The sequence below is a fragment of the Natator depressus genome, chromosome 13 (genome assembly GCF_965152275.1).
Source record: "Natator depressus isolate rNatDep1 chromosome 13, rNatDep2.hap1, whole genome shotgun sequence".
Classification (NCBI taxonomy): domain Eukaryota; kingdom Metazoa; phylum Chordata; order Testudines; family Cheloniidae; genus Natator; species Natator depressus.
The window spans coordinates 16773396-16843229 of record NC_134246.1 but is presented as its reverse complement, the minus strand read 5'-3'; the positions used below and the strand labels follow the sequence as shown (position 1 = coordinate 16843229).

At 46.1% G+C, this 69834-nt stretch overlaps 1 protein-coding gene across 1 annotated transcript; it reads right to left on the bottom strand.

The window, feature by feature from the left end:
• Nucleotides 1-26870: 26870 nt before the first annotated feature.
• Nucleotides 26871-69492, bottom strand: LOC141997616 (opsin-5-like). The gene is made up of 6 exons (XM_074970023.1): nt 69412-69492; nt 47681-47768; nt 42879-43041; nt 40630-40757; nt 30816-31144; nt 26871-27449 (listed from the first exon to the last, which is right to left on the bottom strand). The coding sequence occupies exons 2-6, from the start codon at nt 47766-47768 to the stop codon at nt 26871-26873; spliced, it is 1287 nt and encodes a 428-aa protein (XP_074826124.1). The 5' UTR covers nt 69412-69492.
• Nucleotides 69493-69834: the final 342 nt, after the last annotated feature.

The following is a 69834-nucleotide window of genomic DNA, read 5'->3' as shown; positions in this document are numbered from 1 at the left end:
ACCAAAATACAGAGAGATCAGTGGCTTGCGCCATACAGTGGCTGTGGTAGAGTAGTGGATTGAATCCAGGTCCCAGTCTGATACCACAACTGCAACCCCATCCTTCGCTGGGATCTCAACTTTGAGTATCTTTCATTTGAAAAGGGAGCGGAAATCATGTTTAAATGGAGACTGTCAAGGTGCAATGATGAAGAGAATGTCCTCTTGCCTTTTGAGAGCACTGTTAAGATCTGCCTCAAATCCAGTGTTTGCTCACTTTCTCCAAGCATCCACATGTGAGTTATCTAGTCAGTTCTTGTGCCACTTGCTGACCTTATTCCTGACTACTTCTAGTGCTCAATCCAATTTAGTCTGAGTCCTCCTATCACAAATATGAGCAATAGGTCTTGGAATAATGTCAGGGTTATAAATGTGTTTGCTAAAAGGGTGGTACATGAGGGCAGGTGTCTGAAGGTAGGGAGTATCTTTCTTGTTAACTTGACACAAGCAGGCTAACAATTTTCAGCTGACAGCTCTTCTTTACAACTGGGCATGTGTCTCTGAAAAGCCTGTTTCGTGGTCCGTAGATAAAGGATTCTGTAGTACCAGCAGAAAAGTTTGAGCCAAAAGCTAGGATTTGCTGCTCCTCCGTGTACCACCAGAAATTACGTTCTAGCAACATGAAGACATGGAGACTGCCACTGCTGTAAAAAGCCCCCTCTCCACCATACTGAAGACACAAAAACTTACAGCTTTTACCAAAAATCCTAAAGTGTTGACAGTGATATCCCCTGTCCACCTCCCCCCTGCAAAATCCCACGTCAACCTATGGCCAGATTTTCCTGTCAATTACAGTGGCATAACTCCATTGAATTTGACCACTGTAGAAAGCAGATTCCAGAGCAAAACAGCTGTCCACTGGCAGCACCCTGCCACCAGGCCCTAGACGTTCTGATCCAGGCAGCATTAGCAAGAGACCACCAGAAGGTATCAACTTTTATAATATCTCTCAGCAATTCTACAGCTCCTGTCATCATAGTAGGTCAGTGTCTGAAGTAGACAGGACCAGTCAGGCTGGGAAGATCAATAGCAACATCTTGAATTATAGTTGGAAGGGACTAGGGTGGCTGTGCAGAACTGGGAAATATCAGTGCAAAAGCTTGTGAATTAATATAAAATTTCTGGATAGATTTGGTGTCTCAGTTACCTTGGAGATGAACGGATTGTCACAGTTCCAACTCGAATGAACAACAATTTACTTTGTATCACTGCTATGCATTTTATTTAAAGAGGCATGATGAACATTTTGGCTTGACTGTATTTCAGTGTCAAACATTTCCCATTGCTCAGAGCTTCCACTCGAACTGCTAAAGGAAATGGCTAGCGTGAGTTGCACTATTTTAGCCATAGGGTTTCTTTGCAGGTGAGCAAAGCACACTGCTAGTCAGCTTTCTTGGAGGTGAAGTTGCCCTTGTTGCTTGTGTTTAGCAATTTTTAGTAGAAGTTAAGCTCTACTTAAGTTTTCAAGGGTTAATATTTTTCACAGAGATCACTGATGGACAGGGTGGTTGGGACAACTGAGGAAACAGTGGGTTTTGTCTTGAAACTCAAATGGGAGTGGGGAGGGAGATGGCAAAGGAAGGTTATTTGCACTACTATGAGATTTCGTAGAGTCAGAGCTTTGCTGTAAAGTATAAGCACAGAAGGAAATCTGGTCTTACAAATTCTTTTGCAGTCCCTGCCAACCCTAGCCTCTGTAGTGCTTGATAAAGCAATATACTAGATTGAGCTGAATGAAGTCTACAGATAAATAACTTTTACTGGGTTGGAATCAGAGGCTGCCTGTTTTATCTATGCTTAGCAGCTAGTGTATATGAAAAATGTACAGTTATATGCTCACCAAGAGATGCTCAAAACTGAAGCGTGGTCCTACAGTCTCTTCACCCATTTTGTAAAGTATTACCAATAAATCCAAGGTGGCATTAGGTTTCGTTCTGTTATGTATCATTTGAAACTGTTTCTAGAGATGTCCTGTACAGATTCTAGGGGTTCCACTACACCATGTTTCCATACACTTGTGCACACCTGGGTATTAAATAGCCCACAAAACGTATCCACACTGTTTTTAAACAAATTGATCTTGAAAGGCTACAATGATTTAAGATCGTATATGTGGAATAGCAGTGCTGTATCAGGGTTCATGCTGCAGTGTGTAACCACATGAATGAGGCTATAACTATACAGCCCTGACTTGAAATGAGTAGCTTATCACATTTAAGAATTTACTTCGTAGTTTAATGGAAATTGAGAGATACAGTCTTCTATTGGAGTCCACATAGAATCACAGGACTGGAAGGGACCTCAAGAGGTCTTCTAGTCCAGTGCCCTGTACTCAATGCAGGACCAATTATTATCTAGACCATCCCTGACAAGTGTTTGTCTAACCTGCTCTTTAAAATCTTGTATGACAGAGATTCCACAACCTCCCTAGGTAATTTATTCCAGTGCTTAACCACCCTGACAAGAAGTTTTGAAGCCCTTTAGAATAAATGGGAACTTGTGTTTAAACCCATGTCCATGTGGTTGAGGATCTACACAAATCTAAATACACAGATTTTAATTATTTGGCTCTGTAACTCTCTTGAGAGATCCAGAGGAGTTGGGATGGAGCAAGGTTCACACCCTAATTATTGTATTTAATCTTTGACACTAATGCAACAGAGGAAATAACTACCCCTTCCCCTCATGTAATTTTGTTGCATGACCCAGAAGCTTTGCTTTTGATCACATTTTTGCAACAATAGCTAGTTCTGCTGTGCAACATGTAAAAATTGATCTCGTGAGCAACACTCTATAAAATGTCACAAGTTTTTCTGCCAAGCTCTCTCCCCGCCCCCCGGACTTTGCAGTGAAATATGAACACCTCCAATGTTGTATATACTTCGAAGGACAAATGGAATCTGGGCTGTGCAAACAAGTTTCTCCAGCACTTTTTAACGCAGCTTTAAGTCATCAGTGTTGCATCCAAGCAAAAGTTATATCAATGGTCATTTTCTCCCAATCCTGAATTTCAGTTAATGTCACAGTAAATACATTCCATAGCTAAAACACAGTTTTAAAATCCAGCCGTGACAATTGTATTCCCAGCAAATTATTCAGGCCTTTTACTCAAATGACATGTATGAAAACATACATTTCAATTTCTGCTCAAGTTGATAGTGGAGAAATGCAGAAATGGTGAAGGAAGCTGATAGTCAGGGACTTGTTAACACTGTATAGAAGTTTGTACCAAAGTGATTTTAAATTACTTTATTTGCATGCATAATCATGGACTACTTATGTGCAAATTAAACCCACAATTCTGAGAATCTGGGCACAGATATCTTTTGAAAATTGCCTTATGATTGTAACTGGGGTCTCTGTTTCAGTCTTTATCAGATTCCTGCCTTTGAGAAATGGTTCTTATTGCAATGAATTTTTTAGTAAATGTGTGTTATTTGTAAGGGGTGTACAGAATCCAGACAGACATGTTTGCCTGAGCAATACAAACTACATGGAGTTGTAAACTGAATAGGACATTTATTTATTTTGAAATAAAAGTTATAACCAGAAAACTGCAGTAATGTATCTTATTCAAATACTGTAGGATGTGTACTGTGATGTAATTCTGCTTCATAATATTCATGATTTATTTTGATTTATTACTGCTTCTGTAGGGTTCACTCTTCTAGTGTCCGAGTGTTAAATACAACTGAAGTAGTATGGCATAGCTGCAGTTTGTGCCGTGCTGGTAGAAATCAGAGATAGAGAAGACCAAATAGTCCATCTCTCTGCCAGGCTGGATTGTTCTGTCAATACTTTCCAGACGTGCATGGTGGTCCCCATCTCCCCAGGCAGATTTGAAATATGTGGTGTATTGGATTTGGGCTGCTGTGGTGCATGGCCCTGCTAGCTCTGAGCCCAAAAGTTGTGTCTAGTTTTACCTGGGGTTGGCGGGGGTGTGTGTCAGTATCATGTATTCTACAATTCTCCCTTCCTTCCTTGTTTACTTTAAAATATCTTGAAATCCAGTCTTGTTGTATTAGTTAAGTCCTGGAACTGTACATCAAGTTGAGAATAAGTGTTGTTGGGAAAAGATATAGAAAAACTGAGGTGGCCCAGGTGGGGGCTTAGTTAGAAATAAAGCTTTTTGTCTTGAAGTCACAGGTTCAAACCCTTTTAGACTCCTCATCTCACAGTGGTTTGATATTTCATGTGACATGAGCTGGTGAGCTCCAGACAATTCTTAGTGGGCTGATACACACCCTTTCCAGCAGTAGACCGTGACTGAATTAGCACTGTGACTACCCCTGCTCTAGAGGGTAGACTCTCGTTTTTTGTCAAGTTCCAAATTTCTTGGTCAAGGTATAGTCAAGGTCCAGACTCCAGAGAAAATAATTAAAAATAAATAAATACAATGATTTAATAAAATAATAATAAAAGTAAAAAGATTTTGGGGTCCATTCAAAAGCATCTGGTAGTCCAGATTTGGCCCATGGTTTGCTTATTGACAGCCCCTGCTCTAGAGCCTAGAGGTCTCTGGGTGAGGAAATTTGCATTACTGCTCTCTGTTCCAAAGCTAAATAGTTCCAGAACTGGCATTTGGCCCTCTTAGCTAGCGATTAAGTCAGTACACACAAGTTGCATCAGTCTAACTCAAAATTGGTTTAGTTTAAACACACACACGCACACACAATGCGACCCCATTGTGTGGACACAAACTGATTTAAGAGTACCTTATATTAATTTAACTTAAGTTGGTAAGGAACTGGCTTAAGTACCATTGATATAAGGCACACTGATTGATTTAAACTTCGACAAAGGCCCAAGTCATTTCTGAAAACAACTTGAGCATCCAGGAGAAAAGTCATTTGCAGCTTTTCCTGTAACAAGGAGGGGGCTTTCCCTATTTTCTGTACTGGTTTAGGGCCAGAGTCCTTTTTACTGAGCCCAGTTGCAGGAGAAGGTAGCTGGTGATGTGGCCTTTTAAGCCAGCCAGGATATAGTGAAATTATTTATTTATTCTGCAGTGGCACCTAGGAGCCTCAGTCATGGCCCAGGACCCCATAGCACCCATTGCAAAGCATGCTGAATTAGTGAGTCCAGGGCCTGTTGATCTGCTACTACTTCAATAAAACATTGAGAAAAACACTGCGGTGGAAGCAGGGGTTTTCCACGGATCTATCTTGTACCACATTTTAAAAAAGCCAGCTTTTGAAATGCAGTTCATATGTCAAGGCAAGATCATAGCCCCATTAACCTTCTTCCGAGTTGCCCTGACCTAAAATTCAGCCGTCTAGGTGTTCTGCCTCCCTGTCTACCAAGCCCCTTTCAAAACCAAGGCTGCACCAGTGACAGCCTTTGTATAGTTTAAACACGGGTTTAGAAGACAAACCATCACCACTAGAGGACAGCAGTTATTCATATTTACATTCCATTTGTGGCCTATGGATCTAGGTGCTTGCTAGGAAAGGCATCAGGCAGTAACACAATGAGCCTACAAGCGTCAAGGCTGGCAAGGCAATAAGCTTATCTGATCAAGTCATAAAGCCCAAGAAGCCTTAGCATAAGCAGCTAACCAGGAATAATCATAGAGCACCAATTATACTTGTCAGCAGTTTAGTCAGAATGCTCTAACAAACAGGGACATGATGCCAGCTTATATCATCTTTAGGTACTTTAAGTTGGGGGCGGGGAGGGGGGGAATCAGCAGACATTCGATGACCAGATGCCAGGGTAATTGATGTATAAGCATGGAGGAAAAGGCCTTGTCACCTAAAGGAAAAGGGCACCAACATTGTTAGGAGAGGAAATACAAAATATGGAAAAGGGACGGAAATTGCTACTGAATATGCATTAGGCATAGTGGGAGTCAGCATAACATTTCAGAAGCTATATCCCAGCCTGCGTGACTTGGGAGACACCAGGACAATGACCAGACTGATGACGATGGTGGTGAGGATGATCAGGATAATAACCAACACTTCAGGTTTTTCTGCAAGTAGTGGGCAAGTATACGGATGCTCAGATGCTGGATGTTTTGACCATTCTGTATTATCTCTGTCTACTTTGCTGGATTGGAGTGTTTGTGCTTTTGTTAACTGTGCTAACAAGAATATTACAAGGGCAGGACACATTTCCTAAACATAATTGCCTCTCATGCCCAGCAGAGCCCGTGTAATAATTCTAAAACTTCAGGGTCTGGTCACAAGGCAGACCCCTGCAAAACTAGAGTGTAAGTGGTATTTCTAATCAATTAATCCATAAATATAAGTAATCAAATGAAAGACAAGGTGGATGAGGTAATATCTTATCGGACCAACTTCGGTAGGTGAGAGACAAGCTTTTGAGCTTCCAGAGACGTGTACTTCAGGTGTAGGAAAGGTGCTCAGTGTCACAGGTACGTTCCTTTCCTAGATCTGAAGAACAGGTCTGTGGAAGCTTGAAAGCTTGTCTGTCTTACCAATAGAAGTTAGTCCAATAAAAGATATGACCTCACCCACCTTGTCTAACTAATATCCTGGGACCAACAGGGCTACGCCACTGCATATACAATCAATATATCAGGCAACACATTGTTTGTAAACAAAAAATACTGTTAGCCAAATTTCTAAAGACTCCAGTTCTGCTCCTCCCATCAATAGAATGTAGATGCTTAATGACCTGACTGTTCCTATCATCAAGTAATACAAGCCACACGCTAACAATTGCAATGTCAAAAAAAGAGGCCAACGGCCAGATCCTCAGCTGCTGCAAGTTGCCCTCAGAGCTCTCTCAGTGGATTCCCCTGTCATGATAGTGCTCTAACAAATTTACACCAGCGGAGGATCTGTTCCCAGGTCTCTGTCCAGTTGATCACAGCTGTCTGTAATGGTGTCTGAATTTTTTCAAGGCAGAAAAAAAACAAACCATCAATTGCCTTGGTATTACTGGTGAGCTGCTACAGTGGAGATCCTATTACACTTGACTTGTAACATTCTCCTTGACTTCTTTTCAAACTGAAAGCTGTTAAAGGTAGGTGATGGAACAGTGCCAGCCTCTTTCAGATTTCTTCATCCCGTACTGTCACAGCGTGACTGGCCCCTTTAAAGGAGAAATGGGGCCAGCTCCACTTGTTCTCATAATTTGCTGCCTCCCAGCCTGAGAGGGACGAATGGGGTTACACACAGGCCTCATAAAAGGCCAGAGAGAACTCAGGAAGTGAGGAAATACAGGAAGCAGGTTAGGCCCCTGTGGGAGGCCATGAAGTAGGGGCTGCAAGAAGCTGCTGAGTCGCCTGGGAGAGGAGGCAGTGGGAACCTGCTAGGAAAGAGATTCAGGTCAGAAAGCTGTAGGAGACAGTGCTCAGTTAAAGGGCAAAGAAGAACTATGTAGGGCCTGGGAATAGGGCCAAAAAGCAGGTTTATATTTTACTTATATTTATATTTCAGTGAGAGGTAAACTACAAGAGGGACTCCAAGGAAGGCAGCCTGGGAGTTAGTACTCTATAACAGAGAGGACTGAGTACAGAAGATGGGGCTTGTCTACATGACAGATGCTATAGCGGCACAATTATGGGGCAGCTGCCCCGTAGCACTGTAGACACTTGCTACAGTGATGGAAGGGGGTTTTTCCAATGCTGTAGTTAATCCACCCCTCCAAGAGGCAGGAGCTAGGTCACTGGAAGAATTCCTCACAATTCAATTCCTACCTGGGCCACACACCTCTGACTTTTGCCTCTGTCCCCGGTCTGGACAGTGGAGATCATACTTCCTTTCGTCAGTTTTGTATATTTAGATTGCCAGCACATCAGGCAGGGCCCATCTCTTACTATGTGTTTGTCCAGCTGCACTATGTGTATAGTCTGTACAGGCCCCTGTCCAGAGGCCACTACAGTAGTAACGTTGTTGCTGAATACCCAGATAAAAAATTCAGGATTTGTAAAGTGTTTTAGCCATAGCAAAGGTCTGCTGGTTTTCCTGGCAGCTGTCAACTGTGCCAGTGAGCATGTGGCTCAGGTCAGTGACAACACAGTAGGGGAATCCCACATGCAAAATCCCCCCCTCAGTGGCAAAGCGCATTTGTAGAAAGTTTTATCTTGGGTTTGCAGCAGGATTTAGCAAAACTGCCCAAGCAAAGGAAGCAAGTGGTTCTTCAGCGGAGATGAGAAAATAACCAGCAACATCTTTACATGCATCCCTGTTGGCCCTCTTTGGCATTTCAGAGTAACAGCCGTGTTAGTCTGTATTCGCAAAAAGAAAAGGAGTGCTTGTGGCACCTTAGAGACTAACCAATTTATTTGAGCATGAGCTTTCGTGAGCTACAGCTCACTTCATCGGATGCATCCGATGAAGTGAGCTGTAGCTCACGAAAGCTTATGCTCAAATAAATTGGTTAGTCTCTAAGGTGCCACAAGCACTCCTTTTCTTTTTGCTCTTTGGCATTGTTTTCCGCACTATTACAACAGAAGAAAGGACACCTAATTTGAGGCACATGAAGTTGTTGTGTCACTGAATTCTCCTGCAGCTGCACAGCGGTTATCTTTAGACTTTCTTCATGGTTCCAATTCTGTCAGGCTGTACTGGTGCATGGAAAGAGAACAGATGTTAGAGCAGGGGCATGACCAAGAACCATTTGCAGATCTGTAGTAGCTCCACATCGAAGCAGCACATTTAGACTCTCAGTGTGTGAGGGGCTTTGAGAAAGAGCGATGCTCCAGGAAATGACCATTTCATGGGACGATAGCCAGCTGCTTATTCCCTAAACGCTGGTGGGCAATGCTGGAATCCAGAGGATCTAATGTCATTGAATTAGTAGATCTCCAGCTCTCTGAAAGGCTTGATACCTTTTTGGGTGACTGTTACTTGTCACTCAGAGTGAGCCAGTCTGGCAAGAGCTGGCACATTAAGTTATCAGAAGGCAAGTCCGTGTACCATGGTGATGGGCACAGCACAAGAACCTGAAATAGCATAGAAATGGGGAGGCAGGTTAATAAATATTTTGATGTTCAATCTCAGCATGGATGGAAGTTCTCCAGCAGTCCAAAGAAATTAACATTCCAGCAGCTCTGCTGCAGTGGCATATTTTCAGGAGGTGGCTTTTTAAACAATTTTAAACAAATTAAAAGCTACGGATAGCGTTCCATGCAATGCTAAACTTTTAAAGTGGGGTGTTAATTGTGCCAGTTAACAGCGCTTGATGGAAACAGTATCACTGGCTTGTGCTCACAGAATTCCTTGCAGCAACACAGAGCAGTTTTCACGGAATTCAAGAGGAATAAAACTGACATCCTAAACTGGGACTTTTATTCTGAGCCTCTTGGTCCAGGAGTAGCTGTAAAATGGCTTCTAGGACAGGATGTGACCTCTAAAAGATAACTGTTCCACCGCATGGGAACCAGCTTAGCTTAGTGTAAATGGGCTTCTGAGTAAACTTTGCTCTGGGAGTTTCTCCTTTCAGAATGCCCCAGTTCATAGTCTGCACAATTTAATAGACCCAGTCACTGGTCCAATAGAGTATCCCACAAGAAGGCAGCCATTGCCACCTTTCTTTGGGCAAAAGTTGAGCTGAAGCTGTTTTATTCTGAGGAATACAAAGCCCCCATTGGTTCCTTAAAAACAAGGCATAACCTGCATTGTACAGTAAAGCCTCTGAAGAGCGAGCAATCTGATCTTTACCTGCTCTTCTGCAAGCTGTCTTCAAAGGAAGCACGTGAAGGCTAGAACATGAAAAAAAGATCTTTTATTAGCTAGCAGAACCTGGTAACACAGAGCTCATCTAGTCTTTAGCTTGTAAGTGGCCTGAGCTAATTAACCTTTGAGCTCTAGGAAGAAGTGTGGAGAACATGGTGCTTTGAAGGTGAAAAGCACAGTGTACATGCTGAGGCCTGGGCTGTCACTGGTACTGCACAGCCAGGATGTGGCAGGTAGGCACTGTGCTAATGCAACCAGGCTAATATGGGTAGGGCCAGATTCCCTCCTGTCTTCTGCCTTGACCAGAGCAGAGCACACCAAGGCTGGGGAATGTTTAGAGCCTGCCTTGTTCACATCTTTATTGCAGTAAAATCCAGAAGTGATGCAGCTGGAAACAGCTTTAGGGCCTGAGCAATGCCCCTCCCTCAATTATTGTGCGTGAAGTCCAGATCAGTGGTTTGACACAATCAGTGAGCACTTCAGCAGAGGGAAGTAAAAATTAATAATGATCATTTTGCTGCACAACATAAAATTAAGGTTTAAATTAAGATTCAGGGTAGATCAAAGAATTGTGATAAGAAAATAATTAAACTAACTGCAGGGCAGTAACAATAGGTCCCTAATTGCTTCTGCTGGAAAATCAGAGGAAAGGACAGTGAAAGGGTCTTGAAAAGACCCTATCGTTTCTCCTCTTTCAGTCCCTGCAGGGCCTGAGGCTGTTCCAGCCTGATCCTTGTGGGTGGTTGGGTTGGGCAGGTCACAAGCAAAATGAGGACCTCTCAGATTCAAAGCACCACCCATTGGCTATTACGCCTGGGGTAATTCTGCATCACTGCATGTGTGCAGAATTCATGTTCCCCATAGATTTCTTTGCTTTCCCGCACAAAAATGACTTTCTTACAGGGAAGCAAAGGGAAACCACAAGAGCAGTCATGCAACCCTCCCCAGCAGTATGTTTTGGGTGTCCAGGGCAGCTGTCAGACAGGTAAATCACTGTGGGGCAGAGGACGGGACTGGAGACTCCTACTCTGTGCCGGGCTCAGCTGCTAGGTATGGCTGGGCTAGGAAGGATGGGACTTCCTCTTCCCATGCATAACAACTGGGGTCGGGTCAGATCCACCTCCAGATTTCTCCCCAGGTTGCAGGAAGCTCTGCAAAGTCTCTTCTCCCCCACTGCCCCTGCCGCTTCCTGCACCCATTGCTCCTCAGCTGCCGGGGAAGGGATCACTGTACAGGAAGCTGTTCCCCCACCTGCCCAACCCCTGTGCATCCAGACCCCCTCATGCCCAGACCCTCCCACTGAGCCTCACCCACCCACACCCAGAACCCCCCCTGCACCTGGACCACCCCAATGAGCCTCCCGCCCCTGAAGTCCCATTACCGCTGCACCCATAACCCCCAAGAAGCCCCTGGGCATCCATACCCCTCCCTGCACACTGATCCCCCCCCCGAGCAACCTGCACCCAGATTGCCCCACACAGAACTCTCAACCCATACCTGGATCCCCCCGCACACTAAGCCCCTCCATACTTGAATCCTGCTGGGCTGAGCCTGCCTGCCCACACCTGGCACAGACTGGCAGGGCCCTGGGGTGTTTCTGGGGCAAGCCTGGTCCTTGCTCTGTGTCAGGGTTGGGTGCAGCCTCACCACTGAGTCCAGGTCCTGCAGGGGAGTTACAGAGTGATCTCCCACTTCTGTGCAGCCAGGGACCGGTGCTCCCCAATGCCATGCTGGAGCCTCCACATTTATTTGTCAAATAAAATGTGCAGAATTTTGCAGAATTTTCAACTATTGTGCGCAGAATTTTTTTTGGCACAGAAATGGCAATGCTTTGGTGCAGAGCGCCCTCAGGAATATGGCGATGTTTAAGAAGTGGGGAGAAGAGGCAGCACTGGGCGAGAGCAGCCTCTGCGGGAGCGAGACTCTCCATCGCTCACCCAGAGGAGGAGATAGAGGTGCCCTGCTCACTGGAAGAGCCTCTTCGCTGGTACTGCAGCCATCATTGCCTTTTCTCCCCAACGGGAAGTACAGCAGCAGCTTGGGAACAGCATGGCCAGGCAGGATGCTGCCGCCATGGTTCCAGTACTACAAGGCCCGTTCTATAGCTGGGTCAGGACAGCAGACTCCTGTTCCTCATTGGTGCTGCTGACAGCAGAGCTGGTGCTGCTGTCAAGGAGGAGAGGCCAGCTGTTCACTGGCCTTTTTTTTTTTTTTTTTTTTTGGGGGGGGGGGGAACGACTTGCCGTCACGGATGCTACTTTTCCAGAGGGGAGTTTCCAGTGAGAAGTGGAGGACTCATTCCACCCTCCCCCTGCTATCGCTGTTTCCAGGTCCCAAGAGACAGGCGCTGTTTCCATATTAGTTATTCTTCCAGAAGGAAGTACTGCTGCTGGGGGAAGCTGGGCTCAGGTCTAGAGGACAAACTGGAGGGAGCTGGGCAGAGAGCAGACAAAACCATGCATGAGCTGGAAAGTCAGAGCTCTGGGTATGGGCACTGTGGGGAAGACCTAGGGGAGGCCTGATAGCTGTCTATAGATATGGTAAGGGCCAGTAGAAATCAGAGCAGGATCAATGATTAGTCATGAATCTATGGGGCTAGAACAGCGATGGGCTTCACTGCTCCAGGGCAACCCTGGCAGAGCCCTAGGCAGGCGTTCACACTGGGACACGCTGCCAAGGGCACTGGTGGAATCACATGCCCTAGAGAGAGCCAAGGAGAGACTGGACACTCATCTCTCCCCTGTTCTTCCTCAGGACTTGCAGCAAGGCACCACGGGAAAGGGTGGGAGGATGGTCTCAGAAGAGCTAATACCCAGGCATGTCCATTCCTGCTGCTCCTGGAAGTGGCATGCAGTGAGTGAGCTGGGCACAGGGAGGATGTTGGCTCTGAAGCCCATGTCAAAGGGAGCCCATTGGGTTGTGATGCTCATTTCTGACGGCCATTTTCCTGTCCCCCTGCTGTCTTGCACATGGCTGCAGACAGGCCTCAACGTGAAGCTGCAGCATCTTCTGGTTGGCCGGATTGTCTCTCTCCCCCTTGTCTGCTCCACAGGGTTAAAAAGTCTCAGTCTCTCACTCCCCCCAGCTCCTGCTGTAAACATCCCCCTTGACCTTCACTGTCATTTATTTAAGGCTACAGCTCTTTAAAAATGTATTAATGTGGGGATTGTGGCCCAACACGCCGGGGGGGGGGGGTAGTCAAGTTCCTTCCTGGCACAATGCCAGGGAAGTAAGTGGGTGAGACTCCATTGCCTGAAGCCCAACTGGCCCAGCTCTCCAAGAGCACCGCTTACCCTCCCTCCCCCCCAGGTCTCCTGCATTAGCACTGTTACTAGAGTCCCAGTCAGGAGATACCACAGAGCCTGTAATCCACACCCATGCCTGGCTGCAGGAGGCTTTCCCTTCTCCCCAAAGCATCTCCTGTGGCTGTGTGTCAAGTCTCATCTCAGATCACCCTAAACACCTTTCAAGCCAGATCAGGAATCATTAGCTGCAACATTCCCCCTCCCCCCCCGGTCAGTGAGAGTGTGAGCTGGACCCAGGGTCGCCATCTGCAGGGCAGATCGGAGGACCAGGCTGGTGGCTGCAGCTTACTTGCAGTGCAAAGAAAAGGAAAGCCAGTCTGCCAAAAGGGATTTCTGTTCTCATCAGCAGATATTTAATAAGCAGGTAGAAGCTGTAAAATAGGGAACCGGTGAACTGAGTCTCCCTCAGACTTTTCCACCCTGCAGATTTTTGGGAAGATGTGCAGAAGCAGGTGTTAATCAGAACCACAGCAGTGCTGAGCCCTAGGCAGGCAGCACATGGGCAGTTATGTTAGTTTACGGTAGCACTTAGAGACCCCAGTCAGGATAGAGACCCAATTGTGCTAGGTGCTGTACAAACATAGTGAGACAGTCCCGCTCCCAAAAGCCTACAGTCTAAACAGACAAAGGGCAGGAGAAAGGAAACATTATTTCTTTTATATTGATGGGAAAGGAGGTCCAGAACAAATAAGTGACTAGCCCAAGGTCACACACGTTGTCCGTGACTGAGCTGGGAATTTAGCTCGGATCTCTTAAGTTCCAGTTCAGTACCTTAAGCACCAGCCCTTAGCTCTAGGGAGGCAGAAGGATTCTTCTTTATCCCCTTTCGCTAAAAAGAGGATAAATATTGGACATTAGCATGCTTGTACTTGAAGCCATTTAAGCTGTGTTATACTAGCTCAGTATGGCTCAAGGGCTTGTCTCTCACCAACAAAAGTTGGTCCAATAAAAGATATTACCTCCTCTTTATAATAGCCTGTAATTCTATAGTACCTGTCACCCCAAAGACTAGTACTGCCCAGCCCTACATGGGTGTGTCACTGTCCCTCAGTTTCCACTCTGGGACGATACTCATCTGTCTTTGTAAAGTTCTTTGAGATCCTTGGAAGAGACGTGCTACCTATGTGCAATCTAAGGGCCCCAATCTTGCAAACGCATAGTTTCACTCTTGCTGGTGACCCCATTCAATGGGACAACTCATGTGACTAAGGTTACCCATGTGCCCAAACATTATTACCAAAGACTTTAGAATGGGAAGTGAAATTGACACCCTCAGAATTTTAAAAAAATGCCAGGCTAGTCTAAGACAAGACTAGCAGGACACAATAAATTTATAAATATGTGAAGGCTGGAAACAATAAGGAAGAGGAATTACATGCAGCAGAGGAAGGGGCAATAACCTAGGGTTAAGGGGATGAAAATAAGCAAAGGAAAACCTTCCTGACAGCAAGATCTGCCAGCTAAATGAATGGTCTCTTCCAGCAGAAGTGCCATCACGTGGGATGTTTTAATTGAATAGGACAGAACCCTGCAAGATGTGCTCTAGGGAAACAGAGCTACACTGACAGGTGGATGGACTAGTCTCCAGTTTCTGTGACTCATCACCACACGTGTACACACAGTACCATAGCTTGATCAGCTGCTGACAGATCTAGCATATGCCAGTAAATGCATCACATTGAATCTTTTCAGCCAGACAAGGGAATGTAAATGTCACATTATAAATGAGTCACTGAACACTGATCCAGAGTCTAATCCTTCACCCAGAGATTTAGATTAGCGAGGGATGGGAATCCCCAAAGCTGAGAATGCACCAAGGCTGGATCCATAGCCTTTCAGGTTACAACACTAATGTAAAATTAGCATCTGGGATCAGAAACAGCAGTAAAGTCTGTGGATCCCCCTTAACAGGGTTCATTCACTGTTGGAGTGCTTCCTTGTGGCTGCACCTGGGGATTAGTGCCATTCAGGTCTGATGCCCTCCTTGCAATGGCTGCCCACAAGGTTTCTCTTCTCACTCTCCAGGACTCACAATGCTCCTTTTTCATGACTCAGCTCTCCAACCAAAGTCACTTCTCCTTCCTGGGTATCAGAGTCCCACTAGATCAGCTGTCCACATACCATTCCAGACAAAGTCTTCTGCTCCAAGGCCAGGTCCTGGGCCACAGGTCCAGCAGCTGGTAGGGAAACCCAGGCCTACCCACTACTCAATTCCAGACAGGGGCTCTACATCTAACTACTACAGTTTGCTTGCTCCCAGACCCTGGACTCTCTCTTCCTTCCCTTCTGCCCACCCCCCATCTCCTTTAGGGTTCTCAGCCCAAACTTCCTCCTCCCAGATAATAACTACAGACTATTTCTTCTCTTTCACCTCTCACTAGGTTCTAGAGCCCTAAACAAACCTCTCTTCTCTCAGGAAATGACAACAGACTATTTCCCCAGCAACCCCCTTCTGGTCACAGCTTCCTCTCTTTATACAGGCCCAGCCTTCTCCTTCCCAGCTGAACTTCATCTTCCATTAGGCTTTATTGAGTGCTGGCCTCCTGCAGGTGCAGCATATAAAGTTAATTTATCTAAATTAAACTACTTTGCCTTGTGTGGGGGGTGAACACTCTGTCACGCCCCTCAAATGGCCGTGTGGTGCCAGTCCCTCCCCTTCCGGTGCTCTTCTGTAACTGTGTCCGTGTGCCCAATGAATGTTCTTGAGACATAAAGGTCACTCTTGTGCCTTTATGCGACTGTTGATATGAGACAGTAAAGACAAATATGGGCCACTGTTGAAGGGATAGTTTTGTTTCAAGATGAGATTTCTCTCCTGCTGCACTCTGGGATTCCAACCTTCTGAAATCACAGTCTGTTTTTAGCACTGAGTGGCAGAAGATAAATGACACCGTGTCCCTTGAGACAACAGCAGATGGATTAAGATTGTCAATATCGTTGAGAAGTTGAACATAGCTGCGTGCGCTAAGTGTCATTCCTACATTGGGCATGCACAGCAGCTGGGTTAAATGCACTAAGCAAATAACCAAGAGCTAATCTCACCTAGAGGAGGAAATGAGGGTCTGGCAGATTGGCTTGTCACTGTGTGTGCTTTGGGATCCTTCAGCATGGCAGAAGCTAGGGGGCAGGAATGTTTGTGGAGGGGTGTCAATAGAGGATTCAGACCTCGCTCTGCAAAGATATTTTGCCTTGATTTTTGCAACACTGTCTGGTAGTAGCCATGGCAAGAAAACATAACCAGCTGCAACGGGCCCCAAGCCCAACGAGCAATGAATGAGTGCAGTTGTAATTCAGAAAAACACCGTCACGGTGCCTCTATTTCTAGGCTGAGCAGGTTTCATGGGGAGGCTCACTGGGCTGAGAGGAAAAGTTTAATAATTTTTATTGAGAAACAACAGGTGCGGCTACTTATGTCTCCAGGTTTGGGAGGGTTGCAGCCTGCTGGATCTGACAACAAGCCAGTGCCTGTGTTGATCTGTTAGTTCAACAGCCTTGTTCTCTGGGGTTATTACAAAACCCCTGTTGGTCTGCCCTGGACATGCTAAGCTCTGAGATACCTCCCTGCAGGTCAGCGATGGGCAGCTAATAGCTATCCAGTGAGACAAAGTCCTATTCACACAACCAGGAGCAGCAGTTCTTCAGAAGTAACTCAAGGCCACGTCTCTTTTCAAAGGAGAGCTAAACCTAGACCTATAAACCTGAGAGGAGATGCGGACGGTCCCTCATGTGCTCCTGACTTGAAGGGTGAACATGCTGCTGCACTGCTGAGGAGTTCTAACTGATTGCCTTGTCTGCCACCAAATGAGTCTCTTTAGCGTGTTCAGGCTGTTTATTCCCTTTCTATCCCCAGGCCGGAAAATAGGACTTCCCATCTTCTAGTCTGCGTGGGTCCGAGACAGCTGGGACCAGTTGTTTCCTTTGGAGTGCAAAGCTTGCCCTGTAGATGAATGCAGTGCAAACGGACAGGGCAGCTGTGTGCCGTCTGGCCAGAGGAGATTGCACAGGTTTTGAATCAGGCAGCAGGGGGAAAGCACCAGAAGAGAAAGAACACCCCGGACCTGTGTAGCATTCTTTTAAGGGAATCCTACCACTGTAATGAGCTGGGAGCACACTCTGACCACGCAGACCCCAGCACGTGGGGGAACACGGCCCACGTCGGCACAGACTGTAAACGCCTCCGAGCAGGGACCATGTCACAGAGAGAGGAATATTCTGCATCTTGCCACACGCTAATAATGATAAAGGGGAGGGCTAAGCAAGTGAGCTGATGCTTTGCACCCAGCAAGGGGCAGCGGGCCATGATCGCATGCATGCCCCATTTCAGAGCCCTCTCCTTGAGGTGCTTCATTCAGAGCCTTCTGCAGCCATGAGCCTGTGCTGAAGCCAGCTCTCACTCCCTGGGCTGGGGGTGCTGCAGAAACAAGTGGGGGTGTCTGAAATAGCATTGCCGACAGCTCCAAGGAAGCTTGGCTTGCGAAGGCTGGTGGAATGAGTTAGTGGGCAATGCTGTGGGGTGGAATTCAGAGAGAGGCAGCAAGGTCTGTTCCTCAACGAATAATGTGAAAATAAGGGTACAGAAACAAACAGAGGAGCCCAAGAGCAATTCCAGCCGGAATTTCAGCCCAGTCCTACAACGCCAGACAAAATGCCCACCCCACTCCAAGGACAGCCTGCCTGGGCAACCATATGTACAATGTTTCTGCACTAAGACGGGGGAAGCTCAGCTGAGGTTAACCCCTCGTTCCCTGGGAACCAGGGCCTATAAAACCTAAGCTCACCAGAACAAAAGGCCTGCCCCCCCAGATGGGGGAGGGGCTACAGAGCTCTGGATTCAACTAGCACTGGGAAGAATGACTGAGAAAATAGGGGCAAGGGCAGTGCTTACTTTGTGCCAGGGCTTGCCTGTTCATAGCCCCGGCACCGCTGGGGCTATGAACCGTCAGCTATGAAAGTAAAAAAAGTTGCTTGACCCCTAGCACCTCATTGGTTGAGCCCCGGCACCTCTTTCATTACAAATTAAGCACGGGGCAAGAGTGAAGTTCACAGCTGGGAGGGACACGGAGCAGAGGACCTCACGCCAGGGCCCAGGCTGCGGCATGGTGCTCGGAAGGAAAAGGGAGTCTGTTCAGGACACGCAATTCAAGGTCAATTTCCAGAGCTTGGTCTTTGCAGGTAGCTTTCATCACCATCCCCTGGGGAAAGAGCAGCAAGCTGAGGCCAGGTCACAGGCCCTCGGCAGCAGCTGCACCTTGAGGTCAAATGGAGAGTTTAGTTAATTGTCTGCTCAAAGGGAAGAGGTAACAGTAAATCAGAACCTGCCTGTGGGAACTCAAAGCTGTTAAGGTCCATGCAGGCTCAGGAATCCAGCTCCCTTCTCCCTCCTCAGTGTGGTTTGCCAGAGCGTCTTCTGAGAGGTACCTGGTGAGATCTTCCTTCTGGGGCTGCTTTCAGGAGCCTCTGGTTTTTAGATAACCCCGAGTGACCTTTCTGAGAGGGTAATGTCGGCAGGTGCTTGAGTGGGTAGGTGAATGGCATTGCATGACTGGGACTGCTTTTGTGAGCAAGGCTGGCAGGGTTGGGCCCGCAGCACAGAGGTGCAGGAGCAGCGGCTGATTCGTGCTCCTCTCTCCCAAAAGTTTGGGAACCAGAATGTTCCCTGATTCAGGGCGCCCACGGGAGTACTCGCAAACCACAGCTGAACAGGCACCGCAGCGGGCCTGGGGTTGGCAGGAGCAGCTGATCCCCTGTTGTGGTCTGTCAGGCCAGATGGCCTGTTCTGCTCGTTGGTTCTGGAGACGGCAGGAAATGCTTGTGCCTTGCCCAAAAGCAAAAACAAGTTGTCAGCTCAAGAGTTTGTTCCCCTGCCTGAAATCCAAGTGGGTGCCCTTCACTGGCCACGCATCACTGAGCAAGGGCAATTGCACTGACAGCTGTAGAAGGTCCTGCAGAGCCAGACTTGTGGCTGCTAGGAGAGCTGATTAAAACAGAGACAGACTGGAGAAAGGAGCCCTGTACCTGGCAGTAAAATGTAACCATGCTAAAGCCCAGTGGCACAGGCTGGCACATGGGACACTGGACTGGGAGTTGGGAGAGCAGGATTCTGTTCCCGGCTCTGCACTAACTGGCTCTGTAACCTTGGACTTCACCACTTTGTGCCTCTGTTTCCCCTCCTACCTCCTGTGTGTCTTCCCATTTAGACTGTAAACTCTGGGGGCAGGGACTGCCTCTCGCTATGTGTATGCACAGCTCCTAGCACAATGGGGCCCCGAGCTCATAAAAATTATAAATAATAATGTGTGCTGCCCACCTATTGGCCCTGCCCCTCCAATTTTAGAGGCCTCCTCTTGCTCATAGTGTTGCAGCCTAAGTGAGGCCGTTTAGCGCAGGCAAGCTCGCTCCTCACATCCAGCCAGAAAGGGGCCCAGACTTGCTTTCCATGTTGCTATTTCAGCCTGAACCTGAGGAAATATTTCCTTATGGGGAGATCAAGGGGACTGTGGAGTGGTCTCCCAAGGGAAGTGGTGGCCTCCCAGCTTTTTTGAGGAATTACATATACTGCATTAGACAAAGCTCAGAAGAATAAATGGGAAGGAACAATCCTGAACTGATCTGCCCAGTGGTTTGGACCCGATTGCGCCGATCCCTTGTCTGGAGCGTATGAGCCTTTGATACTCAATGGTATCTTAATTGGCTTGATTCTCTTCTGGTGTCACCCCACTGTCTCACTGCAGTTACATGGATGTGAGTGAGTCAAAACTGGGCTCAATGTCTATGGGGAATAGTGCGGGGTGAATGGCTAATTAGCTGGCTGAGGATATGTCCCTTCGATAAGGGCTGAAATTTTAGAGAAGAATTTCTCTCCCAGCAATGCTAGTACTACTAACAAATGAGCCATTCCAACCATCTTCTTGATATAGTGCTCTTAATCCATGAGATTTCCGTATTCTCATGCCCGGGAGGACTTGCATTAGCAGTTACATTAGTTGAGCAGAAGGTTGAGAGCTGTCTTTTATACAGGAGAGTGAATACCAGGCTAACTGAACTGACTTCAATACAAGTTTTGCAGGAGTAAATTTATTTTAAAAACATACAATTTTTGCAAGACAATGAATATTAAACAGAGAAAGAGAGCGTTAGGTATTTCCTCATGGGCAGGGGTGTCACTGTGATGGAGGCATTCCCAGCAGTAGCCCTACATATTTCTGTAGCAACCACTATTCCCTGTAAGCTGTGCATGTGCGCGCGCACACAGATCCTAAACCCCGCGCACATGGCAAAACACTGTGCGCACAAAAATTTGCACAGAAGAAATTTTTTGCGCACACAGCCTGTCAAAAATTAAGGGGAACATTGGTAGCAACTACTGACTGATCTTGACCTGGCTCAGGTGGGATTCGCTGTCTGGACTGGCCAAGGTGGCTGTGACACACAGATAGCTGCGACACACAGATAGCTGCAAACATTTGAAACTTGGTTTCCCTTTGGCTGTTGTCTTTGTTTGCTGCCCTGATTTTTTTCCCAACTTTTGCAAATATTGTAAGTTTTTGCAGAGCATGAATAGAAACCAAAGCCCAGATTTTCAGAACTTGACCTGTTCCATTTGTACAAAGCCAGTTTAATGTCTAACCAGTCACTTGCACATGTACATGAAATCACAGTACCAGGGGGAGGAGTATATGTGCACTAAGTTCTGAAAAGCTGAGCCCCATTCTTGTTCACAAACCCACTCACATCATTGGGAATCACTAGTTAGAAGAGGCTAAGCAGAGACCACTGAAGGACAAAGGCATATGCTACCATTCACATGACTGGCATGCTGTCACATGCTAGTTACATTTATGTAGCAGAAGCTGATAATAATCATACATGTAGAAAGCACCTTTCATCTAGCAGGATCCCAGAGTACCGTTACAAGCCTTGCTGACTGATTTACTGTCAATGTACAGCAATCACTTTCTCCACTATAGGGGTGAAGCCACTTCTGGGTTAAAGTGCAGCAACCGTTCAACAATCCATAGCAACACTACACAGTAGTCTACGGACAGGACATGGAGGATACTGTGTGCAATAGAAACTGCTAGAAAAATGTAAGTAGGAAGAATATAATGACCCAAATTGGAATTTGATCATAGAATCATAGAATATCAGGGTTGGAAGGGACCTCGGGAGGTCATCTAGTCCAACTCCCTGCTCAAAGCAGGACCGATCCCCAACTAAATCATCCCAGCCAGGGCATTGTCAAGCCTGACCTTAAAAACCTCAAAGGAAGGAGATTCCACCACCTCCCCAGGTAACGCATTCCAGTGCTTCACCACCCTCCGAGTGAAAAAGTTTTTCCTAATATCCAACCTAAACCTCCCCCACTGCAACTTGAGACCATTACTCCTTGTTCTGTCATCTGCTACAACTGAGAACAATCTAGATCCAGCCTCTTTGGAACCCCCTTTCAGGTAGTTGAAAGCAGCTATCAAATCCCCCCTCATTCTGCTCTTCTGCAGGCTAAACAATCCCAGTTCCCTCAGCCTCTCCTTGTAAGTCATGTGTTCGGACAGTATCGGCCTAGTGGAGAGAGACACTTTCTTGAGGCAGATGAGCTTCCTCAGTGGAAATGAGACACTCACAAATTTATATCACATGAAGCCCCAATCCATAGCCAATATCAAATTACAGAAGAACCTTTTGGACTGTGTGTCATCTTATCAGCTGATGGATGATTTTCCTCCTTCCTGTTTCCTGCACAGAGTGTAATTCCCTCTCCCCGGGAATTTTGAGCTTTGCTTTCCTCTTCTATCCTATGGCTATTCTCAGCCCTAGATGTTTTAGGCACTATTGGATAAACTCTGTGAACTGGGGCAGGAGAAGTATGCACCAGAATTATAGTCCTGGTGAAGGCACAGTACTTGGACCACATGCCTGACTTGTATTCCCTGCTCTGCCACTGATTGATTGGGTGACCTTGGGCAAGTCCCTTAACCTTCCCATGCCTCAATTTCCCTATATGTAAAATGGGGATAATACTTTTCTCTTTTGTAAGATGCTCAAATTAATTAATATTTTGTAAAGTGGTTTGTGCTCTCTGAATAACAGATGCTGCTACACAAGCATAAAGTATTAGCATTACTGAGAAGTCCACACAGTGCTAAGAAAAGATAGCAATATTCCACTGCTCAGAGAGAATAGCAATATCTGTATCTGCAGAGAATAATCCATGAGAAAAAGGTAAGAATCAGATTACAGAGTATAGAAGACAAGTAATTTATTGTGTGCTGTGGAAAGAATACAGAGCAACATGTTATCACAGTAGCACTGTGTATGTGAGGTGGTATTTGCCAATAGTTCACTAGAGAGAAAATAATTTACCATTCCAGTTAAATGCATCAATGGTCTAATGCCACTCCCCTGCAGTGCTGCTGAATGGATTGTGGAGCAGGGTAGTTTTGTTAATTAACTAATGTTACTGAAAAATTGATGTAGAAAATCACTGTTAGGATTAGCTCATAAATGTGACCAGGAAGGCAGCTTGCTCTAATCACTACATGAGGGAGCTTGGGTTTGTTCCCACCTGCGCTACTGACTCTTTGTGACCTTAACAGTGTCTCTTGACATCTCTGCTTCTTGGCTGACCCTTTTGCAGATAGGTATAACAATTCTTACCTATCTCACAGGACTGTGGGAAGGCTAAATGTCTTGCTGACTGCAAAGTAATGTGAGCTCCTGTGGTGAAAGGAGCTATGTGAGGAGCATCATGATTTCAGTGGTAAACAAAATTATGTGAGAGCATAGAAGGCTGGATTCAGAGCAGCACAGCTCCCTGACCTTGGGCCGGTTCCATGCTGGCCTCAAACTATTTCAGAGCTGCTCAAAATTATTCTGGGTTCCGGGAGCCAATATCTGTCTGCTAGGGATTACTGGAGCCCAGTGCATTCTGAGCAGACCCCCATCTGCCTCCATCATACTCCCTACCCTGGGAGGCGGCATGGGGTGGTATAAGCTGGCTGTATCTGTTCTATGCCAGCTAAAGATTCTCCCAGCAGAGAAGAGTCCCCAGCTAAGGAGACCTGGTTGCTTTCGAACCCCATTTGCACTACCAGAGGGGTGTGAAGAGGCCTTAATGCAGCTTAGACCCAGAGAGACCATGCCCTTCACTTGAGGGTTTCAAAGTAGATCGTGAAAACAACCTCTTTCCGTTTTGAATTCTGCTCTGTCCATGGGCCAATTGTCATGATGCGGTCTAATGGGTGTTCAGGGTTTTCAGAATGTTTTCCTTGTTCTGCCAGGTGACTCTTCACAGTGTTTCCAACAATTTCACAATATTTGGTGTTTTTCTTAAAGCTCCAGCTCCTAGATTCATGTGATTAGATGAGCATTTCACTTTTCATTTTATTTATTTATTTCATACTTATGGTTACAGAGAAAAGCTTGAAAACCTCATGGAGGCTCAGCAACCAGAGGGAAATATAAAGTACCCCAAATTTTATTTAAATCTCAGAATGTTTAAGCCAATCTCCTGGATTTCTGGGACCTGACTCAGGATTTTTGAACAGTTAGCACTGGCAATTCTGCTCCTGCATTTCTTATTAGTAGTTAGTGTCCCATCTACCTCCATGTGAAATTGACTGGAGCAGCTGTTACCCAGTCACTGGCTCTGAGAGTTACTCTGATTTATGACAATCCTACATTTCCTAATATGAAACAGAAGTAGATACTTAAAGATCCTGGAAAATAAGAATCCTATCAACAATGTTTTTGCATTTCAATAGCCCCTTTCATCTGAGGATCTAAAATCACTTTAGAAACCTTAGTGATAATCAGGCTTTCACAGAGGCTAAACTATCTTACAAATGGGGAAACTGAGGCACTGAGCGGTGATGTGAATTACCCAAGGTGATGTAAGAACTGAATGGCAACCTTGGGAATAGATGCTGTGAATGATGCCTCCCAGCCCTGAATGCTACATTAAAGTAATAAGAGTCAAACGAGGGGGGAGAATTTTGCAGTCTTGTTTTAATTGTGTTTGTTAAATTTAGTCTAGAAGCAGTTTCTGTACTTTTTTTGGCCGGGGGTGGGGGTGGGGTGTTCTTTAGGCATCTGGCCAGCTGAATATTAGTGCAGATACTGTGAGCCATTTTCTTAGTGTCTGAGCTGCTCTGTCTTTCCAGTGGCTGGGAGAATCTGTTTATTTAGGGCCAAATTTTGCCACCCATACTCACACTCAGTAGATCCTTACCCTGCATGTAGCCCCACTGAAATCAATATAGCCAATTGTGTTAGTAAGGTACAATTCAATGTGAGTGTGGGTTACGGGGCATCAAAATCTGGTCCTTTGCTGCTAAAAAACGTGTATTATCTTCCCCCTCCCCCACCTTCCCTTGTGATGGAGTGTAAATCCCACACTGGTCCTGAGAGGGTTAACAGGAGCCTGTGAACTCAATTGGCCTGTCTACTGGCACCTGTAGGGGTGGTAAGTAGATCAATTAGCAGATCCACCTGAAGATGAGTCAGGTGTTCCTTAAAAGGACATAGAAAGCTCAGTCACAGAGGATCCTGTGTGCTCTTGCTCTCTGAGATTGCTCTGGTAGAAAATAAGGGAGAGGGAATAGGAGGGAGTTAGCACCCATGGTGGATTTCAAAAGGGGGATATGACTCCAGGGAGGCAGCCCTGAGGAGCTGGTGTTCAGCTGAAGAGCAGAGTATCAGGGAGGATTTCTAAAGGACTGAAGCTCAAGTCCAGTGGGGGCAGAGGTGGTTTAAGTTTATATGGTTGGCTTGGGATCCTTTAGAGAACTCTAAAGGGAATCCTGCAAACCACAGCCCTGAAGGACAGGTGAAGCCTGAGCCCTTGGAGTAGGTGTGAGCAATGTTGCTACATGATGAGTCCAAGAAGGGGCTATTAGGGGGGCCTGCAGATAGCTGAGGTAGGAAGAAGCAGAGGGCCTGAGTAGACAGACCTTGCCTGCTTAATACAAGGTCCCTGGCTTGGAACCTAGAACAGAGGGAAAGCCTGGGTTTCCCTACCAGCCACTGGAAAAACTGGTTGAAGGCCCCAGAGACTGGGGGTGATGGTAATACTAATGAGTCCAGACTTGGGCCAAAGACTCATCTTGAGGCCATGAGATTATTGTTTGTTGGATTTTGTTATCCTCGAAGGGGCGGGATGAAAAGTGGTCTGGCTGGAGGGCTGAGTCACAAGATGAGTTGGACCACTGCAAGGCTGGAGCAACTGTGGGCAGGCATTTTCTTCCCCCCCACCCTGTATTTAGGGTGGACATTTTTCTTAGCCAGTAACTTCTTCTAAGATGCATTGGTTTCAGTGCATCCAGAATGTGTATGAGTTACCTGGCTGTCTGCTCCATTTCCAGTGTGTATTTTCTCTCACTCCTCATTTGATTAGTGTTCCTGGTAACCCACAGAGTTTCTACAGGATCTCAGAAATATATTTTGCATATTGTACAACATGGTAGCTAGTGTTCCATGTGCTGAAGATAGTTTTTCCTGAGGGTGTTGTATTTCTTTCATTTCCCCAGTTTGTTTTATGGTTTGGGATATGTAATTCCAATAGCCAACTCTATAGTAAAGATATTGGGCATCTCTTTGTGTCTTCCATGTATCCACTCTTTCTCCAGTCTGGGTTCTCTTGGACATGGCATTTCTGGCGTTCGATCCTTTTGTATATATCCAGGACGTAGCAGTCTTTCCTTCTGTCACAGAAGGATATTCTTGTTTTGGGATTCCCTTATTTATCCAAATGTTCTAGTAAACTGCATTCCTTGCAGTGCTTATGCAGGAGTACATATAGAAATGTGTCGTATTTGTGCACACTCTCTCAGTTTTGCCATTAGAAGGTGGAGTTCTGGAAACAATGCGAGCTGACCCGATTGGTGCACGGGCTTCTCGCTTCCATCTTTTTCTGCCTTGTAAGCTGCCCTGTGACAGAGTTCAGCACGTAATCATGATTTTTTTCCATCAACTTCAATGGGCTTTGGATCAGACCATTTGATAACTACTCTGCTCTCCTCTACCCCAGTCCCCTCCCCTAGGAATGTTTTGCCTACATGTTTAAAAAGCTAAATGGACAATAAAGCCCAGTCTTGCGTCACTGCAAATCCATCTAAATGGATGTCATGCAGTTGCAGTCTCGCTGTTCACATTGTGGGGAGCAGCATACGAAATCTGTATTAGTTGAATAGGATCATTGTCGACCCAAATCCTTATCTGTAGGACAGGACTTTATTTTATATTAATGGTGGTGGTTTGCATTAATGTGAGAGAATTGGGTAATATGACATAAGCACAGAGTGATGTCTCAAGATTTAATATAATACTTAGTGCTTATATAGGTCTCTTTAGAGTCAAAGCACTTTGCAAACATTAACTACTTAATCTTCACAATCCCATGTGGGGTAGATCAGTGGGAATACTGACATGATTAAGTGACTTGGTTGTAAAAGGCTACAGGAATCTGTATCTGAGCTGGGATCAGAACTCAGGACTTTCTAGCTCCCAGCCCTGCATGCTAGACAATACTTCTCAAGAGAATAAAGTTAATGCTTGGCCATCAAAGCACCAGAATATGGAAAACCAAAGATAAAGGGCCCTGAGGCGCATATTTCAGGGGAAACATCCATAATTGTAATATATAGTCAGATTTTCAGACACCAGTGTCCATTTTTGCAGGGACAAATTGTGGGCCCAAAATTGCAACAGCAAAAATGGAAGGCTGGTGTACAGTTTTCTGTATCGCATAAAGGGTGTCTTGCAGGTTAGGACCCACCAGACATATAAACAGATTTTTTTTTATATGAGGCTAAAATATTCCCTGCTGTCTAGGATGGGGGAGACCTAGCCCTGCTCAGGAGCTCCTGGCCTCTCTGGATGCTCAGATAAGATCTTTCACAAGATCTGAAGGCAGAACGTTTCCTGCCACACTTGTAGTCCCCATTCCCGACTTCTTCCTTGTAACAAGCACCATGACCTGCACGGTCCTTTTTAGAGCCGGCTGGCAAGCAGGCCCGTCTGCCAGGGGATTGGGCCTGGCTGTAGGGTCGGGCTGCTGGGTGAGCTTATAGCACCTAGGATAGTTACTGAAACACTCAAAAGTGTCATTGCAGTTCCTGCAAGCCCCAGGGGACTCAGGGAAGGCTGTGGAGAGCCTGGCAGAGGTTCTGCCCTCTCTGGTCTGGAAAGACTGGAGCGTGACAACACTCTGGTGGCTGCAGCAGATGACAGCACAGATAGCCTGCAGCAGGGACAGGTCTTTGGAGAGGAACTTCTGGAAGTTTGGTTTGAAGAGCAGATAGACCAGAGGGTTGTAGGTCGTCGAGGACTTGGCAAAAACAGCAGAGAGTGCAAAGGCCAGAACTGGCACCTGGTTGGCATCTCCAAAGGCTGCCCACATGGCAACAATTGCATATGGGGTCCAGGCAGCCAGAAATCCAATGCACACAGCAATGCTTAGCTGGAAGAGAAAAGGAAATGACTATGGTATGAAGCATAGTGCCCCCCCCCCCGCCACAACCCTCCTGAAGTGCACACAGGCCTATGCCAAAATCCCAAGGCCAAGCATCTCTAAGCTTTGAGAGGATGGGAGGTTACACTTTGAACCTAACCCCAAACCGTTCAGCCATGGCCCCTAATGGCCAGAGTCAGCCCTCTGGCTCAACCCTTCCAGATCAAACTTTTCCTCAACAGCTCCTCTGTAGCATACACATGTGTACAAAGAATAGTAATAAAGACAGCTCCTAGCTTTGCAGTGAGCATTTTGGCTGCTATCCCATCTGCAGCAATGTGTCTCAGGGGAGAAGTGATGCCACGGACCCCTGGCACAATAGTTAGATGGGTCTCTGTTTTTCAATATTCCCTCCCAGTTGCCAACAGACCATCCGCACTAGATATGTTTGTGTGGTCAGGAGACCTAACTGCAGGAAATAGTTCTTGAGAGAGACTGTGGTGCTGAAAAGAAACCAGGTGGTGTGTGTGAGAGATCCCCTGTCTGCCTTCTCCTGCTACGAAGTCTTAACCCTAGCTGTATGTTGGGATGGATGTCAGTTGGAGTGGTATTTTGAACACAGTTTGAGAGCCCTACTCCTCTGTTTATTTAAATAGCTATGATCTAAAAAGCTGTGATATGCTTGGACGTGCAGGAAGGTTCATATGTAAATGATTAAATTGCAAGTCAGCATGTTACAGCTCAGATACATTAGTTGCTTCAACCATATCATTCTGTTCATTGCATAGGATGCTTGGTGGGGAAAGGTTAAGAATGCTGAGACTTTCCTTATCATGATGAGATGTGAAAGCAAAAAGCACAAGTAGGCTGAACATAATAAGCTCTTTGGGATTGAGAAGCATTATTGTATTACAGTCGCACCAAAAAGCCTTAACTGGAACAGGGCCCTGTTGTGCAGAGAGACGGTCCCTATCCCAAAGAATGTATCATCGAGAGACCGCAAACAAATGGGGAGGAGGAAGGGGCATTATTTCCTGCATTTTACAGATGAGAAACAAAGGCACAAACAAACAAAAGTTAGTGGCAGGGCTAGGAGCTGAGTGTTGGTCCGGTGGTTTCACCCCAAGTCCATCCTTCCTCCAATACCACATGCACATTTGAGTCTGTTAGAGAATCACATTTTCTTCCTTTAAAAAAGGTATCAATTCTTTTGACAGACTTCTCCCCCACCCCCTGGTAAATTACAGTATTAGCTTGTAGACTGGGGAACAGTGAGTCATGAAGGCAGCATTTTTTATTATTTTCAATGTAATTTAATATGAAAACAAATCCATCTGATGGCTTTAAATAAGGAGGTGGAGGAGGGATGTATTACTAGCAGCACAAATATAAACACCTGGAGAATTAATCTGGCTTGGTAAATACTTCTACTTTTCAGAAGCCTTCAAGGAGTCTCATTATTTTAGGTGCAAAGAAATATGGACTCGTGGATTCGTTCAAATGCTTGACTCAGAATTCCAAACAAACCAGTATTCTATTGAGTGAGCAAGACCCTAACATGTTTGTATATTGCCTCCAGGACGCTGCCTTCATCTATCACTGGTGAAGGTGGCTTTGCCATCCTGGTTCCAAGCTCCTCTGTAATAAAAGGAGAATGTGTTTGCCAACAAATCAAGGCAGCTCTGGGAACAGTCCATTCTGCTGCTAGATAGTCAGGAGATGCTCAGATTTTGAGATACGGAAGGGAGGCGGGGTCATATTTTCAGCCTGCACTTCCCTTTGTTTTAATGGTTTGTGCCTGGGGAATGTGGGGGAGGGATGGAATAGTTTCAGACAAGATCATTTGTTGCTGATCTGATAAGAATTTTTTCTTCAGTCATGATCCTGTGTGTTTCTTTCATGTGTCACTATGCAGGGAAATGGCAACAACCGTCTTTTCCCTTCCTATTTTCATGTTCTCAGTTAGTTATTTATCAGCCACGCTTTCCCACCCCTCCATTGTGTATCTTGACTGCCAGAGTGTTAAGGGGTATTTGGATAATAGTGTACATATTTTTTTCCTTTTGGAGAGGAACAGAAATAGGACACAGCTTCAAAATTTGGAGCCAGGTTCAGATCCAAATTTCACCCAAAATTTGAGGACATAGCATCTGGCTTTTGGTTTGGGCCTATTTCTAGGGAGGTGCAAGTGGCTTCAGAATTCTTAGTCTTCTACTGAGTTTGCCTAGATATGCTTGGGCCAGATCTTCCAGTGACTCAGCAACTGCAAGCCTCAGATGTGTGTGCATTTACTGTAGCTGTGCAATCAAACTGGATAACTGTGGACCTAATGTAACTAGTTAGCCATGTGCATGCATATTAGGCATATATTTGCATGCCTAGCTTGTTTGAGAATCTGGCCTTCAAATCCTGGGCAGTGTTCAGGGCATCTCAGCTGACAGAGCAATTAATTCCTCAGGAAAGGGTAATGAACCCTCATACTTCTGGCATCAGCTGATCCCTGCTGGTGTTAGGAAAGAAAGGCACATGTGATCAATTGGCCAGCAGCATGGAGGAGAGGAGGGCAGTGCAGCTCAACCTATTTACCATTGTGAGCCACTTCCACACAATATGCATACTACCTGTGTGGCCCTGTGAATGTCACATGGGTTGCAGCCGTGTGCCATAAGCCAGGTTGAGAACCACGGCTCTAAAGCATGAGGTATTGGCCACTGGCAGAGGCAGAATGCTGGACTTGAAGTACTAGTGACCTGATGCAGTAAAGAAAATCCTGTGTAATGCCACACTGTCTTCAGCCAATGAGCTGGGCAGGAGTTCCAGCTGCACTAGAAGACTATAAGAGTGAGAGATCATTGAGTCCTTTCCCCTGCAAGATCATCCAGCTCCCACAAGACATGTGTCAGGCACTACCCTGGTAAGTGGCAAATGGAGAAGAGATAGAGACAAAGTGTATGATGTTTTAGCTTGTCTTAGAAGCTAGGCTCAAGCTGCTGAATTCTGCAGCAAACTGGCTCAGAGCCTGAACTTTCCTAATAGTTTAGCGGGCTCAAATCAGATTATTTTTTCCAGTTATTTTTTGTTTTCAATAATTGATCATACTTAGCACTTTGCATGCAAGGATCTTAAGGAGCGCCACAAAGGTGGATGAGTATCATTATCCCCATTTTACAGACAGGGAAATTGAGGCACAGAGAGGGGAGTTGGCCTTCCTGAGGTCACGGAGGAAATCTCTGGCTGAGCTGGGAGCAGAGCCCAGGGGTCCTGCATTCCAGTCCATGCTGTATCCTCTTAGTAAGACTTTCCCCGTGTGTGGTGGGAGATTTCCCAGCAAAGCCCCTTTGCTTTCATTGCTGCACACACGCCCCATTGCCCTACCTTTACAATCAAGCTGTGCACGCTGTTGGCTTTGCTCTGTAGTGACATGTGCTGCTTCACGGCTCTTCGGGACACTTTCACTGTCCAAAGGATGAGCGAGTAGGAGATGAGGATCAGAAGGCAGGGGAAGAGGTAACAGAAGATGAAGAGGGCCACAATATAGATCATTGCCTCCCTGGTTGAAGCTTTCCACTTTAGGCAGCAGGCTGTCCCGTAGGGCTCTGGTCCGTAACTGCCCCAGTTGGCTAGAGGAGCTACGGCAAAGACCAGGGCATATGCCCAGACACACAGTAACAGGACACCAGCGTGTGTGGGAGAGAACTTATTGCCTGCAAAAGAGAGAAATGACAGCTGTTGGTAGGTTTCCAAAGAAAAGGGCTGAGTTTCCTCAGTTCTAAGGGGTTGGCTTTCAGAAAAGGGCCATAATCTGGAGCTATTTATCTGAGCCAACCCCAAATGTAGGGCATTGAGATGAAATAGGACCCACATATAAACCCCGCTCCTTAGTTCTGGTTTTGCAGAGCAAACTTGGAAAGGCAGATCAGTGTTCTCATCCCCCAATTTAAAGATAGTGAAACTGAGGCACCACAGACAGGCTAAGTGACCTGCCCAAGGTCACAGACAAGAAGCAGAGCTAAGAAGAGAACATGTCTCCTGCTCCCCAGCCCTGGGCTTGTCCCCTGATGCATGCTGCTTTCCCTGCAGGTAGCAAATGCTCTTTTGGACTGATGAGATTTTTTTACAAACCCAACTGCCCTTAGCAGAGATCTTCCCCCTCCCCCACTCTTCTCAGCTTCAGTTAGTAGTGTTACTTGAATAACTATTGTCCTCAGTTTTTACTTTCAGAGGAATTGTGTAAGAAAGTGTTGGCAGCCTCTCCAAGGTTTTTGACAAAGCTTTACAATTTACATTACATGGGCTCAGGACTGCATTTTCAAAGGGCTTCTGGAAATGCACTATTTGATGGACAGTAAATAGTCTGCATCTCTGCACATGAAACTTTGTATTTACACACATGCATGGCTGCACCTGCAAATACTTTCAGAAGCCAATTGAATGTGTCCCTTAATGTCAGTGCTGATGGACAGCTCCAGTCTCAAGGAGTATATCCTTTTTTTGGTATATACCAGTCACTTCCATTTGTTTTGATAGTAGTCACTGTATGGATGCATCAGCAGCAGATGATGTCCCCCACCTTCCAAAGTAATATTCTAGCAATGTTGGCTGTAATCCAAAAGGCAGTGTTTTCCTTGTATCTGCCATGGGCAATGATCAGAATGGGAATCCAATACATATGTGCACTGAAGGCTGATTTTGCATGTGTCTATACACCTAGAACAGGCTGGATTGGGCATTTTCATACATTACTGCACGCAAGACAGTATTTAACATTTGACTTGACTTTAATTTGGGTCTGAGTCTCAGGTGACGGGTGTCCTAGCTATCGGAGTTAGTTGTTAAAGGTAGACACCAAAAATATGGAGCTTTTGGGCTCATGTTGCTTAGGCCTGCATTTTCCGTAATTACATGCCTCAACAGGCATAAAGTTACCATGAACGTGCGCCCAGTTATGGTCACTGCATGCACAATTGCATCATTCTGTCTCTCTGGGCTCGAAGCATGAGACCTATGGTCTTCCCCAGTAAGGCGTGCCAGAGCCTTGGCCCTGTTGCCGGGAAAGCCCTGCTTCCGCAAGCTCCACTGGAGGCTGGCAGCTCCTTTCTTCCTGAGGAAAAGCAGCTGTGAGGGAGGTGTTATTCAGAGGGTGCCTCTCCCTGTGACGTCTCAGGACGATCCCCTCAAAGGCCTTGAAGCTTAGCTCTGAGACCTCGAATTTGATGCCGTGTTCCACAGGGAGCCAGGGTAGTGAGCAGCGCATCAGGAGTTGGGGAGAATGAAGTGCTCCTGGTGATTGGAGTTGCTGAGGAGAAGGCTGCTGCATTCTGGAGTTACTGATGCTTTCCTGATGTTGGAGTCTTCATATCTAGATCCAGTGAGAGGCAGGGAGCCCAGCCTGGAGGGTCAGAGGGCCTTGATCTCTGCAGGCAGGTCTCTTTGCCAAGCTGAAGTGGCTCATTTTCTGGCTCGTCACAAATGAAAGAGAACAATGTCTGTGATCACAGTGTGGCATGTGCTCATCAGCAGCAAGGAGTCCAGGAGGGCTGATGTCACCATCTTCAGCAGAGACCTTTGATGCAGGGCAAGGTGATAATTGGTAGGTCTCCAAAGTGTTTCCGTCTTCTCCCAGCATCAACTGCGTTGTGCTTGGTTTCTTCTTCAGCCAGGCAGAGGGAGATGAGGCTATTTGTGATGATATATAGATGCTGTCCTCTGTGCTGTTGGCATTTGAGGCCATGGCATTTCATAGTTCCCCATAAGTCTCGAAAGAGTTGGAGAAGGAGGACTGAGCTTTATGGGACTCCACAGGTCCTTGGTCTGAAGGGGAGGAGGATTTGCCTATCACCATTCTCTCTGAATATCCTATAAGGTAGGACAAGAGCTATCCCAGAGCAGTCCTATCAACTTCTGGTACAAATCAGGTGGCCTTTTGGAAATGTAGGCTTGAAGTCCTCTCGGTATGAAGGCACATTATTCTATATCCAGTGGGTTAAAGTCACCCCTGGTGTAACTCCATATCAGATAGAACAATAAGCTGTCAATTAGTTGGTTGCTGGGAAACGAACCTTTTCCACTTCACTGTAGTTCCTTTCAGTGAGAGGAGATGATTGTTACAGGGAACTCTGCCAGTGTAGAAAACTCTGGGCATGCAGCCTGCCATTCACCAGTCTGACCTGTGTCCAACCAGGAGGATGTCACCGTGAACACTGCACAGCATGGCACCCCTGAGCTGAAGAAATCAGCCTTGGCTTAGCAGAGAAACACTGGAATGGAGAACAACAATCTGCATGGAGCTGAGGACCTTGGAGAACTTAACAAACAGTAACTAATGAAGCCTCACCAAGCCGCTGGGCAGGGCAGTACACCAGGGCTTACTTTGTAATGAAAAAGGTGCTGGGTCTCAAACAAATTTTTTTTTTTACTTTCATAAGTGATGAGCCAAGCCCAGAGGTGCCGTGGCTCAGCCCTGGCACAAATTAAGCACAGCAGTGTACATGTACTCTTATCCCCATCAGACAGGCAGGGAAAACGAGGCCCAGAAGGAGGTGGAATGACTTGCCCCAGTGAGTGGTAAAACCCTGACTGACTGTAATAGCTAGAAATCCTGGCCTTCCTCTTCCATGCAGGTGCTCATGGAATTCATGGTGAGATGATCCACGTAACCAGGGGAAATTGAGGTAAAGCCTGTTTCGCCTGAATAACAGGAGAAATACGCAAGAGTGAGATCTACTTCACTGGCAATAGTCTCACATGCAAGATACAGGGAGCATCAGCATTTGGATAGCTAAAACTGGACCAGGCAATTCTACTTTGTAATATTCCCTTTCCCTCACTCCTTGCCTTCTAAAGATTGTCTACACAGGGGAAGGAGGTGGGGTTTACTATGCACTAATTTGGGGTTGAGTTAATTGAAATGACCTGCATACACACCACACAAACCCTTCAAGCGTAGTAGCTCTGCAGTTAAAGCATACTCTATGGTACGCTTTGAAAGTGTAGTAAGTTCACTGCATATTGAGTGTGTACGCTCTTTAGCGCAGGAACTGTGACTACCTAACCATCTGTATAGTGCCCGCTAGATATATCTATATCTCTGTATGACAAGTGCCCTACAATATAAAGGCTAGTAATAGGGGCCAGAGTGCTGAAGAATAAGCTGAGGGGCAGTCCTGCAAGTTCTGTCCTGTACTGGTTCCAGGGAAGATGGCTTTGATGGAAATTTTTCAGCTCCAGTTTCTATGATTCCCTAAAATTCTGGAGGTGAAATGCTAAGTAAGCTACAGATGTCCTAAACCTTGATGAAAATAAGAGCTTGGGGGAGGCGCCTGGGGGGATTTGCATCTGGAAATGAAGAAAGATCAGAGCTTTTGTTTTAAGTTTAAATCAGTGTTATCAGAGTTTACTTCAGAAAAGCCAGTTGATGAAACATGAGTTGGGTTTTTCTCTGAGTTTCCTCCCCCTCCCTTAAATCCTAAACTCTCTGATCTTCTAAGGGCTTAATTTAAAAAGCTAAATCTTCAGACATATGTTAGAATAACTTTTCTTTGAAACTAAGCAATTAAAAATATGCTGAGATTAGACATTTCCTAGTGGAAAATGCACAAGTGCATTACAGGAAGATAAGCTTAAGAAGCCACACAACCAAGTGCAGTAATAATCTAGAGAGCAGAAACAGAAATTACAGAGGGAAAAGATGCTGGTACCTGGCTGCTTTTTAATGCCCAAATTTAATCTTTATCTTTTTCCCCCACTTTTTGTGATAATTTCTGCAGTTATACAAAGTGATCCCATAAGCTTTGAGTTGGCTGCTTTAACTGATGTGACTTCCTTCCAATGCTATCTCTATGAATTGGACTGTTAGCCTGTAGGGACAATCTGCTTTGTGGCTGCCAGTCATGCATCTGCAAAAGCATGCAAGCAAGTCAATGTGTCCCCGCACAGCTGCGGCAAAGCAGGGGTTTGCATTGTGAAGAATGGAGGCACCACAAATTTGACAGAAGTATTAATGAGAAATCAGCTGAAAGCTTGGCTCTGACTTTCATCTAGTAATATGCTAAGTAACAGTGGCATTTCTCTTGTGTCCTTCATTTCTTTCAAAGTACTTTACATACAAGCAATTAATTATTGCAAATCCCTAAATGGTAGGTCACTATTTATTATCTCCATTATACAGCTGGCAGAAGCACAAACAATCAAACAACTTCTGCCAATGTAACACAGGGAGTCATTGGCAGAAATGGGACTAGAACCCAGGCGTCCCTGCTCTAGCTACCACTTTCCTTACCACTAAGGGCTAGGTTCTCCAAAGAGATCGCAGAAGGTGAGACTTCAGAAACATGAGATGTACCTTCCTTGCATGTGAATGGGCATTTTGCACATGGAAATTGGATAACTCCTCCTGTCAGTATTTGTGTATGTGCCATCACACCACTGGGGTCTGCAAAAGTGTGAATTTGGCAGGTGCCTTGTGCCACTCAAGTCAGAGAATGTGGCCACTGGTGGCATTTGCCAAGCAAAGTTCTATAGGAGGTTTTGTGGGTTTTTTGTTTGTTTTGTTTTTTTCCTGCAGAATTTAAAATTTGCTTCTCTTCTTTTGGTGCTGCTTCCTCCCACTGTGTGGCTGGGATGAGCGAGTGTAGAAAAGAAAAAGATTGAGAGGGGAAATGCCAAACATGTCTGCTAGAACAGAAGGCACATTTCCAACCTGTCTGGAGGTATGTGCTCCCGAGCGGGGCAAAGGCAGCTGCCGCTGGTGGTTTAAGGCTCAGGGGCTGCAGAAGCTCACTATCCCCGTCTGTTCTTCAGGTACTTAGTTGTTACCAAGCAGGACATCAGTTTAGTCACTTAGCTGTATCTGGATTCCTACAAGGTACATGGCATGTTCTGCTAAGCATACAGCTCCCCAAAGGGCTCTAGCCTGCTTACTGGAGTCAATGTCAGAACTCCCCTTGACTACAATGGCGCAAGATCAGGCCCTAATTACCCAGCATCATGGCCTCCTTTGAGATGCTGCGTTGTAGGCTGACCTGGACTTCCCTTCCCCAGGCACACCACTTCAGAAAGACGTTAGTGTGTGTATAAATCACCAATCTACCAAACTCAGCCAGAAGATGGATGCCACTGCAACGAGTGACTGAAATCCAGCTACTTGTGTCCTTCCCACTCAGTATCCATCCTGGGCTGCTGCAGGGGGAATTTATTGGAGAACTTGTCTTGGAGAATTTGTCTGCAAATCAAGTTAATATTGTTGGTTTCTATTTTTATATTTGTTTGTAATCCAAATTCTGTGAAGATACATTGGTTGGCAAGTTCAGCAGTCTAAATGAGAAAATGCAAGTAATCCCTCCAGGACAATATAAAAACATGGGGTACATTTACAGAGAGGTGTCTGGCCCTCAGCTCTTCTTTTGTGGGTGCAATTTGTACCCAGACAATGAACAGCAGGTGCAAATCTAAGTACATGTCTCTTTAACTGCCTGATTCACACCCAAATTTGGTGTGTTGCAAGCACTCAGATTAGCATCTACAACTAATGTCCAGGCAAAAATAATGCAGGTGAAAATTGTGCTGCAAAAGGGAGTGGCCCCATGGCAAATTTGGCCCCACAGTGTTAATTATTTCCTAGTGTTATACATTGTGATAAAGTTCCTCCTCTACCTTGGTGGGTCTTGCGCTTATTGGTGGATTTGCTTGCCTCGGAGCTTCACAGCAGCCCTCAGTTTGGACATTTTTGTGAACCCACAGTCCAGGTAAACTCCTCCTGTGTCTGACCAGGAGTTGGGAGGTTTGGGGGGAACCCGGGCCCGCCCTCGGCTCCGGGTTCCAGCCCAGGGCCCTGTGGAATGCAGCTGTCTAGAGTGCCTCCTGGAACAGCTGTGCGACAGCTACAACTCCCTGGGCTACTTCCCCATGGCCTCCTCCCAACACCTTCTTTATCCTCACCACAGGACCTTCCTCCTGGTGTCTGATAATGCTTATACTCCTCAGTCCTCCAACACTACACGTTCTCACTCTCAGCTCCTAGTGCCTCCTGCTCCTAGCTCCTCACATGCATCACAAACTGAAGTGAGCTCCTTTTTAAACCCAGGTGCCCAGATTAGCCTGCCTTAATTGATTCTAGCAGCTTCTTGATTGGCTGCAGGTGTTCTAATCAGCCTGTCTTAATTGTCTCCAGAACTGTTTAGAGACACAGTTTCATGCCACACCTGCATGAGTCTGGCATACGCTCACTACTGTGTGCCTATGTATAAAGATATAGGCTCTAGTTTACTCAGATTATGCTTCATGATGCAATGTACTTAAAATACAACCCTCGGGGAGTAATGTTCCCACTGGGATGAAGCCTGGGCAGGTTATTGTCCTACATTGTGAAACTCACCCCTCCCTGCCCAAAGGCTGAATGGAAGTCAGCCCAATCTGCAGCCTCTGTGCAGCCGCTAACTCTCGTTGGCTGTTCTAGAGCCCGTCTCAAACCCTCCTGTTGGGGGTGGGATGTTCCTGGCCCCTGCATTTGTCCAGTTGTGGATCCAGTGGCTCATCCTTCAGCCTTCCTCAACTGCCCACTGCACTGGCCTTCTGGAGCAGGCAGGGAGCCTCTCTCCGTAGCACACAGAGGATTCAAAGGCTCCCATAGGCAGCTGGTCTTCCTGAGGCCCCCATAAGTGACCCCACTGTGGGGTTTAAGTAGTACGGAGGGTGAATGTTACCCACAATGACTCCATCTGCCATCCAACCTTAATTTGTGGGTGGGAAGTCTCCCAGGCTTCCCACTCATGTGATTATGAAAACAGCTCTGACTCCCTAGTGTTTCCTGGCCCTGACATGGAAGCTGTTTCCTTGGCATTAGCTAAAGCACACCACTTTGCCAGAAAAGATTCAAGTAGTTTTTGCAGCATTCGGCTGTCTTTTTATCGGTGCCCCAGGGCTCGTTGCCCTGGCTGTATGTAGGAGCAGTGCTGGTTCCTGGGCAGATGCTGTAGCATGAGCCTTTCCCTCTGTGGAAAATAGCCTTTCTAACAATCAACTGCAAATGAACAGCTAATGATCCCAGCAGCCCCCCAAACTTCCCACCCCCTCACCCATCTTAGCCCCTAACAAGTCCCTATCTTCTAACATATGATTCTGCCAGCCTTACTCACATGGGCTAGTCTCTGACACTGCAAGTGCTTCCACTGATTTCTGAGAGACCACTTGGAGTCAGGTACTACTCCATGTAAATAACGCATTGGAACTGGGCTCTCGATAAATGCATATGCCCTGTATTGTGCCCTGAAGGTCAATTGACCCGAGCTGTTTCAGACTGAGGGCCCTTCATGGAAAATGTTCTGTTGCTAACTCCCTCTCTTTTAAGTGGAGGCACTCTCCAAAGTAGGAAAGCCCCAAGAAAGCTAACCTCCATGTTTCACATCGGAATACATGAAACAAAAGGTCTATGAGTTCACTCTATTAGGGGGGGGGAGGAAGGCCCAGACGTTCAGAATTATGAGTGCTCATCTGGGCACCTAATTTGGGTCCACAGTTAATAATCATCCTCCAAAATGGCAATAAGCATTTACATGTCCAATCACAATAATTGTGTGCACAGACTAGGTGTGCAAATGCATGCAAACTTGTGCAGGTACAGTCCTAAAAATCTGGGCCTAGAATACATTTTTGTTTTGCTATCTCTGCAGTGTAATCTGTGAGAAGTAGGGCCCTACCAAATTCATGGTCCATTTTGGTCAATTTCACGGCCATAGGGCTTTTAAAATCTTAAATTTCATGATTTCAGCTATTTAAATCTGAAATGTCATGGTGTTGTAATTGTAGGAGTCCTGACCCAAAAAGGAGTGTTGTGGGCGGCGGGGGAGGAGTGCAGTATTGCCACCTTTCCTTCTGTGCTGCTGCTGGCAGCGGTGCTGCCTTCAGAGCTGGGTGGCTGGAGAGCGGCGGCTGCTGGGCCGTCACTCTCTGACCATCCAGCTCCGAAGCAGCAGCGCAGAAGTAAGGGTGCCATGGTATGGTATCGCCACCCTTACTTCTGCACTGCTGCTGGCAGGGCGCTGCCTTCAAAGCTAAGTGCCCGGCCAACAGCCTCTGCTCTCCGGTCACCCAGCTCTGAAGGCAGAGCAGAAGTAGGTGGCAATACTGCGACTCCCCCCCTAAAATAACCTTGCAACCCCCTTGCAACTCCCTTTTGGGTCAGGACCCCCAGTTTCAGAAATGCTGGTCTCCCCTGTGACATCTGTATAGTACAGGGTAAAAGCACATAAAAGACCAGATTTCATGGTCCATGACGCATTTTTCATGGCCGTGAATTTGGTAGGGCCCTAGTCATTAGGATCAGTTTGGATAAACCCTGCCTTGACTGTGAACAATTATGGGGGCCAGGCTATGATTTTCTTTTTATTTCTGTCTTGCACAACACCAGCCATATGGTAACATTCAACTAAAAGATGGTGATTATATCTGAATAACCCTTAGACCGAGAGCCATAAAACAGGGAACTTCCTAAATCAGATGTGCAGCATTTCCACTGTGCAAGAACAGAGTCCGTCATGCCAAATGTATTTAACACTAAGGTAGGAGCTCACACATGCAGCATAACTGTCTTTATCTGCAGCCCAGCACTCAGACTGGTGTGAAATTGCCAGCCCCTGAGACAATCCATGAAATCCTTAAAACCAAAAGCCACATAGAAAAGTATGGGCAAAGGGGCAACAACCACACTGGCACCCCTAGGAAATGGCTTTTGGAAAGTAACTGCTGGTCCATAGATCTCTGGAAGCAGTGATCACTCAACTGACACCCCGTCGTGTGTACAGTTGGTACATGGCAAGGACACTGGAGCTTTAACACATCGCCCTATTTGATTAGGGGCTGTGAAATAATACATTTAACTTGCGCCCACCCACACTTCCAAGGACCTGCTGCATTGATTGTATGGCGCCAAACAGTAAATGGGATGGTGATTAATTTACATATGCAAATTAGAAGAGGAAAAACAAGTAGCTATGGTATTATTGTTTGGGTTAATGAGAGTAATTTAAAATGAATATGTTCCGTAATGGAGAGCTTATCAGGGGGCTGTTGCCAAGAGATTTATGACTAACCTAAGTTGTGAAAGAATGGGGAAGATGGAGTGGGGTTACTGGAAGTAATAGCCAGGAGGGCAGAAGTGGAGAGAGTAACATGGGTTACACATCCTAGCACCTACCACATGCTGGATAACAGACCTTCAGGCAGCAAACCGTGCTTAGCACTGTCAGGCTGGTAAGACTGCACAGGCCAAAGAACATGCCAGAGAATGCATAGAATGTGCACATCGCATGGTTAAACAGCCATCTGGAAGGGAAAAGTCATCAGGTAAAATCGAAACCTTCACGTTTACACCAAGTGCTGAGCTCGCAAGGCTTGTGATTCTGTTGAGAGGGAACTTGTCTGAGTTGCTTTTTGCAGTTCATGAAGTCACATGGGTATGACCAGACACCAGTCAAACCAGACGCCCTATTACAGAAGTTTGGTACCACTCCAGCTCATGGTTTGACACAGAAAGCAAAACTACCTAAGCGGTAGAGCTGGGCTCTAGGAGGCTGTGCTGGTGGATGCAACGGAATGGGGAAATAAATACCTAGGACCTGATTGTCGAAGGAGTTGTGCATGTGGGTGTGCCCCTACGGTACACGTAATTACCGTGGCTGTGAGCACAAACTGAGTCATTGGGAATGCAAATAACCATGATTAGCTAGACCCGCATGCAGTTGAACACACAAGCTGCATGTACTGCTTTTTAAAAATCTGGCTCCAGAGCCTTCTGTATATTTAACTGAAACAGTTTCACTCTTTGCACATTACTGCCTGAGTGTCAGTTTTAAGGAAGTAGTAATAATGTTTAGCACTGACATAGCACTTTTCAGCCACAGACCTCAAAGATCTTTACAGAGGATGGTTAATATCAATAGCCCCATTTTACAGATGGGGAAATTGATGCCCAGAGAGGCAAAGTGACTTGCCCCAGGTCACACAGCAGGTCAGTGGCAGAGCTGGGAATAGTCTCAGGTCTCTTGACTCCCAGTCCTGTGTCCTAACCACTGGTCCATGCTACCTCCCTCAAAACAGAAAGGTGATAAGTCAGTTTTGAAAGGACGCTGCACATGGCTAAAAGGTTTTATCTTAGCAAAGCTCATTTTTAATATGCTGCAGCACCTGCTGGTACATACTGTACAAGTCCCACCAGCCCCCGGCCATGCGGTGGAGCCAGAGTAGAGGTCTGCTTGGGCCTAATTTTAAAGCCCGACCTGGACCCAAATCTGACCCGAGCACAGCCGACCCCAACCCAACTGGAGGATGTCAGGTCAGTTCTGAAAATGATTCCACCTTAATCCAACACTTTGCCCTGAACCTGTGTTGGCACTGCCACCTAGTCCTTGAGGGATGACCTGGGCCTGGTGGGGGCTTCCGGCGCTCTACGCCCCATGGCCACGATCTGTCTCTGGCTGCCTCCTGGCTGTGGGGTCGGGCTGGCGGCTGTGTGTGCTGCTGGTGCCACACTGTGTGTACCACAGAGAGATGTGCTGTGACTTGTCAGCATGCTCGCTCTGCAGCACACACAGAGAGCAGCGAGGTGATGACAGCCAGCAGGAGTGGGGCACGCAGCCACCTCGCCTACCCCCCGGCCAGCAGAATGGTGAGCAGAGATGACCCGAGCAGAGATGACCCAACCCGAGGCTGAGAGGGTCAGGTTGTTTTCATACCTAAACCGAACCTGACACTTATGGTCAGGTCCTGCAGGGTTGCAAGGCTCTAGAGCAGGGGACCTACAGCTGATGAGCCACATGTGATTTCTTTGGACCACGTTTGTGACTCTCCCTACTGCCCCATGGGGATACATTCCCACAATGCCACATGGATTCAGATAGACTCCAACCTGCAACACCAGGCATTGGTCAGATTCATGGCTGGGCTCGTACCTCTTGCTGAGCTGTGGGGAAGGGAGGTGCACTGTACGGCAAACCAGAGGAGGCTGAACAAGGGAGCAGCATGAGCCAGTGCAGGGGACTAATTGGAGCCACTATCTCTGAGAGGAGCATATGTGGTAGCCATAGAAGGGCCAGCAGCACTAGCCTATGTCTTGGGTGGGGGGGAGTTGCTGAGGGGAGGCGAGGGATGGCTCTTCCTGCTGAGGTGGCTCATATCTGATTATATTTGGCTCACTCCCTTGGGAATGATCCCTGTTCCCAGTGCAGGGTATGAATTCCTATTAGGAGAGATCTGGGGCCCAACTCTGCTCCCAATTACACTGGTGTAAGTCCCTTGCCTTCAATGGGGTTATTTCAAATTTACATCGGTGTGATTGAGCTCAGACTTTGGCCCCTAGTCTTCATTCCTTCTCCAGGTCAAGGCAGGATTTGCAAACTGACACCCGCAGAAATGCCCGTTAAATGCAATGCTATGCAAATGAGCTACCTGTGTGCAAAGAAGGATGGCGTGGCCAAAGGGAAGAGGGTCACCGTCATGCCCAGGTCACTGATAGCCAGGTTCACAATGAAGAATTCAGCAGGCTTCAACATGGATCTCTTCCGATAGGCCACCAGCAAGAGCAGGGAATTTCCACAGAGAGAGACTATGCCTGAGAAAAGGCAGAGAGAGACAGACCCAGTATAGGATACCCACGCTCACTAGCAGCAGTGCAGTGCATGACGTAGGGACAAGGAGGGCACGTGTGCAGGTCTCACTTGCTAGTCACCTACTATCCTCAAACACTGATGGGTTGTGTTTATTTGGCAGCCGTGTATGTGCTGAGATGCCGCTCACTGCATGTATGAATGTGTAAAGGGAAGAACAGACAAGGATCTCACACACACATTTCCCACTTTAGAATCTGTGGGTCCCTATTAATGCTGTGGGTCACATCCCTTCTTAATTGCCAACCAGGACTTTGAAACATCCAAGGAGAAAACTGCTTCTCAGCTTTTACCCAGAGTCCACTGCGTGCTGGTGCAGGAATATGGAGTGTAGTGAGTATGTGGGGAATACTCAGCCAGGACAGACATGATCAATAAAGTACCTGGCTTTGTACCTCTGCTACATCAGCACCTTGTGCAATGGTAGTAAGCGTTTGGCAGGTAGGCTGGCTGGAGACAAGAAGCAGGGTTTTATATGGACTGCTCAAGCACTCGGTCCAATCTGTTTGTTCTGGCTCTTGGAATGATATAGTTCACACTGGGCATGCTCCTTCCACACTAACATTACCTTGTCTCTTCTGCATAGTCATGGCCATTCTAATAACTTGGTAACTGCCCTTTCAGTTTGCTTTAAGGAGCTCTAGTTAACCAGATATAGGGCAAGAGCCAGGCAACTCTCCAAGCTCTCCTGGAAATATCATTGTCCCTCTATACAAAAGGCGGAAGTGTCTTCAGGCTTTTCAAGGCTGGTCACCTCCTGGTATATGATCTGCTTCCAGGACTTGCTGTACTTGGCAAAAAGAGTGTCTTCAGCTGGCACAGTGAATAACAACCATTAGACACCCAATGGCAGGAGGCTGCCTGAGCACTTTTAGAGCAACTTTAAATGGGACTGTAATTGTTAGATGCTTTTGGGGATGGGGCAGCAGGCAGAATGTCAGTGAAACAGACTCTGGGAACAGAGTCCAGGCAGAGCTGAATTCCTGTGGCTGAAGACAGGGTGCCTCCAACCCCTTCTAGTTGGATAAAGAGTGTGAGCTTTGTGACAGTGTTGTTATGATGGTGATGCCAAGAAGCTGAGTATGTTCTGCTTTTAATTTCTTCCTGGTAATATCTCTAGTGAGTCTGTGCTGTACAATATTGTGTTTGCAACATAAACAAGAAGGACATTATGAAGATTATGGTAAATCCAGCCTAACCAACAGGAAAAAGCCATTTGTTGTCTTGGGATGTATTTAGAACAACAGTGGTAAATAAATGTTCAAACCCAGGGTTTTCTTCGTCTGTTAAGTAACACTAAAATAATTTTCCTGTGTATGTGCAAAGGGGAACCTAGCTACTCAAGGGGCAGGTTATGTGGGACTGGAATTAATTCCCAGTGGATTAGCTTGTAAATGAAATATTATGCTTACAATTACATGCCAAAGCTGTATAATGGCTAATATAAACATGTTCTCCTCAATAAGTAGGACTCCTGCAGGGGAGACTTGCTCTCAGATACATAGTTTTTGAATGCTTTTTATGGGTCACTTTAGGGGAAATAGTTTGCAAATGCATATCCTTGTTTCCAGCACTGCTAAAGGACTCCTCCACAAAGCTATTTTGACTCCTTCCCTCGCCTCTTCATTAGCTGTATTCTACTAGCTTTATTATCTTCTAGGATCTTTCTTAGCTGCATGCAAGAGCTGCTAACTTTCTCAGTCTTACCTCCTCCAGCTAGCTCAGAATGGCATGAAGCAGGCTGTTTTTTTCCATTTCTGCCACTTCATTATGTAAGCGGGTGTGTTTGTTTGTGTGTCTGTTTCCATATGCGTGTGTGTGTGTGTGTGTGTTTGAGTGCTCTGGGGTGCACACGTCTCCTTGTGTGTGTGTGTATGGTCATTTTTGTAGTCGTGTGTTTGTGTTTCTGTGTACTCCTGGTGCGGTTGCATGTGTACCTGTGTGTTGTATGTGCACTCTTTTGTGTGCATTTCTGTGCATTGCTTGCACACCTCTCACCTTACAGAGGTCGACACATGGGACACAGAGTGGGCCAAAGGCCCCCATGAATGTATGAGCTCAGGCTGTTTAAAATGACATGGGATCCATTTCTTCAGCATACGTTCAGGTAAGATTTCCTATGACTTTGCTTTGCAATTGGTTCCTGATTTCTGAAGTGAGTTTTCTCTGATAGTAAATGTGGACGATCACCACATTTGGGTGGAGTGGGATGGAGGAAAATTAGGATGTGAAATGCAGCATCCCAGGCAGGGGTGTGGGCAGACTGGTCCTTCCCTCCCTCGCTTTGACTGGGAATCAGCTACTGCAGTGTTGCTAACCTCAACCATTCAACGGTCATGAGTCGGGCCCCTAAAAATCAGGAGGTTTAAACAACCCGAACAAGCTAGGTTGTTTTTCTTTTGCCTTATGGCTGTTGAGCCTTCCGGGGACGCTTGGGTCACATTTTCAAACTTTTCGTCCACCACAAGAGCCAGAGACTTTGTTGAAAGGGGCGATTTACATGTAATCACATGACTGCACGTGGCTGGGCTCTGTGAGAAACACCAGATGTCACAAGACTCGTGATTAAATCTTGAGCACTGGCAACGCTGCTGTTGGGAATCTTTTGGCTTTAGAATAAACTGCCATCTAAACACACAAGAATGAAAATACAAGGACTTGATCAGCCTGGGTTTAAGCTGTGGGAAGGGTACAGAGGAACAGCACAAGGCAGGCTTGTTGGTCAGGGGACAAAATTCTGACCCAGCAAGTGGCCTTTGAGATGTAGGGCCTGGGTGATCCATGTCTAGGTCGGGAGCCCATGCCTGATCGGACGCCCTGGGTGATCACTTTATGTCACAAACTCTTTTTTCCAGAGGCATCCAAGCCATTAATCCTTCTCTCCCTGACAGCAGAGATCCTTTGTTCGGTGCATCATTAAGCATCTCCTAGACACAGACAGAAGACACGCTGATTAATTTACCTTGCTAGCTATTGAAACCTGAAATGGTCAAGTCATTGAGAAGGCAGCTGTGTGGGACAGTGTGTCAAATCCTGCTTTCAGTTAAACTGGTAACTCTACTGGCTACAATGGAGTTATTCCACTTTTTCATAGAATACCAGGATTGGCAGGGACCTCAGGAGGTCATCTAGTCCAACCCCCTGCTCAAAGTAGGACCAATCCCCAATTTTTGCCCCAGATCCCAAATGGTCCCCTCAAGGATTGAACTCACAACCCTGGGTTTAGCAGACCAATGCTCAAACCACTGAACTATCCGTCCCTGAGAACAGGATCTGGCTCTATGAGTGCTGGGGAAGCCCAGCATTCGTTTGCAGATTATCCTTCATTTTCTTTCAGGATTTATTCACCTCTCCACACACCACAGTGTGTACCACAGGGCTTCACCCACAGCTCACACTCATTCCTAGAGCTGGGTGAAGAGAGCTAATTTCTTTCCCAGAGGATTTCAGTATTTTGACATTTGGTTTTGTTTCAGTGAGGAACTAAATAAAAAATTCCAACATTCTCTTCAAAAGCGAGTGGAGTCCCAGCCTCAGGGTGGTCTACCTGGTGAGCTGCTCTGCAGTCACAGACCCTGCAATCCCTGGAGTTCCCATCCCCAAGGCAGTCTGAAGGGGCGGCCTGCCCCAGAGCCACACGCCCTGGAAATTCAGGCTCTCCAATGGTGCACCACGTAGCTGCCCAACAACCAGGAGGACAAGCTGGCAGGGAACCAGGCAGGCTTCTTACAGAAACCCCAGCTGAATCCCATTGGCACTTTGGCCAAATCGAACCATCTCCACAGAACATTTTGATTTTGCGGAATTGACAAATTCTGCCAAAACGTTTTATTGGAATTTTGCTGGCCAGCTTTTCTCCTTACTTTCCTCACTGTTATTTTTACAGACAAAACACTGCTTGTCTTACTCATGTGAGCAGCAGCAGCCCCATGGGAATCTATGGCATTGCTCACTTTAGCCAAGATTAGGCCTTGTCAAAGCATATATTTACACCTCAGTTTCGCTTATTGGCTTTCAGATGTCACCAGTGCCTCCTGCTGATAGTGAAGAGCAGCTCAGAGGTGTGCACACTTCTTGAGCTTAATGCATTTTGCATGCTTGAAGCTAATAATAATGCTAAGTATCTGAGGCCTGATCCTGTTCCCAATGGCTGGCTGCAGTAAGAGTTGTATCAGGGCCTTATATATCACTCTTCAACTTCAAAGCATTTTAAAACATGAATATATCCTCACAAGCCTTTGTGAGGGAGATATGTATTATTAGCCACATTTTGCACGTGGAGAAACTGAAGCCCGGAGCACTGATGTGGCTTGCCCAAGGACCCAGAGGAAATTGGTTTCAGGAGTAGAACCCAGAAAGTCCTGTGCTCATGCCACTCATCTGTGATGGAGGAGAGTGTGAGTGGGGTGAGCGCAGATGGACCCAAGGGATATGGAACACTTTTCTGGAAGTAATAAACTATTAGTGGACGTGAATGCAAGGTGCCTGAATCTCCCTGTGACAGACATGTCAGTAGCTTGTGCCATGCCATCCTTGATGGAGATGGGTGTGAGATCACCTGCATAAGAAGAAGTCTTTCCTTACCAAAGAGCAAATAGAGTGTGCCGAAAATCAGGTCTTCTCTCTCTGATAAGGTGGACGTGAACGCTGAGGAATCGGAGGCATTTCCCATCTGCAAAACAGAATGCAAATGTAAGGGGAGGTGAATTTTGGTTAATTAAGGAATGTTCAGTTTTCCCTCTTCCTAGGGGAGCATGGCTGTTGGAAAGACACATTTTTGGCATGAGGCCTTCCTCAGGCTGTGGATAGACAAAAGTCAGTGGCTGGAAACTGCATGCACATTGCATGGACGCTGTGAATAAAGGGAGTGGTGCAGTTAATACAGAGTGTGGTGCTCAGCTAACTGGCCGTGCAGTGGGCTGATGATAGGATCAGGCTGGACTGCGTAGCTGCTGGTCATCTCACTCAGAGCATGGTATAGTTAATTACAAATTACACTGACTAGCTGCAAGTTAATACTTTTTAAAAGCATCTGACTTGGATATTTCACATGACAAAAAGGCCACTCGCTGATTCAGTTGCCATGTTCCTCTCCCTGGGTGAAACCTGGCCCCATTTAAGTCAATGGGAGTTTTGCCCTATTTTAGCAAAGTGGTTTTATATCAAGCATCTTTCTCATCTGCCAGTGGGATACATTAGGTCCTGACGTCCATTTTTTGCATGTGTTAAACTCATGAAGATCGCAATAGACTATACATGCAAGGTGACGAGTAGAAACTAAAATTGAAGGGCTAGGTTTTCAGCCAAGCCCAAGGCAGCCTCCAAATATGCATGGCCACTTCTTTGCATGTGCAAAACCCTAATTTCCACCTATCTGCCTGGTCTCTGCACACTGATAGCCATTTGCACATGCAAAATACCCCCAGAATCACTTTTGTTAGGCCAATCAGTTGCTCATACAAAGGTGGTTGTGCTGAAAACATGGCCCTGAGTGGCTGGTTATGACTTTCTGCCCACACAGGCAAGAGGTTGGTTATGGTATACATAAAATACAAATCAATGTCTTTCTGATGGATAGATTTATCTGCCACAGTTGGAGAAATATAGCACCTAAACCCTGGGAAAGAGAAAACTGCTGTGTTTCCTTTGGCACCTTCTGCTTTTCACTCTCCCTTCCCTGTTTATTTCCTGAAATTCTATAAGCAGAGGAGTTATAATATTGGGGTCCTATTGTGTAGTTTTCAGTACCACTTTTCAGCGGTTCGTCCATCTGAGATAAACTGAGAAGCCAGACCTGAAAAGGAGCTCTGTGTAAGCTCTAAAGCTTGTCTCTTGCACCAGCAGAAGTTGGTCCAATAAAAGATATTACCTCACCCATCTTATCTCTATGAACTGAGAAGCCAATAAATTTATTATACACAACTCTTTCAGGAAGAATGTCAAGCCCAAGGTTCTGTCTATTGTGCATGGCCACTAAACGGCTAAGAGCTACCTGCCTTATCTGTGAATACAACAACCACCTGCAAAAAGGGTGGGAGTGTAATTCCAGGAGGCATATTTGCGCCCACACAAATGTAATTGTGCATCTACAGTTAGGTGCAAGTGCAAATATTAGCTCTTGTGGGCATGGAGCAGGTAATTAGTTACCCACACACCAATACTTATGAATTGCTGGTGCAAAATAGCAGACTCAAACATTGTGGGTGCAAATTTTGAGCCCATACTTTTTGCTGGCACAAATCGTATCTGCAAAAGTGAGGCCAGCCAGCTGGAACTGTACTCCCCAGATTCTACTGCACTTACCAACAAAGGTTTGCTCTCGTATCCTTGTCCAAAATTTTCCTGCCCTCACTGTTGTGCACTGTGATAACTTGGCCTATAAGTGATGGCATTTCACTGGAGCTGTTTCTATAAAATGTGGGGTATTTTGGTATGAAGGCCCCTATGGAAATGTAGGAATGTATGATCCCCTGGTCACATCACCCTATCCTGCCTCCTACTCCACTTCATACCAGATTGCTGCCTCCCAGGGGACTTAGGGGATACCAGGGTAATCAGTGCCCACTGCAGTGTTGTGGTATTTGTGGTGTGGACAACGCTGGAGACTGGACTGCAACCACACATGCCACTGAGCAACATTGTTAGTTGTCTGAAAACATAGGCTCACTTTGCAGTGGCAGTCAAAACAGCTAACAAAATGTTAGGAACCATTAGGAAAGGGATAGATAATAAGACAGAAAATATAATGCCACTATATAAATCCATGGTACAGCCACACCTTGAATACTGTGTGCAGATCTGGTTGCCCCATCTCAAAAAAGATATATTAGAATTGGAAAAAGTACACAGAAGGGAAACAAAATAATTAGGGGTATGGAACTGCTTCCATATGAGGAGTGCTTAATAAGACTGGGACTTTTCAGCTCAGAAAAGAGACCACTAAGGGGGGATATGATAAAGGTCTATAAAACTATGAATGGTGTAGAGAAGTGAATAAGGAAGTGTTATTTACCCCCTTCACATAACACAAGAACCAGGATTCATCCAATGAAATTAATAGGCTGCTGGTTTAAAACAAACAAAAGGAAGTACTACTTCACACAACACACAGTCAACCTGTGGAACTTGTTGCCAGGAGACGTTGTGAAGGCCAAGACTTTAACAGGGTTCAAAAAAAGAATTAGGTAAGTTCATGGAGGATAGATCCATCAATGGCTATTAGCCAAGATAGTGAGGGACACAACTCCTTGCTCTGGGTGTCCCTGAGCCTCTAATTGCCAGAAGCTGGGAGTGGACGACAAGGGATGGATAACGTGATAATTGCCCGGTTTTGTTCATGCTTTCTGAATCACCTGGCATTGGCTACTGTTGGAAGACGGGATGCTGGGCTAGGTGGATCATTGGTCTGACCCAGTATGGCCATTCTTACGTTCTAATCAGGCAGTAACCACTTTCTGTCACTATTGACTTGAGCTGGATTCAAACTGACTCCTCTGTTTCGAAAGGCTCCCCAACCCGTTGCCTAGGCCCAGAATCATCCAATTCCCTTCTTTTAAACTTTCCTGTTCCTGAGCTTCCTGGTTTCATCCAAGAACCGAGCAGAAAATTCATCATATACAGCCCAGACAAACCCAGGTGCACTGTGAAACATGCAAGAAAGCCTGTTCCTGGGAGATTCCCACTGCAAAGACATTCAGGACTATTGGATGCTCCTCTGAGCTGAACCACCAAACCTTTTTCAGATTCACTTGCAGCTAGTACATACTAGCCAGTTCTGTCAAAGATGGTGGACCACCCTTGGAGTTAGCATGAGGAAGGTCCTTGTTGAAGGCCAGCTGCTGATCTGGTCTGAGCTCCCCTGGGTAAACGTTATTTGCTAAGGACTGATAATGTACTCAGCCCTGTGCAGGACAAAACCAAAGACAGACCCTGCCTTCAGCAGTTTACACTCTAAGCATAAAAGAAGGGGTTAACTCCTGTTCCATTTAAGTCAAAGGAGTCAAGATTTCACCCATGATTCTCAGGAAGACCCAGAGGAAGAGGTAGGTTTAAGGTTTGATCCAAACCCCACTGAAACCAGTAGGAGTCATTCCATTGATTGCACTGGGCTTTGGATCAGGCCCTTACCTGTGAGCAGTTGTCTTACTGTGGGGTTTGGGGTTTGTTTCTATTAAGCTGATGGCATGTTAAAGGTTGTTAGCCTCATGGACTATGTGGGTCTGTAGATACTTCCCCTGAACAACAAGGATTACACAATTTTTGTCCTCCGGTTTCACCCACGTCCTCCCTCCAGCCAAACAATCAACTTTGTATTCAGTTAAAGAGTGTATCCTGGATTGAAAGGCAAACAGCTAAAGCGCTGAAGGCAATTTAATAATGTGGTCTCTGGTTAAGTCTCCATAAGCATTGTATAAAACTTATTTTGTTGATGTTGCTTGATTACTCTTGTCATAAATATAAAGGGAAGGGTAAACACCTTTAAAATCCCTCCTGGCCAGAGGAAAAACCCTTTCACCTGTAAAGGGTTAAGAAGCTAGGATAACCTCGCTGGCACCTGACCAAAATGACCAATGAGGAGACAAGATATTTTCAAAGCTGGAGGGGGGAGAAACAAAGGCTCTCTCTCTGTGTGTGTGATGCTTTTGCTGGGAACAGAACAGGAATGGAGTCTTAGAACTTAGTAAGTAATCTAGCTAGATATGCGTTAAATTCTGTTTTGTTTAAATGGCTGATAAAATAGCTGTGCTGAATGGAATGGATATTCCTGTTTTTGTGTCTTTTTGTAACTTAAGGTTTTGCCTAGAGGGATTCTCTGTTTTGAATCTGATTACCCTGTAAGGTATTTACCATCCTGATTTTACAGAGGTGATTCTTTTACTTTTTTTCTTCAATTAAAATTCTTCTTTTAAGAACCTGATTGCTTTTTCATTGTTCTTAAGATCCAAGGGTTTGGGTCTGTGTTCACCTATGCAAATTGGTGAGGATTTTTATCAAGCCTTCCCCAGGAAAGGGGGTGTAGGGTTTGGGGAGGATTTTGGGGGGAAAGACTTTTCCAAGCAGGCTCTTTCCGGGTTATATATCTGTTAGACACTTGGTGGTGGCAGCAATAAAGTCCAAGGGAAAAAGGAAAATAGTTTGTACCTTGGGGAATTTTTAACCTAAGCTGGTAAAAATAAGCTTAGGGGGTTTTCATGCAGTTCCCCACATCTCCACCCTAGAGTTCAGAGTGGGGAAGGAACCTTGACAACTCTCTTCAAGCACTTTTGTGATGGGTGTAGTACAAGAACCTGTGCAAAGTAGAACAGAATGTTCTGCCCCATCAAAGCTGCTGTTTGTTCATTAACTCAGTTTACCTAGAAATCCAAGGCCAGATCTCCATGTGACGAGAATCAGTCTAGCTCTACAGCTATCCACAGCTAGGCCAATTTACCCAGTTGAGGGTGTGGCCCCAAGTTTTAGAAAAGCAAGACTTTTCCACAGGAAACAAATTATGATAATTCTTCTCTTGCAACAAATGGGCCTTAATTTTTATTTTTCATTTAGGACAATGGGATGCCAATAAAGAACACAATACCTCCACATCTTTATTCTCTTCCGGCCTGTGCCTGCAGCATCTGCCGTGACCCCATGTAGCCTGCAACCTCGCTGCCTCCTTCAAATCCCTCTTAAAGGTTCACTTGGTGAAGGTACCCTCCAGCACTGACCTGTCTTGCTTTCACCCACCTCTATCACCAGATTACATGCTGCAGTAACAAACAAACGATGCCATTTTATTCTGAAACGATTCACTCCTGTCTTTACCTTTGAAAAAAAGAGACCTACTTGGCTGAGGCCACCCAGAGAGGAAATGACAGAGCTGGGAAAACAGCATCAGGGCCTGATTTTCACAAGTGTTTTGCACCAGCAGTTCCTGTGGATTTCAATAGGAGCAGAGATTGCTCATCACCTCTGAAACCCAGACACCAAGAAGCTCTCATCACTGTGGGCCAGATTTTCAGGCACACAATATGTGGAGCATATACTTGCGCACCCCGATTTACACCTGCAAACGTCAGCACACATGCATGCATCAGTGTAGAAAATCTGAGACTATATCTCTAATATATACAGGGCTAAATTGTGCTTGTCCCTTCACACAGATGCACAGTGGTGCAGGAGAAGGATACAAGGAGTCTGTCCCACCTTACAGAGTGCATCTCAGAACTAGGCACAATTGGAGTTCTGTTGCTTTGAGGAGCTCAGGGACTGCTCCCTCCCTGCTCCCATGGAGAGCATCCTGTGGTGCCTCAAAGGGGCCATGGTCCCATCTTCCTCCATCTTACCAGACCATAAAGTATGACTGGCATGGGGGAGAGGGCATAATTGAGCATACCACAAAGAGATGTAGCTTGTAGGTGCATTCCTAATGCTCATGAAGAAGTTTTATGGGGTGTTGTGCTTTCTAGTGCCCACCCTCTGCTGGTGCGACTCCACCTCACCCCCACTACAGGGATATGCCTTCAAATCCCGAGATCCTGTAATGATTTGTAAAGAAGTAGCCAGTGAGCATTCAGTAAAATATGTCCTCATCAGGATAATCGCACACACAGCCATGCTGTTTGATTCTAGCTGCTAAAGGCATTTTCCATATGGCCTTCTATCTTACAGTCCACAGAGGGTTGGGTCACCGTATGTGGACACTCTGCCATTTGCTACCCCTTCCATGAGTTGCAGCACCTCAAGTGCAAAGAGGCTGGATTCCAATAAATGCTTTTTGGAAAGAGATGGTGCTTCATACATTTAAAAAACCTTCTGCAGCCAAGGATGTATGGCTGCATCTTGAAGGTGCACCAAGTGCCAGTATTGGTACATCAGCCTTAAGGTATTTTTAAATGATTATCCTTTCTCATGCAATTCAACTAACTGCTATCCTGTGGGTAACAGCAAATTCCCAGGCCATGGAAGGCTACAGGATTTGCTCCTGACAACCCAAATACTAGTTGTGGGGTTTATTTTAAACCATTTCTGTACCCAAATGATTGCACAAACTGCTTCATGGAGATTCCTGCTCCATAACAGGACTTTGATTTTACAGTCAAAAAGAGTTAAATTAAAGGAATTGTCTATTTTATATCCTTGGAGCCCACACTTTTTTAAAAAAAAGTCTTGTTGTTTCTTGCGCTATACACCAGGGGCCTGATCCTCAGCAGGTGTAAATCAGCATTGTGCTACTGAAGTCAATAGAGTGACACCAATTTTATACCCGCTGAGGATCTGGCCGCAGTTCTTCATTTGATGATGTGGTGTGAAACTTCCAAAACCATTCACGTACCAGCGGGACCTTTTCTAATTTTCCATTGCCATGTGATATCTGAAATGGCACTAGAAAGAAGATGAGGCAGACACATCTGTTTTTGAGGAACTGTTGAATCACCTTCTGTTCCCACATTTCATGGCTGTTTCTGGTTGGTAATTTGTTTGTTTGTTTGTTTATTCCAAGTACTTCCTCATTTAAAATCCTGGCAGGATAGACAGTAAGCTTGCTGATATCGGTGTATTTTTAAAAAAAAGTTAAAAAGTTATGTTCACTTTCTTAGGATGCCTAAGTCATCATGTTTTATTGGTCTAATTAGTTTTCCTGTTATTTCATGCAGCTGAGCCAAAGGTTCCAAGGTGCTTAGAAAGTTAATAGGGGGTAGTAAAGTGGAATGTTTGACGCTTTTTAGAATATTCACTCCCTCTGCTGATAACAAATAAATGGAAAAATATTTTACTCATTTAAAAAAAACAGGGGAGGAAATAATGAGATAATTATGTTTTAATGGCTGCTAGCCTGCTTCTGGGGTGTTTAATACCTGCATTATTTCTGTTCCTTTCTCTCTGCCCTCCACATGTGTACCATATGAGCCCCTAATAAATAGGAGCCATGCCAATGAATAATAGAACCACAGGTGTTCTAAAAGGAATTCAGCTGAAGACAATGTGAAGAGAGGGGTCCCCATGTGCTGGGCAGGCCAACTGACACCAGCACAAACTGTCGGTGGAATGAGGAGCTCCCACCCTCCGATGAAGTGTGAAGCCAGAGGTGATATGTGCTGAAGGTGTGTTAGGTGAGTTCTCCTATAAAGGCCGTCCCAGAACTAGTGCATACTGGAGGTAACTGGACAGCCAGCAGTGTACGTACACACACACACGCGCACACACACACACACACACACACACCCCTCTGTTGTTGTTGTCGTCATTGTCGTCCCGTCCCCCCCCCCGCCCCAGGTAGAGCAGCTCAGAAGAGCGGGTCCTAAGCAGTGTACTGAGGAAGCACTTATGAGATCCATTTGACAGATAGTGCTATCCTAGATGCATGACCAGTCCATCCCCCAGTGATGTGAGAGAATATTGAATACACAATAATAGCTATCTCCAAAGAGAGAGAAAGTGAGAGTGTGCTGGAGAGCTTCATCCTTGCAGCTCATTCAACCTGGCAACAGCTTTTCTGTGTCTCTTCATTGCATTGATTAGCTGGGCCCTATTTTCAGAGATGTGGGATGCAATAGAATATCCAGACACTGGGTTTGAATGCTCTGGTCGAAAAGACATTTAAATGCTGAACTGAGCTTCCACGTGCAGGATTTAAATGTCTCAGTAAGGTGACAGCAGGTGTGAAAATGATAAAAATTTGGCTCCCTGTCTCTTTTTGGATCTTGAATTATTTAGGAGGCCCCATGGGGGTATAACCTGGACTAATGGGCTGGAACTGAGAAAGGAGAAATGTGAACTGAATATCAGGAAAAACTTCTTGACAGTGAGTTGTGTCAAGCATGGGATTGTCTCCAAGGGGAAGGAGTGGAAACCCCAGTGCTTAGAATTTTAAAGCTGGACTAGACAAAGAAATATAAATGTACTGTAGGGAACAATCATGCATTGCTCTCAGGGATATGGGTTGGATCTCTTCCACCTTCAACTTCTGTGATTCTACAAGCAAGATAAGTAATATTACCTCCATTTTACAGATGGGGAAACTGAGGCACAGAGCAGTGGCGTGACTTGCCCAAGACTACAAAAGGAGTCAATATCAGACTGGAATTCATGGTTACAAATTCCTGACTGCCAGTCCTCTGCTTAGTCCACTAGACTACACTGCTAACTGTGGGATGCCATGAAATTGCTAACAGGCTTTTATCTGCAGCATTTCATTTAAGACACAAGACTACCTAGAGGATAACTGTTGGGCTAATAGCTCTGTGGGGTACAGTATTTCTTTTCATGGATTACTGATGACATTAGATCGCACAAATGGAGCAACCACAAATTGTTATTTATACATGGGTAAAAAAGCCAGACTCCCATCCAAAACTGCACTCAGACAGATGAACCTAATTACTTCAAGTAGCAACTAAATTGGCTTTGAGTGTAAATCTATTTTAAGGCACTAATTTGGTGTTAAACTGCCAATAGATCCTGCCAATAGATCGTCATTCCCTGATTTACTCGTCCCTGCACACCACTTCACTGTGGACTGTAATCAGTTTGGCCTGGTTCATGACTTTCTCAAGACATTGGGTTGGTTTTGCACACAAGTCACAGGGTTTTTATAATTTGGGTAGCTTTCTCCACCAGTCATCACAAAGGGGAGTCAACTGGGAACATTTCAAAGGCTTTTTAGGTTGGACTGGAGATTAGGGTGGAGGTTGTGCTTTAGCCAGCCAATAAAAATGCTTTCATGATCAAATTACTCCCATTGGATTAATGTTCAAGTACTATGAAAATGGGGGAGCTGCCTGGAGAAATTAGATTGAATGCTGGCCACGTTAGTTAGGGTGAGTTAGGCTATGACAACTGGGCCTACGAATTTACCCAAATTGTAAGCTCAACTGTCAAAATTATGTAAAAGTTCATAACATTACAATAACCTAGAATAGCGATAACTAGACCTCAGTGGTTCAGGGGCCAAATTAGTGATCAACATTATTCAAAAGAGCCACAGTCGTGTGAAGTCATTGTTTCATTTACTATAGTATGATATAGTCATATTTAATCAGTATGACAGGAAATATTTAGTGTGTGGGTGTATGTGTATATATTCTCACAGCAAAATGACTGATCAAGTATTATTTTATCAACTACAATTGGTTAACATAGTAAAAGCATCCAGATTGGCTAATAACTTAGATTGGTTAATAATTAAATCACACAGAGTGTTTTAATATCATGTGCTGGAAAGAGCTGCAGGAGACATATTAAAGAGACACTTGTGGCTCATGAGTCTCAATCTGAGAAAAACAAATGGTGATGGGAAAAGGTATGAAAAGAAGACAGAATAATTGAATTAGTCTAAACAAAAAGGCCAAGCTGACTTGATTCAAGGACTATATTGACATTATGCTTGTTAAAAACAGGAGCTGTGGAGCCAGAAGTTAATCAACCAAAATTGGTGTCTTAGATATTAGGCCTAATTGATGAACAAAATAATGAAGGGATGGGCTATTCCACCCATCGCTCCCTTTTTGGTTCCATAAAAGAAAGAGGTTTTGTAGGGAAAGGACAAAAAGAAGAAGAGCTGGAGGCAACTGGAGCAGGCTTCACCAACCATGGCTGCCACCTGCACCATTTCCTAGCACCCCGGGTTGTCTTCATCCTAATCCTGAGAGGTGTTCTGACCAGAATGGGCCAGAGACAGCGAGACCCAAATGACATCACCATCCCTCCCAGCTACCGCTGAATCCCAAACACCAAGTGGGATGACAGTTATTGCTATCTCTGATACCATCTAAGAGACTGTCACACAAGGGGGCTTTTCCTTCTAAGATTGGGCTTTAATGACAACAGCAGCAACATCTCCAGTCCACCTCAACTAACTTCTTCTCTTTTCCCCAGATGGATAGTTATTACCATCGTGGATACTGTCTAAGAGACTATTAAACACAGTGGGGTTTCCCTTCTAAGGACTCTCTCCCACTGAAGGAAAGGGAACAAAGAATGTTGTTAGAATGAAAACTTTATTTAATATTTTACATTTCAAATGCTTTTGACTATTTTTCCTTCTTTTCTGTATCTTTAATAAAAGGTTAAAAGGAGTTTTAATGGTGTATCTGCCATGGTGCTAAGCAGGCTGAGGTCTCTGTATACATGGGGTTCTCAAACTTGGTTAGTGGCTTGTTCAGGGTAAAGCCCTGGCAGGCCACAAGACACTTTGTTTACCTGAGCGTCCACAGGTACGGCTGCTCGCAGCTCCTAGTGGCCGCGGTTTGCTGATTTTGCACTGAGAAAGAACCATACAAATATAGAACAGGAAAGGACTTCAAGAGGTCCTCTCCTCCTTCCCCCACTCTCAGGCAGGATTAAATGTAGCCAATCCAGATGGTAATTTGGATTTGAACATGGATTAAATTTCACATGAGTGTAGGTCACCAGCAAATCTGGGTGAAGGGAGGCTTCATCTCCTTTTCTTTGTTTTTTTTTCACCAAATATTCATCAGATTGGTTTGAATGCTGCTAAGATTGCCACAGGAGACTGGAATCTCGCTGTCTGGCAAGACACACACAGACACCTAAGGAATAGGGGCCCCAGTTCAGTCAGCAATGGAGAAAAGTGCCTTTGTCCGTTATTGGGAAATGCAAATAAACCTGCATAGTCTGTGTCTGCATGGGAGCTCTCAGCACCCTGGGGATGATGCAGATGTTTAATCCCTGGATTAAAGCTTTAGCAGACATAAATCGAGAAAAAAACATTAAAGGCAAGCAGGTGCAGTGGAGTTCTCAGGAAGGATCTTTGACTCCCAAAGGATGGCTAGGATTTGGCAAAAGGAGAAGTGGAAAGAGGAGTGTGCCCATTGGGATATATTTGGGGAAAGGATGGTTGCTTGCCTAATATCCCATAACACAGGGAGGTCTGCCCAGTGCCCACTGAAAGCAGGGCTCTCATGGCCAGGACAGGGAAAGGTACCTTTCTTTCCACCTGAAAACTGCTCCATTGCAGTGGGTGTTTATCTACTCCTTGCTTCAGGTCAAACCCTTTTCCGGTGCCAAGGAAGCAATCATTGACCACACGCTTCAGGGTAGCAGCTCCTGGGCCCTTGTGGAAGACTGCAGCACACGGAGCTGACAAATCCTCTAGCCTTCCTCCAGCCCATCTTGCCCCTATGTGGGCACTCCAGGTTCCATCCTCCTCCCTTTCATTCAGCAGACCCACACCAGCTCCACTGTGTCTGGGAGAACCTCTGCATCCAGGGAGAGCAAGGGGCAGGATTTGTCCCTTGGAAACACCTTCAACAGTGCCAAGGGGACAAAGAGCTCCCCTAAATGGAAAGATGAGGGATGCAACAAGAACCCCTGGGTGGCATTAATAAAACCAGATCCTTCCAGTTGTTTCCCTGCCCCAAGTTCAGAGGATCTGTGTGACCCAGAGGCACAACAAGGGCACGATTTTAGATTGCTGTAAGTTAGGCTGCAACCGGTCCCCTTCCCCCCCGCCCTATCCCCACCAGGCTGGAATAGGGGAGCTGCCTTTGTACCCCACACCAGGTCAGGTGCTGAGCACAGCTCTGCTGAATACAGAGATTTGGGTCTCTACTGTAAAGCTCAATAAAAGAAGCAAAAAAATGTTAACACATATTTCAGTAAAAGCATTTCCCACTGAAATCCCCTACTGAGCTGCTGCATCTGCACAGAATACTGTTTTAGGTTCTAACAACTGTTAATGAACAAAGCGGGAGAGAGACCAATACAGCAGTTGAGATATGCAAACTTGGCCACTGCACTTGTGTTTGTCCTGCAGAACAAGGTGTTATACATAACATGGCATCTTCATCACAGGGAACAACAAGCCAGTTATTAGGTCCTTTGACAACAGCCATAGCCAAACTGTTGTGCTGCTGGCAAACTCTCAGATCCTCAGGAGCCCTTTAGTCCTGATTAGTGGTTAGGCAGCACAAGTGTGAATATGATCTTAAATTAAGCACAACCCCCTGCTAGTCATCCTATTGAGTCTGAAGAGCCTCTTAAAACCTGTCACATTCATTCTCCTTTAGTCTTCTTCCCTGCTCTTTGTTTGATAATGAGAAATAAAAACTGAACATCCTATTTAGAAATGTCCCAGCCTCGTGAATGAGGTTGTACAGTATAATGTGTCCAATTATGAGACACAGTGAGGACATGTGTGAACAGCAGGATGATGACCTGAGCATATTTGTTCAGGTTTTGCACTACAAAAAAGCTATCCAGTCAAATTGTTCTATTCCAGCCAAATTCCAGCTACAGCTGATCATCTCAGACAATGATGTCAAACTTCTGTGAAACAAGGCTTTCATTGTGAAAGAAAAAGAAATATTTACAGGTGATTAGGGCTGTTTTTATGCAGTAATGGAAGGAAAAGGCTAGACCCCAATATAGACACTAGTCTTCTGCTTCCCAGCTCTGTGCTGTATCTGCTGGACTGAGCCACCTCCCTACAGAATAGCAAATCTATTAAGTACAATGATGATGGCTAACTTGAGAGTCAAAGAGATGTTGTGGCTAGTGCACACATTCTGGTCATGCATTGGAACAAATTTTTGTCCGGTGTCAAGCTGGGTTCTGATTTCATGCACCCAAACCCTACATCTTTTTGTTCTGTGTTTATCCGGCACCTAGCACAATGAGGTTCTGGTCCATGACTGGAGCTCCTAGACACTACTGTACTACTACTAATAAAAATAATAATTAGTTTGTGAATCAAGCAAAACTCTTAGCTGGTTGGACAGTTTGAAGGCACACATGGCTTCCTGTGTGCACAGAAGAGGTTCGTGCTCACTTTTGTAGGTGAAATCAACTGTATTTACAGAAGAAAGTGTGAAAAATTAAGAGGCCAGGCCAGATCATCTGAATTATAGTAAGATCTTCTGCATTTCACAGGGAAAATTTAAGCCCCTGCTAAAATCCTCCAATGCAGCTTCTACACTATAGCTGTTGATTTTCAAAACCGTACTGTCACAGGCAGACTGATCCTTTAAGGGGAGTCAGGTTCAGCCTTACCTGTGAAGATCAACTATTCTCCCAGCTGATCCTGATAAGGTAGCCTTGGGTAATGTTGGACCCTGCTGAGAAGGTGAGAGGATTTGCACAAAAGATTGACAAAGCTAATCCTCCTGGGGTTTGGGAGAGAGTTGTAGGAGATGCCTGAAGTAAGACAGAGAGAAGGCTAACTTACAAGCAGATGCTTTGGGCTGCAGACTGGAGTTGATCCCGATTAGGGGAAGAGTCTCCAGGGAAGAAGTCCTTATGGCCAGCAGCTCAGGAAGTGCCAGGCCTCCAGGGAGACAGCCTAGGGAGGCAACGTCCTGAAGGAGGAGGGGGAACTGTAGAGCCTGATGATGGTGGAGAGTTTGCCAAGGATGGGGCAAAGAAAGCGTGGAAGAATTTATTTGTTCCTTTTAGTTTGGACAGTGTTATCCCAGAATGGGGGGATTATAAGTGACCTGCTTGGAGGGCTGAGTCAGGGGAAAAGTCCAACTACTGCAGGGCTGGAGTGGCTATCAGAGGGGTGTGCCAAAGGAGAACATGTTACACCATGCCCAGCAACAAGGTGGTGTGCTGGCTGGTGAGTCTCTCTTTTACATGTGCATGTATACTACAGTTATGCATGGAAAAAGACACGTACATGTACAGTCATGTTAATTTGCTCAGTCATGCACATAATTGCCTCTCTGCACATAAAAAAATACCCCAATTTGTGAGGACAATTGCATGTACAAATTAGGTATGCAACCACAAATGGTTTCTGATGTGCACTTACAGGAGTGCACTTTTGACACTGAGGCTTAAAATTTCATTCTGTGTTAATAAACTGGCAGTAAAAATATGAAAGAAGAAAATCAATTAAAATTTGCATCCTGGAGGTCTTCTGCTGTGAAGAACATAGAGCTAGTGTCAAAGAGGCAACACCAAATACCATAAGTTCCGCTTAAAGAAAAATACTGCCTTATTAGTATGTGCTTTACCCTTACATGGACTAATAGCTAATATCATCCTGCTTCTCTTGTATTGTCTTGTTTAATGAGTGTTGCTGTTTGTTCTGCAATTATTATTTTGGGAATATAATAGTTCCTACTGATAATCCAGTGCATCTTTGTTTGAATATACTCATTTGCATGACTGTTGGTTTTTAAAGCATTTGTAATTCGCAAGTGTTAGATTTATTCTGTTCCCCCTCCCTGTTCTTCTGAAGCTTTCCTAATTACTTGTAATGCAGTGGAAAATGTATCTGTCACAGGTGTTTCCTCAACAGCAGAATACATCCAGGAGAGGGTTATTATAAGTCTATGAGGCCTCCACCAAGGTTTCAGAGTTGTTCTGGGCAGAGTGGAAACTCCCTGACCCTCCTTAGGTAATTGTTCACGTAGCATAATTACCTATATACACTGAGTACATCGTAAGGAACAGGATGCAAAAAGTCACCATGTGCTGTGTTTTCAGAGTAAAAGAAGAATGAGATCTGCACAGGAAATTAACGAAACCAATGTTAACTCCATGAAACTGCCTACTTGTTCTTAGCATGTGCTAAATAACCAAGAGAATCAATCCACTCCTCACTCCTTCCACATGTATATCATGCTAAGTGCCCCTTACCTTTCTCACAGGTTTTTCTGCATTGATTTATAGTGAGAATGACAGTCCCCTCGCTGTGTCCTCTGTAAGACTGATGGAAACTAGAAATCCAGCAAGCTTCCTCTTGCTAATTTCCAGGTCAGATGGGTGTGATCTGCAGATTTACAGCTTGAGAGACTTTTTTCCTCCTGTAAATTGTGAGTGATAGTGAGATTTGAATAGATGGGGCTATTTAATCCACGTCCACAGCATGAGTTCCAGCCAAGGAGCACCCAGTATAGATCAAGAAATTGAGTGCAAAGGTGGCTTTAAATCACATTTATGCACCCACAATCCTGGGTTGTTCTGTGCTGTGCCAGGCTTCCCGCATAACTAAAAGCAGCCTGAAAACTGCTGTAGGGGTTTTTTTTCTGGCTGCCAATTGCCCCAAGGGTCCCACATAAACCTCAGCCACACCCCTTTCCTGGCCACAACCCTCCTGTGTAGTTGCTGCTCTTTTGGCCAGTTACATCCTAGTGCATTCAAGGACCTGGCTTGCTGTGTCTGTTTTTTGTTTTGTTTAAGGAGAGTAAACAAAAAAACCTTCATAGCTTTCCCCCCACCCCTTTTGCTGGAGCGTGTAAATGTGTTAGTAAATGAAGCTTGTTGGATGACAGAGACAAATAATCTGAGTTACGCCAATGAAACCCCCAATGAGGTGATTGGGGCTGCACCAGCATAACAGGAGAGAATCTGGCTCATTGTATTTAACCAGGGTTTCTGGGTCTCTTTTAAAAATGAAATTTCATTTTTGACATAGACAATGTATTGACTTTGAGATGTGAGCTACCTGCGAATGCAGCAATTGTTTTTGCACCAAGTTTTCTTCACTCAAAGATTCAACTCCACCTGAATTTTATCCTTTTATTGAGTGTGTGCAGTTGGCTCATTTATCTGAGTTTCCACTGAAGAAGCCAGTCTTGTTGCAATGGAATTGTGGCAATGAACACACAAAATCATCTCCAATGAGGAAGGGAAATGTTTCCCAAGCCTCTTCCATCTGCCCCATGCAGCCCTCATATGCTGCCCTCAAATCCCTTCCCTCCTGTGCCATGACTGCAAAGAACTGAAACAAATTGGGTTTGTATTTCTTTATGACGGAGAAAGAGAGGCTTTTAAAATACTATTTATTTTCTTGCCTTAAAAAAATTAGCAGGTCTGGTGTTCCTTCGTTTTGCTGGAGAACCACTGGGAGGTCTCAGTGGTTTATTGCTCTAGTACCTTAATTGAAGGGGTGAGGATTCTGGATCTTTAACAAAGGCTTCCTTTAGCCAAAAATGTTAATTATCAATTAATGATAAGTAGTATTAAAAATGCTATTAAAAAAAACCGCTTTAAGCAGCCTCTTCAAAAGACACTTAATAGTACAGCTATTACTCTCTTGGATCTTGTGATGTCACCAGTTCACTAGTGCTTGAGCCATTATAGTCTGTCAGCCTAGACAGGTGCTTTTTAATGCAAAAAGCAAGCAGAATAAAAAAATGGAAAAACCTCCGGGATTAACCTTTTCTATCACAAAGAAGCAGGGAAGGGCGTAAGGCTGTTTTCCCACCTCTTCACATCACCTTTAATGAATTTCCGAATTGCAGGAGCTCTCTTACAGCACAATGGCACCCAGCTGGGCTCTCCTTCTGACTTGAATGCACAGAAAGGAGCATGAGAACTGGAATGAAAACACTGCTTTTTAAGGTGTTTTCAGAATTGTCAGAATGAAAAAGCTACTTCACAGTATTTAATTTCACAGCTAATGACAACCCAATCTCACTGTACTTTGTATGATGAATGTCCTTAGGAGCTCACCCCTCACTTCCTTTTGCATCTAAGCATTTTAATTGATGCTAAGGCTAAACTTATTAGACCCCCCCCAAGTTATAAGATCCACAGTCTGACTGTGCTAATGCTGGAAAGGTAAGGTAATGGTTTATTTCCCCCCCTACTATGTATTATTAATCAACTTTAAATTCCTCTTTGGAATTTCATGAGAAAGTGACTCTTCTATTTTCTCAAAAGCAGAACAGATAGAAAATGCAAGGAACCTCCCAAAGTCATATATTTAGATGTATGTATTTGCATATGTGACTTGCCTGTGTATGCACTGAAGTAAATGCACACACATTGGGAAAGTCAGATGTCTAATTGGCTGCTTGTTAAGTTACAGCCCTTGTGTATGCAAATATACATTCAGTTTTGTTTGTGCAATTAAGCATGCACAGTTCTGAACATTTGGGCCTGTCTGTGGGCTTCAACTGGCACAGCTCAATCTAGTTACTTCCTGCCAAAAGCAGCCTTTGAGGACCTAGCAACTTTATGGACCTTACAGCAGCTAGCAGAGAGGCCAAACTGTTTGAAGAACTTCTGGTGGTGAATCCCATGGAAATAATAAGATCTGGGCTGTGTATTGCTATAGGAAAGCAAATTGGATTGGTATTGTGCTATAAGGGGACTAACGGTGAAGTTCCATGAGAAGAACTGGGGTGCTGTTAACGTATTTCCAAGGCACTGCCTTAGGAGACTGCAGAATGGTGCAGCCATGGGTCATGCTGTGGGAACATGGGCCAAATTCACCCTCAGTGAAATCTGATGTAGGTGAAAGAGAATCCAGTAGGGGAGGAGGTTGCAGACGTGCCAGATGCCTGCACTCTCCCTTCTTCTATGATGGGGATGAAGGTATGCATCGGTGTGGAAAGGGGAGTGGGTACGATATTCAGGGAGTGCACTGATTCAAGGGGTCAACAGGCAGCACTCCTATGCAGCTCTCAGGGGAATGTAAAGCTCCTTCCCACAGTAGGAAACATCACCTGCCTCCCTTAGAGTAAGAGCAAGAACCTTCACTGGAATAGGGAGGTGCATTTATACTTCCCTGAGCCAGCTCCAGTGAATCTGGCTCACAGAATGCAGCCCTTCTGTAGCTTTGTTAACATAATTGGAAACACCTTTTTATTTAGTGCTAGGCAAATCATTTCATAGAATCACAGGATTGGAAGGGATCTAGAGAGGTCTTCTAGTCCAGTCCCATACACTCGAGCCAGGCTGCAGGACTATTTAGACCATCCCTGACAGGTATTTGTCTAACCTGCTCTTAAAAATCTCCAAGGATAGAGATCCCACAACCTCTCTAGGCAATTTATTCCAGTGCTTAATTATTCTGACAGGAATTTTTCCCTAATGTCCACCTAAACCACCCTTGCTGCAATTTAAGCCCATTGCTTCTTGTCCTATCCTGAGATGTTAAAGAGAACAATTTTTCTCCCTCCTCCTTGTAACAACCTTTTATGTACTTGAAAACTGTGATCATGTCCCCCCGCAGTCTTCTTTTCTCCAGACTAAACAAACCCAATTTGTTCCAATCTTTCCTCATAGGTAATGTTTTCTAGACTTTTAATAATTTTTGTTGCTCTTCTCTGGACTTTCTCTAATTTCTCCACATCTTTCCTGAAATGTGGTGCCCAGAACTGGACACAATACTCCAGCTGAGGCCTAATCAGTGCAGAGTAGAGCAAAAAAATTACTTCTTGTGTCTTGCTTACAACACTCCTGCTAATACATCCCAGAATGATGTTTGATTTTTTTGCAATAGTTTCACACTGTTGACTCATATTTAGCTTGTGATCCACTAGGACCCCCCCAGATTCCTTTCCGCAGTACTCCTTCCTAGGCAGCCATTTCCTGTTTTGTATGTGTGCAACTGATTGTTCCTTCCTAAGTGGAGTACTCTGCATTTGTCCTTATTGAATTTCATCCTGTTTACTTCAGACCATTTCTCCAGTTCGTCCAGATCATTTTAAATTTAATCCTATCCTCCAAAGCACTTGCAACCCCCTCCCAGTTTGGTATCATCTGCAAAGTCTATGCCATTATCCAAATCATTAATGAAGATATTGAACAGAACAGAACTATAGTTGAGTAACCCTAAATATTCTTTGCTTCCTTTGGGGAGTGGGGAGTAGAGTCCCTTACCCCTTCCTACCTGACCACAGAACTGCTCCTTTTAGAATAAAATTGCTTAGCCACCTACTCTTTGGACTTGCAAAGCAGCTGTTGAATTCGATTTACGCTCCATTGCTCACCCCAGTTCTGGGAAGAGAAGGTCTGTGAAAGCTCCTTTCCCTCGAGTTAATCAGATTTCAGAGATAGAGTTTTCCAAGCAGCTGTTGCTGCAGGTGCATTCGTAGGAAGTCCAGAGGTTCCGCGCTCCAGACCCTTTTCTTGCGCTCACAGAGGGAACAAAACGCTGGCACATAGGATAAAGAGAGAGGGCAGCACCCCGTGCCCAGATCCAGCGTCAGGGTGTCCCGTAGGAAACAGACCGTGAGTTGGAATTCACAGCTGATCTGCTGCACCCCTTGGTCTGTTTCGAAAGACCCTGCGTTTCGTTGTATACTGTAGGGTCTGATCTCTTCCTCACTAGTCTTAGCCTTTCACAGCTGCTTTCCCCCGCCCTTCCAATCTGCCACAAGTCCAGAGTCTTTCCTGCAGGGGCAAGGGGACCTGCTGCAGGTGAGACCCTACTGAGCTCCAGTTTATCTTTCAGTAGTGAATAGGAAGGATTGATTTGCGAGGTTCCTAGTAAACGGGGGAAGCCAAGCCACAGCACCGGGCTGTACAGCTAGGAAGTCCGCCGACATGGTTAACAAACCACAGAACTGCACCCAGATGGGGAAAAATAGTCCGCTGGTTGGAAGGTTATTGGACATTTAGAGCAGAGAACCGAAGTGGTGGAGAGAAGGGATTTCACCCCCCCCTCCCCCACCACCAACAACAAATCAATTGTTACATAGCTTAACATCTCCTAAAGTGGGGTTACCCCTCTTCCCCACCCCCTAGGGATAAGTCAAGTCTTGTCTCCATCTGGCGCAGTCAGAGCTCTAAGACCCCTGCAGCTCCTGCCCTCGGAGGGACGCACCCACACGTCCCTGCTCGGGCACTCGCTCGCGCTCACTCACACAACAAAAGATGCTCTGGGGAACATGAGGCCACAGGGGAAGCCCCAGGTTGGCGGGGGGGGTGGTCGGGTGCTCGCTTTCTTTCTCTCACACACGCAGCCCCAGCTTGGGGTGGGGAGGTGTCCCTGACACACCCAAACACACCCAGCCGCAGCTGGGGAAAGGGGTCTTACGCACAGTCCCAGACGGGGGATCTATGACACACGCACAGAACCTCTACGGGGGGGGGGGTCTCTGACACACCACACACAGCCCCAGTTTGGGGGTCTCTCTCTCTCTCTCACACAGCCCCATCTAGGGGAAAAGGGTCTCACGCACAGCCCCAGTCGGGGGAGCGGGGGGGTCTATGACACACACACAGTCTCTACTTGGCGGGGGGTCCTCTGACACACTCACACCACCCAGCCCCAGTTGGGGGCGGGGTCCCTCTCTCTCACACACACAGCCCCAGCTGGGGGAAAGGGGTCTCAGGCACAGCCCCAATCGGGGGGGGGGGTCTATGACATACACACAGTCTCTACTTGGCGGGGGTTTCCTCTGACACACTCACACCACCCAGCCCCAGTTGGGGGGGTCTCTCCCTCACACACACACAGCCCCAGCTGGGGGAAAGGGGTCTCAGGCACAGCCCCAATCGAGGGGGGGGTCTATGACATACACACAGTCTCTACTTGGCGGGGGTTTCCTCTGACACACTCACACCACACAGCCCCAGTTGGGGGGGGTCTCTCCCTCACACACACACAGCCCCAGCTGGGGGAGGGGAATCTCATGCGCACAGTCCAGACTTGGGGGTGTCTCAGACGCGTCCCCCACCCCCGCAGCCCCGCTGGGGGGAAGGTGTATCCCACAGCCGCCGCGCCAGCCTGGGGCCCCCCTTACCTTTCCCGCGTGGGCTACTCCGCGCCTCGCCCTGCCCCTCCGCCGGGCAGCCCCGTCCTCCCCAGCGCCAAACTTTTGCCCGCTCCGGCGGCGCCCATGGCAGCGGCTGAATTGGGGCGCGGGGTCCGCGCGGGCTCACGGGGCCCCGCTGAGCCCCTTCCCCGCGGCCAGGGCCATCAGCACCCGCAGCCCGCGGACAGCGCCCGCAGCCGCCGCCGGCTCCCGCGCGGTGTGCGAGCCCAGCCGCTGTCCCTCCGCCGCCCGCCCTGGGAGCCGCAGGCAGGGGCTGGGGAAGGGGGCGCAGCGCGGGCCGGCCCCGGAGCTGGGCAGCGTGGGGCTGAGGGGCTGGACTCTGTCCCTCTGCAGGCAGCGGGGCTTTGTGGGTGGCCCCTCCTCTCGCCGGGAAGGGCAGCTCTCTGCCTGAGCACCCCAGGCACGGAGCCAGGAAGAAGGGGTGGTGCCTCGGGTAGCACCTTCCCGCCCAGGCTTCCGCAGCACTTTACCACCCCCCGCCCCCCACCGCGAACGTGCTATTGGAGAGGGGGAAACTGAGGCACGGAGCCCTGACGTGAGCCTTGGCAGAGCTGGCAATAGACCCCTGGAGTCTTGACGCCCAGCCCCCCCCCCCGCTCTAACCATTCCAGCCCCCTGCCCTCCAGGTTATTTGGGATTCTGCGTTAGTCAAGGTTGCAAATTGGGGATTAGATCCCCCCTCCCTCGGGCGCTCCAACCCACCATTCTGCCTCCCACGGGACTTTCAAAGAATCCTAATGGGGAAACTCTTCAACAGGGTGAATGAAGTGTCCCTCGCTGCTGTGGGCTGAGATTAGGGCCAGTTTCTGGTTTTCGTTCAAAGCAGTTGGCACATCCCTAGGCACGACCATCACTTACCCGCACGCTACTGGGCCTCCTCTCCACATGAAGATCTTTTCTTTGCTTGCCAATTAGATATGGGAGCCATTTCAAAAATCCTGCTGTTCATTTTCAAAGCTCCAGACAATGTCAGTGTTGCCAGCTAAGTGAGATTTGGGTTCTTAAACGCACTTCCAAGGTCCTCAAAATCCAGTTAACTGCACAGCATGCTAGACATAGCTCAGAAACAGTCCTCTTATAAGAAGATATTTTTATGCCCTAAACAACATGATAAATAGAAACACAGGCTATTATAATCTGATAGATTTTATTAGTTGTACTCCAGAAACACAATGCAGTATCATAGAATCATAGAATATCAGGGTTGGAAGGGACCTCAGGAGGTCATCTAGTCCAACCCCCTGCTCAAAGCAGGACCAATCCCCGACTAAATCATCCGAG

Excerpts from the sequence above, each read along its gene's own strand:
- LOC141997616 (XM_074970023.1), bottom strand. The coding sequence starts at position 47,768 with ATGGGAAATGCCTCCGATTCCTCAGCGTTCACGTCCACCTTATCAGAG. Across the intron at positions 40,758-42,878 it reads CCATCCTTCTTTGCACACAG|ATGGCTGTTTAACCATGCGA; the intron begins GTAGCTCATTTG and ends TTTCCCTTCCAG. Across the intron at positions 31,145-40,629 it reads GGTCTGTTATCCAGCATGTG|GCAATAAGTTCTCTCCCACA; the intron begins GTAGGTGCTAGG and ends TCTCTTTTGCAG.